This window comes from Arachis ipaensis, chromosome B3 (genome assembly GCF_059453495.1).
Source record: "Arachis ipaensis isolate K30076 ecotype BB chromosome B3, ASM5945349v1, whole genome shotgun sequence".
Lineage (NCBI taxonomy): Eukaryota > Viridiplantae > Streptophyta > Magnoliopsida > Fabales > Fabaceae > Arachis > Arachis ipaensis.
In genome coordinates, this window is record NC_142438.1 from 88,234,559 (window position 1) to 88,306,647 (window position 72,089).

Consider the following 72,089-nt stretch of genomic DNA (forward strand, 5'->3'; position numbering starts at 1 on the left):
TGCTTGATGATATAGCAGAGGTGTTCCCTTTACTGATCTTCCGGAGAAATTCGTACTTTCAGAAAAGATCTCATGTACTCGAAAATCGGGGTTGTTACAATCGGATCTCTGTAGCTCAAGATATGAGCTTTTGAAGATGGTAATAAATAGTAACCATGGGGTTTCTCTTCTTCCCCCTTTTCAGCATGCAAGTGTTATGTTTGAGTGTGTGTTGTGCTGAAAATGGGTTCACTTAAGTGTTTATATATGTTGGGCTTGGGCCCAACTTGGGCCTGGTCCAATCCGTTAGCGTTTTTAGTCCGTTTGGCCCAACCTTGGGCCAAACCTTTAAAATTATCACCCGGCTTTCGACTGCTAATATTTTTCTAAGGTTTTTGACTGTTTTAAATTTTTCTCACACAGTACCGGGCAGACTTGAATCGGTTCAACCGGTTCAACTGCCGGTTCATAGTTTTTCTGGGTTTTTTGCCGAAAATACATTTTCTGACTCAGAAAAAGCCATTGAGTCCAATAATCACATTTAAATCCCCTAATTCTCACTCTAACTATTCGGAACCTAATTTGGGCAATTAAATTATCTAATTAGGTGGTTAATTAGTCGCGGTTCTTACATTCTCCCCATCAAATAAGAAATTTTGCCCTCAAAATTTGAATCACCCCATCATCATCCTTAAACATTCCCTCAACTTAAACTTACCGCTCACCACTCACCTTTTCATTCCTCCATGTGAGCTCAATACTCTATTTACATTCTTTAGTCTTATTTATAATGTTATATCTTAACCGAATCCAGGCCTATGACGTACTTATCCTTCTCAATCTTAGATTTCCTTAATTCAACCTCAACACAACATTTGCATTCAGTCATCACCAAATTCTAATTTATTCGCCTACCCTCATCTTCATAGCTTATCCCACCTCTTTCTAATCTTACTGCCACAATTAGACTTAGTTTTTAGAAAACCTTTACTTACATTAACCCACTAACTCTTCAAGTATTCAAGCCTAAGATACGTTTAGTCATCTTCCTACGACCGCTACTCATGACTATCATGTGCTATTGTATTCCACAAACTTCTGCTGTGCTACTCTAATTTTTAGCTATTAATTAACTAACTAATCCAAATATCCAATCAAGTCATACATCCCTCAGCGGATTACAAAACCAAGGCTTACTTTTGAACTTCCTCAACTTGACCCTAATAGTGTTTACGCTTACCCTAAGACTATTTCATAACTTAGTACTTTATAAGGGCTCTATGCCTAAGTCTAATCTTAAAACATTTTCTATAGCTCCAATTATAATATCCATCAATTCCAACCATTCAACACTTCCAAAGTCTATCAACAGTTCTTATACTAGCCACAGTTTCAATACCACCCACTCAACCACGCTCAATCATTTCAACACCTAAAATATTCTATTCTCCATTTTCTTTACTCATTTGACAAAATCCCAAGGTCCTTATTACCACCACATGCTTTATTCCGCATCTAAATGTCCAATTCATCTACAATTGCACCAATGTATACAATTCAACCTTCCTTAGACATCCTAAACAACTAATAAACTTCTACTAATCATACTAAAATCAAATATTAAACTCATCAAAAAATTCAAGCCTAAATTTATTCTTACTTATCTTCTTCTTTTCTAATTACCTCTACACTCAATAATTCACCATGTGCCAGACGTCATATTAGCTATCTTATGATATACACGTGAGAACCAAAATCAAACATGATTATCCCTAGGTAGTAGCTTAAATCCCAATTGTAGTCTTTGAGTAATTTCTTCCATCTTCACGGAGGTAGTTCCCCTTGCTCCACATCTTTAGCACAAGTATAAACGCAGCAAGCTCTAGATCGTGAGTAAGAGATTCTACTTCGTATGGCCTCAACCATCGCGACGCACCAACCATTACCTCCTAAAGCTATGTCGATACGTACTCCAAGACTTTCAACAAGGCGTTATCGTAGATCCTAACTGGTTCCTGAGGTTCACCTAACACAAGTACCGGTGATGTAGCTAATCGTTCTTTCAAGTTCTGGAGGAATTACAATTCGGCGTTTGAGCCAATGGAGCATCCTTGTGTATCAATTTAGTCATAAGTAACTCCATTCGCAAAAGTAAGGCTTCACAAATCCTTGTGATATCGAACCTTCGCAAGTCCCGTCCTTCGAATTTATAATTCGTGCCCTAAGAAACTAACATATCGATGATTGCGTCTAAGAATTGCATACGATGTCGAAATGAACTCGAGTTATTTGAAGAAATACCAAGCTTAGAAGAGGGTAAACAATTTCGAATGGTATCCATACAAATTTGAAAAGACGCATTGTGTTATGATCAGACAAGGTTGTAGAAAATAAGAAAATGCACCAGAAAGGTAATTAGAGTGCACCCCAAGAAAGGAATTCCGAATTAAGAATCTTTAGAGGAAATAATACGGCAAATTGAATCAAATTAGGTCTTTATTGATTTTAAGAATATTAAGAGCCCTTCAATAAAGGCGATTCAACCTAACAGTACACGTTCAGGCATACATCAAGGAGTACAAGGTTCGTGTGAGGATATGTGCAAACAAGGAATAGGATTGGGCAAGGTTCAATTGATTCACCAAGAGGGATTTCAAAATAAAGAACTCTAAGGTAATTTACAAGGGAAAAGGTAAGTCGGTTTGCAAGGATGTGTTGGGCTTTCATTTGTATGAGACCTCACACCGTCATTAAGATCACCGTGCTTTCGCAGCGTTATTCTGATTCGTTGGTCATTAAGAATTGGATTATTTTCCCACGCCAATCAGAAATGTCCCTAATTAAGTTCCATCAACTCTAGCGGCTTTACTCTAAATGGCACAAGTGAGTTTGGTCCTAAATTTTGATACTAAGTTTGACACTGACGAAGGGACTTTTGTGTGGTCTAGAAATTCGCAGTTAAATTCTCGTTGTAAGTATAGTTTCTAAACCAACAAAGAATTCTTTCGTACAAAAACTTGTTTGTGACTAAAGCAAACCCAATAAAATTTATAACTGAAGTATTTAAACCTCGGGTCGTCTCTCAAGGAATTGCAGGGAAGTATGATTTATTATTGGTTATGGAAAAAGTATCTTTTTGGGTTTTGAAATAGGGAACAGGAAAATAAACTGGCAATAATTAAAGTAAATTATCATGAAAACCATTGCAAGGTATAAGAACTGGAAATCCCATCCTAGTTATCCTTATCAAGGGTGATGAAAATTGTTTATTGCTCCCACTTAGTTAACCTTTACTAAATAAAGGAAAGTCAAGTGGATTAATTAATTTGATTCCTCAAGTCCTAGTCAACTCCTATGGAAAGACTAACTTTAGAGAGATCCAAATCAATCAGCAAATTCCAATTTTCAATCAACAGCTGAGTTTGATAACTCAAGTGTCACCAATTACTCAACTAAAGCAAAGGGAAAAAAATCTAAATTAAATTAAAAGCATCAATAATCTTAAATAGAAGAGACAATAAAAAATCTGAAATACCTCAATTTGTATTAAATAGAAAATCAATTTCAACATAAGGATTCATAAAACAAATTGGGAAAATAAACAACTAAAGTAATAGAATGAATAAAAGTAGAAGAGAACATAAATTGAAGGAACATTGAACCTGAAATTGAGAAAACGAAGAAATTCTAATCCTAAAACCTAAGAGAGAGGAGAGAGCATCTCTCTCTAGAAACTACATTTAAAACCTAAAATTCTCCATATTGAATGTTGTTGAATGATTGAATGGATTTCCCCACTTTGTAGCCTCTAATCTATGTTTTCTAGGCCGAGGAAGTTATGATCATTCAAAGTTTGGTGTCAAAATCTGAAATCTGTGAATGCTGCAGAATTTGTGATTTCTGGTTTGTGTGCGCACGCACACCCCTGTGAGTTTTTGAACCTGTGCGCACGTACAGCCTTGTACGTACGCACACACAGGGAAAGGCTTGCTGTTGAGAGCGCTAGCATGACCCGTGCGCACACACAACCAACAAGGTTTCGCAAGCTATGCACACCCACAACCCTGTGCGCACGCACACGTTGGAAGGTGCATTCTGTTCAGGGCGTTCGCACGCCTTGTGTGAGCAAATAGAATTGGAAAATTTTATACTTGTGCGTACGCACACCTCTATTCGTATGCACACATTTTAAAAATCTTCTTGGGCGTGCGCACGCACACCCCTGTGCATACGCACATGCCCTGTTTTTCAACTATATTCTTGTTTTGAACTGTTTCACCTTCTCAACAAGCTTGTAAACTTCTGTGACACCTAATTAAGACTCTTTGACTTATTTTCGGGTATCAAAACATGGGAAAAGGTCTTTAGGAGATTCAATTTGGTTATACCTTGAAAAGTTAGAGAACGGAGGCTTAGGTTTCTAGTGTACTGAGGATGGGTTTGGTGTAGTGAGAAGGGAGAAAGATATGTGAATTGAGAACTGATGAACTAATGAGTTCGGAAAGGGAAAGGAAATTATGAATTGGCAGTGGTTGAGATGAGTCGAGGACTCGGAGTTTGAAAGGATGAATTATTGATATAATGAAATAATAAAATTTTCAAAACCACTAATGTAACATTTTAAATTGAGATTGTTGAGACGCTATGCGCCCGGCAGGGACGGTAGTTGGATCCTGTCTGTCGAGGTAGCGGCGGCGGCGCAAGGGCGGTGGTTCGTCCCGCTTGCGTTGAGATGTAAGGTCTGTGGCAAGAGTATCCCGCTCGCATCCCTTCGGATCACTAAAGTGTGCAGGCACAAAATTCTGGACGGTGTTCTGAGCACCATATCTCGAGGGTTCCCATTCTGATTCCAAAGGGTGACATCTCCATGGAGATGTGTCGGGTTGGTAGCTGAACTGACAATGTGATATCACAGCCAGTAGGACAAGCATTCATCATATGCATCTTTTATCTGTTTGTATGCTTTGTCGACTTGAAATATTTTGCCTAGTTGTATAACATGCCTAATTGCCTATTTGAATTACTTGATATATATGCCTACACTTGTGTTTTACTTGCATTATATTAATTATGTATTCTACTGGGATTGAGGAAGTTCGAAAGGTGGTGGCGATGGGATCATATGGACGATAGGTTGGTGAAGGCTGTAGGACAGCGGAGGCTTGTTAGTTAGAAAATCTGCTAAGTTAGATTACCCTTCTAATATGTTAAGGTTTTAAGTTGTGCTTTACTGTTTTAGTTATGAGATGAGCGGATAATTTATACCCTTTTTGGCATTATTTTTACATAGTTTTTAGTATGTTTTAGTTACTTTTTATTATATTTTTATTAGTTTTTATGCAAAAATCACATTTCTGGACTTTACTATGAGTTTGTGCATTTTTCTGTAATTTGAGGTATTTTCTGGCTGAAATTGAGGGACCTGAGCCAAAATCTTATTCAGAGGCTTAGAAAGGACTGCAGATGCTGTTGGATTCTGACCCTCCTGCACTTGAAGTGGATTTTCTGGCGCTACAGAAGCCCAATTGGCGCTCTCTCAATTGCGTTGGAAAGTAGACATCTTGGGTTTTCCAGAAATATATAATAGTCCATACTTTTTCCAAGATTTGATGGCCCACATTGGCGTTAAACGCCAGCCAGAGACCCTTTTTTGGCGTAAAACGCCAGAACTGGCACCAGAACTGGAGTTAAACGCCAAAACTGGCACCCAAGCTGGCGTTTAACTCCAAGAATGGCCTATGCATGTGAAAGCTTGAATGCTCAGCCCAAGCATACACCAAGTGGACCTTGGAAGTGGATTTTTGCACTATCTGTACTTAGTTACTCATTTTCTGTAAACCTAGGTTACTAGTTTAGTATAAAAACTACTTTTAGAGATTCATTTTGTAACTCATGACAATTTACATTTCATATTGTATCTTCTACAGCATGAGCCTCTAAACCCCATTGGTGGGGGTGAGGAGCTCTGCTGTGTCTCAATGGATTAATGCAATTACTATTGTTTTCTATTCAATCACGCTTGATTCTGTTCTAACACTACAAGAAAATAAACTTTCTGCCATGCTTTAAAAGCGTACCGAAAAGTGCAAAAAAGCGTACCGATAGCTTTTTGCCACACTTTTGAGTTATCGGCACGCTTTTGAAAGGGTCACAACTGCCAGCGTGCTGATTGCTCTATCGCCACGCTTTTGTGGATCTATCGGCACGCTTTTTTTTGTTGACACGCTTTCATCTCTTGCCACGCTTTTTAAGCGTGGCCATAGGTCTTAGCCTATAGATACGCTTAAAAAACGTACCAAAAAGTGTACATATCGCCACGCTTTTAAAACGTCCCAAAATGTTAGTTTTGGGTACTCTTAAAGCGTGCCAATAGGAGAAGATATGGCTACACTTTTTAAAGCGTGGCAATAGCCAGTGATACGGCCACGCTTTAAAAACGTGGCAATAGCCTTATAAAATTAAAAAAAATTATTTTTCTTATTTTTATCTTCATCACTGCAAAATATAAATTTTCAATCCTTTTTTATTACCAAACCTACAAATATAGTATGCAATTTTTAGTACAAGATAAATCAAACAATAATTAGTGACATAATTTTTGCAATAATTGTTTTATACATTAAAAAACTAATACTCAAATACAAAATAACTCTCAAGTTCAAATTCCAAAATTAAAAACTGAAAAAAAATAACTTAAATTCTATTTCCTTTGCTGTTCCTCCTTCCTCTAGCCCTCTTAAACCTCCTTCCCTTAGATCATACAAGAGACCCTCTGGCAAGAAGATCCTTCTGTCAGGACCTGTCACCAAATGGAAGCAATGATCAGAAACTAGTTTCCTACCTTGAATTGTACAACTAGAGTATATAAAAAAAACTTTGTTAGTTCATTACAAGAACTTAATTAGGACTAATTAGGAGATTATAGGCTATAGCAATAAGTTACCTTCCTCTTACTGCTAAGTCAAACTTTGTTAGCTACTTTGGTTCTCTCAGTTTATTTACAAGCAACAATAAGTTACTTTGCCTTCTGTTGGCTTTCCATGCAACGATTTTGGCTTCCACTTTCTGAATCCTGCAATGAAATAGAAGTTCATCGGAAAACATACAATCAGAACAACTAAATTATATGTCTCTAGTTCATTGAATGATATGAACATAACAATGATGACATACTTGGTTATGTCCATGGTGGACTTTGCAATATCTGAACATGAAGTTTGGATTTCACTATTACTTTCTTGAAAGGAGGTGAGCTTTGTTGCATGACCTTTAGGCCACCTAATAACAGTGGCCTCACTATCAACCTCAACATCTCTAATCTCTAATTTGCTATTTTTCTATTTTCTAATAACATGCAGATGCTTTAGCACATTAGTTAAAATAGCAGAAAATAGCAAAAATCATCCAATAAAAAGCAAGAGCTAACCACTAATCAATTCAATAAAACAGCAGAAAACATTCAATAATCATCTAATTTTCTTATTTATAAATTAAACAGAAGCACAACAAGAGCTCATCACTAATCAATAGAACATTCACTTACCCTAATGCTAAAGCACCAAACCACTGAAGCAAGAATCCAAGAATTGCCGAGCCAAAAATCACGGGTGTGTTTCTGAAGTTCCAACCAAAGGAGAGGACACCCAGAGGGTCTAAGCAGGGCATCATAGCAGCCAGGAAAATCAACGTAATAGGTGTTATTTTCCACATCAGACTGTTAATGAATGCATAAATTAGACAAAACAAAGAAATAAATCATTTAATGCAAAGAAATACATAGGAAGCACAGATAAGAAATATAGAAATAAGAAAATACAAAACAAAATTAATATACACTTAGGCCATCTCTTCTAATATGCAATTGATTCATTTAAAAAATTGAACCAAAAGAAAGGTAACAAATGGTTCAAAGAAATTAAAATACCCATGTAGTTGACATTGTGCTTGAGACCTGAATTATACAAAACAATTATGATTGACATTCATGAACAAAAATAAATTGGAACAAATATTTTAAAAATCGGCTACTGATTTAGTACACTTCAGAAAAACAACAAGCAGTAACCAATTTAGAAAAATCATATAAAATCCATCTTTGGTTGGATTCTCCCAAATTTTGGTATGGTTGAACTAGACTTACCCATCTTTCACCCAGTTCAAGTCCCAGAGCATTTTCACTTCTCTAGAAAAAGTCATGCCTCTCGAAATATGATTTTGTTTTAAGAAAAGGGAGTTGTCACAGCAGTGAACAGCCCTGCTTCCAAAAGGCACAAAACTCGAATTGTCCTAAAATTTGGACATAAAATACTAGACATCCTAATATTTCACCTCTCTTTGATTTCACCTCCAAAGAGTTCAGAGTATTGAGATATGTGGTTTTGAAGTTGCTGTTCCAGAATTCAGACAGCATTCTTTCTGCAGAAAATGACCATTTTCTAAAAATCATATCTCCCAAACCACACATCAGAAAATTCTGAAATTTTAGGGGAACAATCTAGACATATCAAGGTTTCATAGAAAATAATTTTACTCATTTTGAGTGGCTAGATTACTCCCAATTTTGTTCACAAAGTGCTGCCCGAAACTGCATAATTCTGCAACATGTAACCTTGGGTTTTGAGAGGTCAAAAATTGATTCCTAGCTTTTCACTCACTCTAACCTTGCATTCTAACTTTATTTTACCTATTGTGACTTGTTAGAAAGATTAAATCAGCCCCATGTGCTCAATAAGATCATCAACCAGCTCAAGGTTTTCAAAACTGAAATAACTTGTACTATATATATATATACACAATGGATCCTCATTCATTTTTCAGCAAATAAAATTTCAGCAATCAATTTAACTCTCACCAAGTAAGGAGGATCTGCCACTACTATTTTGAAGGAATGCTTCAACTCCAGTGGAAACTCCTCAGGGTGATTGTGGTCATAAAATGTGTAATCACATCCGTACTACTCAAAACATTTGTCATACTCAAAAAGTTGTGCAGGAACATTAGGATCCATGTTCTGAAGATTCAAGAAAGGAAAATATTTTAAATATCTGACAAAGCAAAAACAAGAACTCAGAAATGACATCAAACAAATTAAAAAAACTCAACAAACCAATGATAATATATAGCTTTCAATGCAAGAATACTGTAGGAACCAGGGTCTAATAATGCCTTCTAATAATTAGTTAAGCTTAAGCTTAAACACTTTTGCTTTATACCATGCTCAAAACATTACCAGGTCCTGGTTGGTGTGAGTTGAAACACTACAAGTTTTACTATCTCTTTGTTGTATAGATCAATGTCTTGTCCTAATCATAATTTGAGGATAATTCTTTAAAAAACAAATGTCCCACATAGAAAACAAACAAAGAAACCATGTATGACTGTGTACAAAACTGTCTACAAGATCAAATAATGACTTGAATGCCAAAATTTTATTACACATACAGTAGCAAGACTATAGTTATCTCGAAGATGTTCACTGAATGCCAACATTAATGCTGTTGTCCTGCATTACTGATGAGCGGATAATTTATACGCTTTTTGACATTGTTTTTAGTATGTTTTTAGTAGTATCTAGTTACTTTTAGGGATGTTTTCATTAGTTTTTATGTTAAATTCACATTTCTGGACTTTACTATGAGTTTGTGTGTTTTTCTATGATTTCAGGTATTTTCTGGCTGAAATTGAGGGACTTGAGCAGAAATCAGATTCAGAGGTTGAAGAAGGACTGCTGATGCTGTTGGATTCTGACCTCCCTACACTCAAAGTGGATTTTCTGGAGCTACAGAACTCAAAATGGCGCGCTTCCAATTTCGTTGGAAAGTAGACATCCCGGGCTTTCCAGAAATATATAATAGTCTATACTTTGGCCAAGAATAGATGACGTAAACTGGCGTTCAACGCCAGCTTTCTGCCCAAATCTGGCGTCCAGCGCCAGAAAAGGAGCCAAAACCAGAGTTGAACACCCAAACTGGCACAAAAACTGGCGTTCAACTCCAAGAAGGACCTCTACACGTGCAACACTCAAGCTCAGCCCAAGCGCACACCAAGTGGGCCCCGGAAGTGGATTTATGCATCAATTACTTACTCATGTAAACCCTAGTAGCTAGTTTATTATAAATAGGACAGTTTACTAGTCTTTTTGAGAATCTTTGGATTACCTTATGATCCTTTGATCACGTTTTGGGGGCTGGCCATCTTGGCCATGCCTGGACCTCTCACTTATGTATTTTTAACGGTAGAGTTTCTACACTCCATAGATTAAGGTGTGGAGCTCTGTTGTTCCTCAAAGATTAATGCAAAGTACTACTGTTTTCTATTCAATTCATCTTGTTTCGCTTCCAAGATATTCATTCGTACTTCAATCTGAATGTGATGAACGTGACAATCATCATCATTCCCTATGAACGCGTGCCTGACAACCACTTCCGTTCTACCTTCGACTGAATGAGTATCTCTTAGATCTCCTAACCAGAATCTTCGTGGCGTAAGCTAGTTTGATGGCGGCATCCAAGAGAATCCGGAAGGTCTAAACCTTGTCTGTGGTATTCCGAGTAGAATTCAATGATTGGATGACTGTGACAAGCTCCAAACTCGCAATTGCGGGGTGTTAGTGACAGACGCAAAAGGATAGTAAATCCTATTCCAGCATGATCGAGAACCGACAGATGAATAGCCGTGCCGTGACAGGGTGCGTTGATCATTTTCACTGAGAGGATAAGATGAAGCTATTGACAAGGGTGATGCCTCCAGACGATTAGCCGTGCCGTGACAGGGCATTGGATCATTTTCCCGAGAGATGACCGAAAGTAGCCGTTGACAATGGTGATGTATCACATAAAGCCAGCCATGGAAAGGAGTAAGACTGATTGGATGAAGATAGCAAGAAAGCAGAGGTTCAGAGGAACGAAAGCATCTCCATTCGCTTATCTGAAATTCTTACTAATGAATTACATAAGTATTTCTATCCCTATTCTATTAATTATTATTCGAAAACACCATTATCAATTTATATCTGCCAAACTGAGATTTGCAAGGTGACCATAGCTTGCTTCATACCAACAATCTCCGTGGGATTCGACCCTTACTCACATAAGGTATTACTTGGACGACCTAGTGCACTTGCTGGTCAGTTACACGGAGTTGTGAACCATGGTTTTGGCATCATGTTTTTGGCGCCATTTCCAGGGAAAGAAAGAGCAATGAACTTTACATAATTAAAGTGTAATCACGATTCCGCGTACCAAGTTTTTGGCGCCGTTGCCGGAGATTGTTCGAGTATGGACAACTGACGGTTCATCTTGTTGCTCAGATTAGGTAATTTTCTTTTTATTTTGTTTTAAAAAATATTTCAAAATTTTCTCCTTTGTTTTCGAAAAAAATAATATAAAAATGTTTTCAAAAATTTTATTCAAAATTTTTAAAGAATGAATTCTAGTGTTTCATGAAGCATGTGAAGCCTGGCTGGCTGTAAAGCCATGTCTATATTCTTTTGGACTGAGGGTTCCAACCATCAGCTGTTATACGACTATAGGGTATGTCAGGCATGTCATGTCTGAATTACATGCTAAAGCTTGGCTGGCCATTGGCCATGTCTAGTGTTTTGAACCGGAGCTTTCATTGAAAGCTTGGCTGGCTAGTGAGCCATGTCTAATTCCTGGACTGAAGCTTTAAATTAAGAATGCAAGATTCCTGGAATTCATATTAAAAATTTTGGAATCCTTATTTTCCTTTTTCAATTAATTTTCGAAAAATACCAAAAAAATTAGAAAATCATAAAAATCAAAAATATTTTTCTGTTTCTTATTTGAGTCATGAGTCATGTCATAAGTTTGGTGTCATTTGCATGTGCATCTTGCATTTTTCGAAAATTTCATGCATTCATAGTGTTCTTCATGATCTTCAAGTTGTTATTGGTAAGTCTTCTTGTTTGATCTTGATGATTTTTTGTTTTGTGTTGTATGGTGTTTTTCATATGCATTCTTGAATTCTTAGTGCGTAAGCATTAAAGAATTCTAAGTTTGGTGTCTTGCATGTTTTCTTTGCATTAAAAATTTTTCAAAATTGTGTCTATGATGTTCATCTTGACATTCAAAGTATTCTTGGTGTTCATCTTGACATTCATAGCATTCTTGCATGCATTCATTGTTTTGATCCATAACTTTCATGCATTGCATCATTTTTCCTGTTTTCCTCTCTCATCATAAAAATTCAAAAAACAAAAAAATATCTTTCCCTTTTTCTCTCATCAAATTCGAAAATTTGAGTTGACTTTTTCAAAAAGTTTTAAAATCAAGTTGTTTCTTATGAGTCAAATCAAATTTTCAATTTGAAAATCTTATCTTTTTCAAAATCTTTTTCAAAAATCAAATCTTTTTCAAAATTCTTAGTTATTTTCGAAAATTCCAAAAATATTTTTCAAAAATCTTTTTCTTACTTTTATATCAAATTTTCGAAAATAACATAATCAATTAATGTTTTGATTCAAAAATTTGAAGTTTGTTACTTGCTTGTTAAGAAAGATTCAAACTTTAAGTTCTAGAATCATATCTTGTGATTTCTTATGAATCAAGTCATTAATTGAGATTTTAAAAATCAAATCTTTTTCAAAACTAATTTCTAAAATATCTTCTTATCTTACCTTTTTCAAAAAGTTGGTTTCAAAATATCTTTTCTAACCTCCTAACTTCTTATCTTTTCAAAATTTGTTTCAACTAACTAACTAACTTTTTGTTTGTTTCTTAACTTTTTCAAAACCACCTAACTAACTCTCTCTCTCTAATTTTCGAAAATATCTTCCCCCTTTTTCAAAAATTTCTTTTTAATTAACTAATTATCCTTATTTTTATTTTTGATTTAAAAAAAAATTTCGAAAAATACTAACATTTTTCAAAAACAATTTTCGAAAATCACTAACTCTTTTTCAAAAATTATTTTCGAAAATTCCTTCTCTCTCATCTTATTCTATTTATTTATTCATCTACTAACATCTCATCTCACATCTCAACCCTCCTCACAGTTGTGTTTCTTCCATTATATTACATTCTTTGTCTCCCTCTTTTTTTCCACTCACAAAGGGATCCCTATACTGTGGTATAAAGGATCTCTATTATTATTATTATTTTTTTCTGTGCCCTCTTCTTTGTCATATGAGCAGGAGCAAGGACAAGAATATTCTTGTTGTAGCAGATCCAGAACCTGAAAGAACTCTGAAGAAAAAATTAAGAGAAGCTAAATTACAACAATCCAGATATAACCTTTCAAAAATTTTTGAACAGGAAGAGGAGATGGCAGCCGAAAATAATAATAACGCAAGGAGGATGCTTGGTGACTTTACTGCACCTAATTCCAATTTACATGGAAGAAGCATCTCCATTCCTGCCATTGGAGCAAACAACTTTGAGCTGAAACCTCAATTAGTTTCTCTGATGCAGCAGAATTGCAAGTTTCATGGACTTCCATCTGAAGATCCTTTTCAGTTCTTAACTGAATTCTTGCAGATATGTGATACTGTTAAGACTAATAGAGTAGATCCTGAAGTCTACAGGCTCATGCTTTTCCCTTTTGCTGTAAGAGACAGGGCTAGAATATGGTTGGACTCTCAACCTAAAGATAGCCTGAACTCTTGGGATAAGCTGGTCAAGGCTTTCTTAGCCAAGTTCTTTCCTCCTCAAAAGCTGAGCAAGCTTAGAGTGGATGTTCAAACCTTCAGACAGAAAGAAGGTGAATCCCTCTATGAAGCTTGGGAAAGATACAAACAGTTGACCAAAAAGTGTCCTTCTGACATGCTTTCAGAATGGACCATCCTGGATATATTCTATGATGGTTTATCTGAGCTATCAAAGATGTCACTGGACACTTCTGCAGGTGGATCCATTCACCTAAAGAAAACGCCTGTAGAAGCGCAAGAACTCATTGACATGGTTGCTAATAACCAGTTCATGTATACTTCTGAAAGGAATCCTGTGAATAATGGGACGCCTATGAAGAAGGGAGTTCTTGAAGTTGATACTCTGAATGCCATATTGGCTCAGAATAAAATATTGACTCAGCAAGTCAATATGATCTCTCAGAGTCTGAATGGAATGCAAGCTGCATCCAACAGTACTCAAGAGGCATCTTCTGAAGAAGAAGCTTATGATCCTGAGAACCCTGCAATAGCAGAGGTAAATTACTTAGGTGAACCTTATGGAAATACCTATAACTCATCATGGAGAAATTATCCAAATTTCTCATGGAAGGATCAAAAGCCTCAACATGGCTTTAATAATGGTGGAAGAAACAGGTTTAGCAATAATAAACTTTTTCCATCATCCACTCAGCAACAGACAAAGGACTCTAAACAAAATACTTCTAATTTGGCAAACTTAGTCTCTGATCTGTCTAAGGCCACTGTGAGTTTCATGAATGAAACAAGATCTTCCATTAGAAATCTGGAAGCACAAGTGGGCCAGCTGAGTAAAAGGATCACTGAAATCCCTCCTAGTACTCTCCCAAGCAATACAGAAGAAAATCCAAAAGGAGAGTGCAAGGCCATTGACATAAGCACCATGGCCAAACCCAAAGAGGGAGAGGAAGATGCAAATCCCAAGGAGGAAGACCTCCTGGGACGTCCAGTGATCAATAAGGAGCTTCCCTCTGAGGAACCAAAGGACTCTGAGGCTCATCTAGAGACCATAGAGATTCCATTGAACCTCTTTATGCCCTTCATGAGCTCTGATGAGTATTCCTCTTCTGAAGAGAATGAGGATGTTACTAAAGAGCAAACTGCCAAGTTTCTTGGTGCAATCATGAAGCTGAATGCCAAATTATTTGGCATTGATACTTGGGAAGTTGAACCTCCCTTGTTCATCAATGAACTAAGTGATCTGGATCAACTGACATTGCCTCAGAAGAGACAGGATCCTGGAAAGTTCATAATACCTTGTACCATAGGCACCATGATCTTTAAGGCTCTGTGTGACCTTGGTTCAGGAATAAACCTCATGCCCCTCTCTGTAATAGAGAAACTGGGAATCTATGGGGTGCAAGCTGCTAAAATCTCATTAGAGATGGCAGACAGTTCAAGAAAACAGGCTTATGGACAAGTAGAGGACGTGTTAGTAAAGGTTGAAGGCCTTTACATCCCTGCTGATTTCATAGTCCTGGATACTGGAAGGGAAGAGGATGAATCCATCATCCTAGGAAGACCTTTCCTGGCCACAGCAAGAGCTGTGATTGATGTTGACAGAGGTGAAATAGTCCTTCAATGGAATGAGAACTCCCTTGTGTTTAAAACTCAAGGATCTCCCTCTGCAACCATGGAGAGGAAGTAGAAAAAGCTTCTCTCAAAGCAGAGTCAACCAGAGCCCCCACAGTCAAACTCTAAGTTTGGTGTTGGGAGGCCACAACCAAACTCTAAGTTTGGTGTTGAACTCCCATATCCAAACTCTAAGTTTGGTGTTGGAGAGTCTCAACAAAGCTCTGCACATTTGTGAGGCTCCATGAGAGCCCACTGTCACGCTATTGACATTAAAGAAGCGCTTGTTGGGAGGCAACCCAATTTTTATTTATCTAACTATATTTTTCTTAGTTATATGTCTTTGTAGGTTCATGATCATGTGGAGTCACAAAATAAATATAAAAATTGAAAACAGAATCAAAAACAGCAGAAGAAAAATCACACCCTAGAGGAGCATCTGTCTGGCGTTCAGCGCCAGAACAGAGCATGGTTCTGGCACTGAACGCCCAAAATGGGCAGCTTCTGGGCGCTGGTTCTGGCGTTCAACGCCAGAAATGGCACACAAATGGGCGTTGAATGCCCAAAATGGCCACCAACCTGGCGCTGAACGCCCAGAGTTGTGTGCAAAGGCATTTTTACATCCCTAATGGGTGCAGGGATGTAAATCCTTGAACACCTCAGGACCTATGGACCCCACAGGATCCACTCAGGATCTGTGGACCCCACAGGATCCCCACCTACCTCCACTCACTTCTTCTCACCACTTTCTTTCACACAACCCCATAAACACTCTTCCCCAAAAACCCTTCACCAATCACCTCAAACTCACTTCCCCATCACCTCTTCACCACTCACATCCATCCACTCTTCCCCATAAACCTACCTCATAAACTCCACCTACCTTCAAAAATTCAAAACCAATTTCCCACCCAAACCCACCCATATGGCCGAAACCTTTCCCCCCCTCCCTTCCCTATATAAGCCCTCCATTCTTCATCAAATTCACACAACACACCCCTCTACACCCTTCTTGGTCGAAACACTCCCCACTCTCTCTCCTCCATTTCTTCTTCTTCTTCATCTATTCTTTCTTTTATTGCTCGAGGGCGAGCAAAATTCTAAGTTTGGTGTGGTAAAAGCATAAGCTTTTTGTTTTTCCATTACCATTGATGGCACCTAAGACCGGAGAATCCTCTAGAAAGGGAAAAGGGAAGACAAAAGCTTCCACATCCGAGTCATGGGAGATGAAAAGGTTCATCTCCAAAGCCCATCAAGACCACTTCTATGATGTTGTGGCCAAGAAGAAGGTGATCCCCGAGGTCCCTTTCAAACTCAAAAGAAATGAGTATCCGGAGACCCGACATGAAATTCAAAGAAGAGGTTGGGAAGTTCTAACAAATCCCATCCAACAAGTCGGCATCCTAATGGTTCAAGAGTTCTATGCTAATGCATGGATCACCAAGAACCATGATCAAAGTAAGAACCCGGATCCAAAGAACTATGTTACAATGGTTCGGGGGAAATACTTAGATTTTAGTCCGGAGAATGTGAGGTTGGCGTTTAACTTGCCCATGATGCAAGGAGATGAACGCCCCTACACTAGAAGGGTCAACTTTAATCAAAGGTTGGACCAAGTCCTTATGGACATATGTGTAGAAGGAGCTCAATGGAAGATTGACTCCAAAGGCAAGCCGGTTCAACTAAGAAGATTGGACCTCAAGCCTGTAGCTAGAGGATGGTTGGAGTTCATTCAATGCTCAATCATTCCCACTAGCAACCGGTCTGAAGTTACTATAGACCGGGCCATCATGATCCATAGCATCATGATTGGAGAAGAGGTGGAAGTTCATGAGATTATACCTCAAGAACTCTACAAGGTGGCTGACAAGTCCTCCACTATGGCAAGGTTAGCCTTTCCTCACCTCATCTGCCACCTATGCAATTCGGCTGGGATTGACAGAGGGAGATATCCTCATTAAAGAGGACAAGCCCATCACTAAGAAGAAGATGGAGCAAGCAAGAGAGCCCATTCATGGAGCTCAAGAGGCGTATGAAGCTCATCACCATGAGATCCTGGAGATGCCTCAAATGCACTTTCCTCCACAAAACTATTGGGAGCAAATCAACACCTCTCTAGGAGAATTAAGTTCCAACATGGGACAATTAAGGGTGGAACATCAAGAGCACTCCATCATCCTTCATGAAATAAGAGAATACCAAAAAGCAATGAGGGAGGAGCAACAAAGACAAGGAAGAGACATAGAAGAGCTCAAGGACATCATTGGTTCCTCAAGAAGGAAACACCACCATCACTAAGGTGGATTCATTCCTTGTTCTTATTTCCTCTGTTTTTCGTTTTCTATGTTATGTGCTTATTGATGGGATATTTTTGTGGAAGAAACGAATTTCTCCAAAACACCCAAAACTAACCGGCAAGTGCACCGGGTCGCATCAAGTAATAATAACTCACGGGAGTGAGGTCGATCCCACAGGGATTGAAGGATTGAGCAATTTTAGCTTAGTGGTTGATTTAGTCAAGCGAATCAAGATTTGGTTGAGTGATTTGTGATTAACAGAATTTAAATTGCATGGAAATTAAAGGGAATGGGTAAAACGCATGAAAGTAAAGAGCATAGAAGGTAAATGTGCTGAATCTTAAAGAACAAGAAATTAAATGGCAGAAACTTAGAATGCAAGAAATGTAAATTGCAGAATCTTAAAGTGCAAGAAATGTAAATGGCTTGAATTGTAAAGGGAATTGGGAATTGGATTTGCAGAAATAAATCAAGGAAAAGTAAAATTGCAACAAGCAGAGAAGTAAAGGAGGACTTGAATTGAACCGGATCTTAAAACAGAAATGTAAATGAGCTTGAAAGCAGTAAACAGAAAATTGAAAATGGGAAATCCGGATCTCAGGACCCAAGAGACTAGATAACCAAGTCTAGATCTCAAATGCCTTCCTAGATCCAACAAGAACAATTGCAAAGGAAATGTAAATTGCATAGAAAGTAGATGAGAGAACAAGTAACAGAAACTGAAATTCAATTAAGCAGAAAATTAAACAAGATCCCAAGGTGAGATTGAAACAGAAGTTCTTCAATTCTCCACCCAAGATCCGAAGCAAGAAAATTAAAGAGTGCTGGGCAAGAACAAGGAAGAAGAGAGATCAATTCTCCTCCCCAATTCTCCTGAATTAAAACAACAATGCTAGAATGTAAAAGTGAACTCCCAATCAAACCAGAAAAGAAAGCTCTATGAAAACTAAAAGGGGAAGCTCCTTTAAAAACTTAAATCCTATGCTACTTATACACTTTCTTCAAATGGTCTTCAAGACTTCAATTGGGCCTTTGCTATTGATGGAATTGGGTTGATAGAGGCCTTGGTTGATTGCTCTTGGAGTTTGGAGAAGAACCGAATTGAACCGGGTTGGAATCATGAAAGCTTGAGTAAAAGTTTGAGTAAAAGTTTGAGGCTAACTTTTACTCCAACTTTTCACATCAGCCACCCTTCTTTGCTGATACCAACGTTGGGGCAAAAGTTAGGGGTCAAACTTTTGCTCCAACGTTGGCCTCCCCTTGCACACTCATGGCGCTAACGTTAGCCAAAAAGTTAGAGGCTAACGTTGGCGCAAACTTTTGCTCTCCAGGGTGTGTTTTTCATGCGCCAACGTTAGCCAAAAAGTTAGGGGCTAACGTTGGCGCAAACTTTTGCTCTCCAGGGTGTTGATTTGTGATGCCAAAAGTTTGCCAAAAAGTTTGAGGCTAACTTTTGCTCCAGCTTTTTGCCCAAAAGTTTGCACAAAAGTTTGAGGCTAACTTTTGCTCCAGCTTTTTGCTCCCTAGTTCATTTTCACTTATTCCAAAAGTTTGAGCTAAAGTTTGAGGCAAACTTTTGCTCAAACTTTTTGTCCTCTCTTCCTCCTAGCCATTCCTCCTTGCTTCAACCTTTCTCCAAGCTTTCTTCACCTATCATTAATCAACCAAACACATCAAAGCTATGCTCAAAACCATGAGATATTCATTCTTTCATAATATGTGACAATTATAGCATAAAACCTCATGAAATAGCATGAATTCATACATGGTTTATTAAATCAAAGGAAGCATGAAAATCTACCCAATTGGCTTGCTTATGGCTCAAAAAAGTGCATAATTCTATTGAAAACAAAAGAAAAAGGCTAGTGAAACTAGGCTAAGATGACTTGTCATCACAACACCAAACTTAAAGCTTGCTTGTCCCCAAGCAAGAAATGATTTATTGAGAAGAAAGAATGAAATGGAAGAGGATGTTCATGCTAGTAGAGTGTTATTGGTAGTTCATGGGGTTTTATGTGGATATGTACACACTCACCTCTTATTGATTCTTAAGCCTAGAAAGCCTCCTTCAAGCTTCAAGTAACATACTGCTATGACCTCTCATTATTCCTTTATCCTTGGCTATTATCTTGTTCATAAGCTTTATTTGAGTGTCATGTGTAGCAAGTTCATTTCCTTTTCTTTATACTTGACACATTATTCACTATAGACACTTGGCTCACATTCCTTCTTAGAACATTGATGCCCAGCACCTCTTTGGGCTACTAAATGCCTTGTAGTTAGGTTGCTCTTGATAGTGGATTTTCAGCTGATGATCCCGGGTTAGTTAACCCAAGTCACCGAGTGTTGATGCACTCCAAAGAACTTAGTAGTCCAAGCAGATCCTAATACAAAGACACCACAGGCATATATTCTAAGGTTCAAGCTATTGGTGTCCAGCTTTGTTTCTTTTTGTTTTCTTTTGTTCTGCCACTCTTTGGCTATTTCTTTTTCTCCCCTTTTTTCTTTCTTTTTGTTTTTCTTTCTAACCAAGGATTTTTATTTGATTGAGATTCATAGACAGTAGGCCACTTTCTACTTAGAAGGAGACATCCTAGTTCTCTTATTCACTAAAAGTGAGCTATCATACAATCACACATACATACCACCACTTACTTTTATTGTACTTCTATCTAACAGAGAACTATCTCACTTCACATTCAAACATTTCTTTTATTGAATTGAAAATGCAGGGGACAAAGCATGCGTTTTGTTCAGTGAAAGTAAACATACAAGCACACACATAGACTAGCTTACTTATTCTAAGAGAAATTCTACTTGTATTAGATGAACACTTTATCAAAACACAAGTCAAAACATTTTTCAACAGTAAGAGTTAAGTATAAATACAACCTATTGGTTTGCAATTCCTTTGTCCTTCCTTCTGTTGTGCCCTTTTGAGTTATGATGCATAGTGTCTTCAAATGGTGGTGAATTTCCTGCATAATTCTCAAAAGTTGCTTGCTTCTCAAGCCCTTAGATGACCAGTTAGTATGCATGAATTGAGTGTGGCTTGTGGATTTAATTTGGTGTGGGAACACCAAACTTGAGTTCTTGCCACTTCTCTGGATACAGCACGTTAACTCTAGGCAAAATCTTGTGTCCTTGCTAAAGGTTATGAAGTTAAGACTAAAAAGCAGTTAAGTGGTTGAATAATCTGTTCGATTGCTTGGAACTAACAATGTGCAGGAAGTTAGAATGTGCTTTTGAATGAGGTTTTGGTGGAACACCAAACTTAGAATCCTCCATTCTCCCTTAAGTTGTTTTTGGTGTGCAACACCAAACTTAGCTCCTTGCAATACATGTCAATTATTTAACATTTTTATTGAGAAAGCTATGAAAAGAAAACTACCTCAGGTTGGGTTGCCTCCCAACAAGCGCTCTTTTATTGTCACTAGCTTGACATCCTTCAATTCCTTTCAGGAAGGCTGTAGGTTCTGGACCTCTTTTTCCTTATCCCATTGTCCTCCCAAGTACAGCTTTGCTCTGTGACCATTTACTGTGAATTGATTCTTTGTTGCTTCATCTAGCAATTCAATGCTCCCATAAGGAAAAATCTTTGTCACCAAGTATGGGCCAGTCCATTTAGACTTAAGTTTGCCAGGGAAGATCTTAAGCCTTGAGTTATATAGGAGCACTTGCTGCCCTGGCTTGAATTCCTTCTTTGTGATCTTCTTGTCATGCCACCTCTTAGCTCTTTCCTTGTATATCTTAGCACTCTCATAAGCTTCTATCCTGAATTCATCTAACTCATTCAGTTGCAACAACCTTTTTTCTCCTGCAGCTTGGGAATCAAGGTTGAGGAGTTTAGTGGCCCAAAAAGCTCTGTGTTCAAGCTCTACAGGGAGGTGGCAGGATTTGCCATACAATAGCTGAAAGGGTGACTTGCCAATAGGAGTTTTGAAAGCTGTCCTATATGCCCATAATGCATTTATAGCTTCCTAGCCCAATCTTTTCTTGTGCTTCCCACTGTTTTCTCTAGGATCTTCTTTAATTCCCTATTTGCTAGTTCAGCCTGGCCATTAGTCTGAGGGTGGTAAGGTGTAGCCACTTTATGGAATACTCCATATTTGTGGAGGAGCTTCTCCATCTGTTTGTTGCAAAAGTGACTACCACCATCACTGACAAGACTCTTGGGCACTCCATATCTTGTGAAAATATGCTTTTTAAGGAATTGGAGGACAATCTGTGCATCACAGGTGGTCGTAGCTATGGCTTCCACCCACTTTGAGACATACTCCACTGTGACTAAGATATATCTGAAAGAATAGGAAGGGGGAAAGGGCCCCATGAAATCAATTCCCCATAGATCAAATAATTCCAGTTCCAAGATGAAGTTTTGAGGCATCTCATTCCTTCTTGTTAATCCTCCTGCTTTCTGGCATTCATTACATTGGTGAACATATTCTCTGGCATCCTTGAAGATAGCTGGCCAATAGAAGCCGCTCTGCAATATCTTTGCAGCTGTTTTCTCTGGGCCAAAGTGTCCACCATAAGCTGAACCATGGCAGTGCCACAGGATATTCCTCATTTCACTCTCAGGGACACACCTTCTAATTACTCCATCAGAACATCTCTTGAACAGGAAGGGTTCATCCCATAAGAATTTCTTTCCCTCATTGATTAACTTCTTCACTTGTTGCTTAGAAAAGTCTTGAGGTATCTTTCTTCCCACTTTGTAGTTTGCTATGTCAGCAAACCAAGGTGCTTGCTGGATCTGAAAAAGGTGCTCATCTGGGAAGCTTTCGTTCATGGGCTGAGATGCTTGTTGAATTGTTTCATATGGTAGCCTCGACAAATGGTCAGCAACCCGGTTTTCAGTGCCCTTCCTGTCTCTTACCTCAATGTCAAACTCTTGTAAGAGCAATATCCACCTGATAAGTCTTGGTTTAGCATCCTGTTTTGACATCAAATACTTAAGTGCAGCATGGTCAGTATAAACCACAACTTTGGATCCTATCAAGTATGATCTAAACTTATCAAAAGCATAAACTACAGCTAGCAACTCCTTCTCCGTTGTGGTGTAATTTCTTTGGGCCTCATTCAACACTTTACTTGCATAATATATGACATGATGTAAGTTTCCCTTCTTTTGCCCAAGTACAGCACCAATTGCAAGGTCACTTGCATCACACATAAGTTCAAAGGGTAACTCCCAATCTGGAGGTGTGATGATTGGTGCTGTTGTGAGTCTGTTTTTTAAAGTTTCAAAGGCTTGCTGGCAGTTTTCATCAAAAACAAAAGGGTTATCAAGCATTAATAGATTACTCAAAGGTTTAGCTATTTTTGAAAAATCCTTGATAAACCTTCTGTAGAATCCGGCATGCCCCAAGAAACTTCTAACAGATTTCACATTAATTGGTGGAGGGAGTTTTTCTATGATTTCAACCTTTGCCTTATCAACCTCTTGCCTTTCTTGAATTTTCATGTACTGTTGTAATAATCTTCCAATTGCTTCCTGTATTTGAGTCATGTCCAGATTGTTATGTAGAGGAATGTGCTGCTGTTCCTCCTCCTCTTGTGGCTCTTCTTCCTCTTGTAATTCTTCTCCCTCTTGTAATTCTTCTCCCTCCATTGGTTCTTCTCTCTGCCTTCTTCTATGTGGTCTTCGGCCTTGATGTGCTTCAGGAGCCATCATCATTCTTTCAATGGTTATAGGCATGCCTTGGCTTAACCACATTGGATTCTCCTCTTCCATTGGCACTTTAGCTTTTGCACACAACCTCCAAATGGTACTTGGATAGTATAACCAAGACCTGGTCGAATTCTTCTCAGCAAGCTTTTGAATGTCTTTTGCCAGGATTTCATGAACTTTTACCTCTCCTCCCACAATTATGCAATGCAACATAATAGCTCTATTCCTGTTAACTTCTGAGGTGTTTACTGTGCCCAGAATTGATCTTTTCAGCAACTCATACCATCCCTTTGCTTCCGGGGTAAGGTTAACTCTCTTCAAATACTTGTATTTATTCTTGTCATCTCCTTCCCATTCTGAGTTCTCCATACAAATATCTCTAGCAATCCCATCATAATCCGGATCACCATTTACCCTTTGGTGGTATCCCGGTTCACTAAAGCGGATTGATTTTAGTCCCAAGACTTTCTTGATTGCATCCGAGCTAAAATCTACTTCCACTCCCCGCACATAGCTCTTATATGTTGGGGCCTCACTCATGTCAAGCCTTGAGACATTGGCATAGAACTCTCTTATGATATTAGCATTGATTCGGGTGATTGGTGATATGAGTTCCTCCCACCTCCTCTTTCGAATTTTGTCCTTCATTTCTTGGCATCCATCATCCGGCAGCAAAAGTGGAATTTCTGGATATATCTTCTTCTCATTCATCCATTCAATTTGTATTTGATGGTACCGAGATTGGAATCTCCATCGGTCATATTCAGGGGTGCTCTCCTCCACCATGGGATCTTTCCCTTTTCTTCGTTTGGTTCTTGAGGAAGAGGCCATGATCACTTGGTTGTTTGAGACTCTTGAGGTTAAAGGGAGTGTGAAGAATGTTAGAGATTTTGATGTGTGTTTGGAGAAAGATGAAATCTGAGGCCGAGCTTGTTATGATGAGAAATGATGAAGAGAAGTTTAAATGGTTGGAGTGCAAGGGTTCGGTCACATGCATGGCTTGGAGGTGGTATGTTATTTAAATGAACAATGAACGGCTAGGATACAATTAGATACTATGTGAATCAAAGGTGTGCATGTAAGGATGAATGAAGACAAAGCTTGCTTCTTCAATTGTCTTTGCCGTGATCATCTCAAGGAGTGGCAGATTCTCTTTTTGAGGCATGTGATGAGATTTTGTCCTCATGCTATGCTTTCCTCTGTCTTGTCTCTTTCATAAAGTGTTCTTTGACCACCTAGTCATCACAACAAGACAACACACATTAGCTATATCAAACCGTGGCAATGGTGCTTTTCTTTTTTTTTTTTTTTCATTAACACTATATGAATCACCATTCCTTATATCCATTTGAACTGTGACTTTTCTTGGAGGACACCAAACTTAATGTTTGGTCATATAGTTGAAAATATGTGTTTCTTCCTCCAACTAGTGAAATTGAAATCCCAATGTCATTCTTGGTCAAATGTTTATAAGAAATGTTTTCATCATAATTTTCCTTTTTCTCTCTCTCTCTTTTTTTTTCATGAAAGATCAATTGTGTCCCTAAATCCGTGCATCAAAGTTTGGTGAACACCAAACTTGTATCTTGCTTAAGGGGTAAATGTGAGATGCTAGTAGTAAATCACAATTGATGCCTTCATCACAGAATATGATTTCTTTGTAATTGAAAAGTCTCAGTAAGAGATAATGTATGATCATTGATGCATGAAATTTTTTATTTTCATGAGAAGAGAAACACCAAACTTAGTGTTTGGTCATATGCTAGGCATATAATGTGAAAATGTTTGTAACACTGGTTTGGTGTGCTTAAAGGCACACCAAACTTTAGAAGTCTTAGCATATGAAAAAAAAAAATTTGCATGCATTCATTGAGTTCGTCCATGAAAACAAATTTCATGCTCAGATGATCATAGCTTATTGAATTTAAAATGACATAAATCTTAAATCATGGGTTGCCTCCCATGGAGCGCTCTTTTATTGTCACTAGCTTGACATTGGGGCTTTCTTTTATGGTGGTTGAGGATTGTAGTGCCTCAACTTGTCTCCCCTGACTGTGATCCTCCTCTTTGTTCTCTGGTGTTCAATTTCAGCATGTTCTAACGAGAGTATGTTGTTAACATTGTAATAGTCATCAGTCTGTCGGCTTGCTCCCAGTTGTTGATATATCAATTGCACTTTGTCACCTTTGGAAAGCCCATCTGTTGGAATCTTCCTATTCTTCCAACCCCTTTTTGTTTTGTTTCTGCGTTTCATCCCTTTTTTTGTTGATCTTTCTTTTATGGCTGTAGACTTAACTTGGGGATTTCTCTCTTCAGTGGCTAATACTCCAATATCCTCTTGGATTTTTTTATCCTTCGGCACAATCTTCTGCCTTGGGATATTGTTGTGAATTACCTTGTCAATTTCCATAGAGTCCCTCCTCCCATTACTAAACTGGGCTTCTGGTAATACTTTCAGAGTGACACTCTTATCATGCATCCTGAGAGTTAGTTCTCCTTGCTCTATGTCTATGATAGCTCTAGTAGTGGCCAAGAATGGCCTTCTCAGTATAATAGAATCACCATCATCCCCATCTGAATCCAGAACCACAAAATCTGCAGGGTATATAAAATTGTCCACCTTGACCAGAAGGTTTTCAATCATACCCCTGGGGTATACTGTTGACTTATCTACTAGCTCTAGAGATATCTGTACTGGTTTAACTTCTTCTATATGCAACTTTTTTACCAAGGAGGATGGTATTAAGTTGATACTTGCTCCTAGATCACACATTGCTTTAGTGATGGTTAATTCCCCAATGGTGCAAGGTAGCAAAAAACTCCCTGGGTCCTCAAGCTTAGGAGGAAGTCCTTTTTGAATCAACGCTCTGCATTCCTCAGTAAGCAGTATAGTTTCTTTCTCATCCCGACTTCTTTTCTTGTTGATAAGCTCCTTCAAAAACTTGGCATACAGAGGCATTTGCTCAAGTGCTTCGGCCAAGGAAATATTGATTTCCAGCTTTTTGAAAGTCTCAAGGAACTTATGAAAATGTTGGTCTTTAGTTTCTTTGTTGAACCTCTGGGGATATGGCAGTGGAGGTGTGATGCTCTTTCCTATTTGCTGCTGTCCCTGAGTTACTTCTTTTGAACCGTGTGGTAGGTTGTCCTTCTCTTTGAGTTTCTCAATGCTCTTGTTTGGCATCACAACTCGATCCTTGGTTTCATCTACCTTTGTTTGCTCCTCATATTCTATTGGTCTTTTGCTGCTCTCTGCTTGCTTCTTTGTAGTGTCATTGTTGCTCACCAATGTTCTCCCACTCTTTAATTGTATTGCCTTGCATTCTTCCTTAGGATTTGGAATTGTGTCACTCGGCAGAGAGCTTGAAGGTCTCTCAATAGAGATCTGCTTGGAGATTTGCCCCATCTGCCTCTCTAGGCTCTTTATGGAGGCTTCATGATTCTTGGTTGTCATTTCCTGGTGTTTCAACAATTTATCCATCAAGGTCTCCAAGTTAGTGAGTCTTTGAGATTCAGGTGATACTTGAGGTGGGTTATGAGATGTGGGTGGTGGATGATAGGCATTTTGGTTGGTGGGTTGGTTATTGGATTGGTACTGGTTGGGGTTGGGGTAGTTGTTTTGAGTTTTTCTGTAGGGGTTCTGGTTAGTTTGCTGCTGGTTGTGGTTTTGGTTGCTTCTTGGGTTGTTTTGGTTTGAGTTTCTCTGCCATGGTTGTTGGTTTTGGGTGTGATTATCTCCCCATCTGAGGTTTGGGTGGTTCTTCTAGGATGGATTGTATGTATCACCATACACTTCATTTGGTCCTTGGTTGTGCATATACTGCACTTGCTCTTGTTGTTGTTCTTCTTGAGTTTCTTCATTTTGCCCCCATGTGGATGATGGTTGGCTTGTGTTAACTGCTGCAACTTGGAGGCTATCAATCCTCTTGGCCATTTGCTCAAATTGTTGTTGAATTTGCTGCTGCATCATCTTGTTTTGAGCCAAGATTGAGTCCACTCCTTCTAGCTCCATTACTCCTCTCCTTTGTGATGGTTGGCGATTTCTTTGGTGAGAAAAGAAATATTGATTGTTGGCCACCATGTCAATAAGATTTTGAGCTTCTTCTGCTGTTTTCATCAGTTGCAATGATCCTCCAGCTGAGTGGTCAAGTGATTCTTGAGCCTTTAGAGTGAGTCCTTCATAGAAGTTCTGTAGCTTGTCCCACTCAGTGAACATTTCTGGTGGACATTTCCTCAGCAGAGCCTTGTATCTCTCCCATGCTTCATACAGATTTTCGGCATCCAATTGTGTGAATGTTTGTACCTCAGTTTTTAGCCTGATAACTCTTTGAGGTGGATAGAATTTGGCTAGAAATTTAGTCACCAAATCATCCCAGCTAGTGATGCTTCCTTGAGGAAAAGTTTCAAGTCATTGTGCGGCCTTGTCCCTTAATGAGAACGGGAACAGCAGAAGCTTGTAGGTCTCAGGATTCACACCATTGGACTTGACAGTGTCACAAATCCTTATGAAGGTAGATAGCTGTTGATTTGGGTCCTCCAATGGTCCTCCCCCAAACGAGCAGTTGTTTTGGACCAATGTAATGAGTTGTGGCTTCAATTCAAAGTTATTTGCATTGACATTAGGGGTGAGAATGCTACTTCCACAATGTCTAGCATTTGCAAAGGTATAGGAGGCCAAAACTCTCCTCTGGGGTGGGTTGTTATTGTTGTTGTCAGCTCCACCAGGTGGATTGGTTGAATGTTCCTCCATATCTTGGAATTCTTCTTCTGATTCCTCTTCTCCAACAATATTTTTCCCTCTTTCAGCTCTTCTTAACCTCCTGAGAGTTCTTTCGTCTTGTTCATGAAAGGTGGGTGTGGTTCTTCTTGTACCTGATATACAAGTAGAACATAAGAAACACACAAACCAGTGACACTTCAATCTACTGCTAGACTGAAGTTTTAGTTAGCTTAAGCAAAAATTCAAACAGTTAGTGGGTTAATTGAAAATTAAAGAACAGAAAATAAAAATGCTAGATCTAGATCACCACCTCACTTAATCATTGTCAATCTAATCAATCCCCGGCAACGGCGCCAAAAACTTGATGGGATATTTTTGTGGAAGAAACGAATTTCTCCAAAACACCCAAAACTAACTGGCAAGTGCACCGGGTCGCATCAAGTAATAATAACTCACGGGAGTGAGGTCGATCCCACAGGGATTGAAGGATTGAGCAATTTTAGCTTAGTGGTTGATTTAGTCAAGCGAATCAAGATTTGGTTGAGTGATTTGTGATTAACAGAATTTAAATTGCATGGAAATTAAAGGGAATGGGTAAATCGCATGAAAGTAAAGAGCAGAGAAGGTAAATGTGCTGAATCTTAAAGAACAAGAAATTAAATGGCAGAAACTTAGAATGCAAGAAATGTAAATTGCAGAATCTTAAAGTGCAAGAAATGTAAATGGCTTGAATTGTAAAGGAAATTGGGAATTGGATTTGCAGAAATAAATCAAGGAAAAGTAAAATTGCAACAAGCAGAGAAGTAAAGGAGGACTTGAATTGAACCGGATCTTAAAACAGAAATGTAAATGAGCTTGAAAGCAGTAAACAGAAAATTGAAAATGGGAAATCCGGATCTCAGGACCCAAGAGACTAGATAACCAAGTCTAGATCTCAAATGCCTTCCTAGATCTAACAAGAACAATTGCAAAGGAAATGTAAATTGCAGAGAAAGTAGATGAGAGAACAAGTAACAGAAACTGAAATTCAATTAAGCAGAAAATTAAACAAGATCCCAAGGTGAGATTGAAACAGAAGTTCTTCAATTCTCCACCCAAGATCCGAAGCAAGAAAATTAAAGAGTGCTGGGCAAGAACAAGGAAGAAGAGAGATCAATTCTCCTCCCCAATTCTCCTGAATTAAAACAACAATGCTAGAATGTAAAAGTGAACTCCCAATCAAACCAGAAAAGAAAGCTCTATGAAAACTAAAAAGGGAAGCTCCTCTAAAAACTTAAATCCTATGCTACTTATACACTTTCTTCAAATGGTCTTCAAGCCTTCAATTGGGCCTTTGCTCTTGATGGAATTGGGTTGATAGAGGCCTTGGTTGATTGCTCTTGGATTTTGGAGAAGAACCGAATTAAACCGGGTTGGAATCATGAAAGCTTGAGTAAAAGTTTGAGTAAAAGTTTGAGGCTAACTTTTACTCCAACTTTTCACATCAGCCACCCTTCTTTGCTGATACTAACGTTGGGGCAAAAGTTAGGGGTCAAACTTTTGCTCCAACGTTGGCCTCCCCTTGCACACTCATGGTGCCAACGTTAGCCAAAAAGTTAGAGGCTAACGTTGGCGCAAACTTTTGCTCTCCAGGGTGTGTTTTTCATGCGCCAACGTTAGCCAAAAAGTTAGGGGCTAACGTTGGCGCAAACTTTTGTTCTCCAGGGTGTTGATTTGTGATGCCAAAAGTTTGCCAAAAAGTTTGAGGCTAACTTTTGCTCCAGCTTTTTGCCCAAAAGTTTGCACAAAAGTTTGAGGCTAACTTTTGCTCCAACTTTTTGCTCCCTGGTTCATTTTCACTTATTCCAAAAGTTTGAGCTAAAGTTTGAGGCAAACTTTTGCTCAAACTTTTTGTCCTCTCTTCCTCCTAGCCATTCTTCCTTGCTTCAACCTTTCTCCAAGCTTTCTTCACCTATCATTAATCAACCAAACACATCAAAGCTACGCTCAAAACCATGAGATATTCATTCTTTCATAATATGTGATAATTATAGCATAAAACCTCATGAAATAGCATGAATTCATACATGGTTGATTAAATCAAAGGAAGCATGAAAATCTACCCAATTGGCTTGCTTATGGCTCAAGAAAGTGCATAATTCTATTGAAAACAAAAGAAAAAGGCTAGTGAAACTAGGCTAAGATGACTTGTCATCACTTATCTGTGTTTGTGTCTTCATTACATGATCATTAGTAGTTAGTAACTTTGTCTTAAAGTTATGAATGTCCTATGAATCCATCACCTCTCTTAAATGAAAAATGTTTTAATTCAAAAGAACAAGAAGTACATGAGTTTCAAATTTATCCTTGAACTTAGCTTAATTATATTGATGTGGTGACAATGCTTCTTGTTTTCTGAATGTATGCTTGAATAGTGCATATGTCTTTTGAAGTTGTTGTTTAAGAATGTTAAATATGTTGGCTCTTGAAAGAATGATGACTAGGAGACATGTTATTTGATAATCTAAAAAATCATAAAAATGATTCTTGAAGCAAGAAAAAGAAGCAAAGAACAAAGCTTGCAGAAAAAAAAATAAAAAAAATAGCGAAAAAAAATAGAAAGAAAAAGAAAAAGCAAGCAGAAAAAGCCAAAGCTCTTAAAACCAAGAGGCAAGAGCAAAAAGCCAATAACCCTTAAAACCAAAAGGCAAGGGTAAATAAAAAGGATCCCAAGGCTTTGAGCATCAGTGGATAGGAGGGCCTAAAGGAATAAAATCCTGGTCTAAGCGGCTAAACCAAGCTGTCCCTACCCATGTGCTTGTGGCGTGTAGGTGTCAAGTGAAAACTTGAGACTGAGCAGTTAAAGTCAAGGTCCAAAGTAAAAAAGAGTGTGCTTAAGAACCCTGGACACCTCTAATTGGGGACTTTAGCAAAGCTGAGTCACAATCTGTAAAGGTTCACCCAATTATGTGTCTATGGCATTTATGTATCCGGTGGTAATACTGGAAAACAAAGTGCTTAGGGCCACGACCAAGACTCATAAAGAAGCTGTGTTCAAGAATCATCATACTGAACTAGGAGAGTTAATAACACTATTCGAAATCTGAAGTTCCTATAGATACCAATCATTCTAAACTTCAATGGATAAAGTGAGATGCCAAAACTATTCAAGAGGCAAAAAGCTATAAGTCCCGCTCATTTGATTAGAGCTATGTTTCGTTGATAGTTTGGAATTTATAGTATATTCTCTTCTTTTTATCCTATTTGATTTTCAGTTGCTTGGGGACAAGCAACAATTTAACTTTGGTGTTGTGATGAGCGGATAATTTATACGCTTTTTGACATTGTTTTTAGTATGTTTTTAGTAGTATCTAGTTACTTTTAGGGATGTTTTCATTAGTTTTTATGTTAAATTCACATTTCTGGACTTTACTATGAGTTTGTGTGTTTTTCTGTGATTTCAGGTATTTTCTGGCTGAAATTGAGGGACTTGAGCAGAAATCAGATTCAGTGGTTGAAGAAGGACTGCTGCTGCTGTTGGATTCTGACCTCCCTACACTCAAAGTGGAATTTCTGGAGCTACAGAACTTGAAATGGCGCGCTTCCAATTTCGTTGGAAAGTAGACATCCAGGGCTTTTCAGCAATATATAATAGTCCATACTTTGGCCAAGAATAGACGACGTAAACTGGCGTTCAATGCCAGCTTTCTGCCCAAATCTAGCGTCCAGCGCCAGAAAAGGAGCCAAAACCAGAGTTGAACGCCCAAACTGGCACAAAAACTGGCGTTCAACTCCAAGAAGGACCTCTACACGTGTAACACTCAAGCTCAGCCCAAGCACACACCATGTGGGCCCCGGAAGTGGATTTATGCATCAATTACTTACTCATGTAAACCCTAGTAGCTAGTTTATTATAAATAGGACAGTTTACTAGTCTTTTTGAGAATCTTTGGATTACCTTATGATCCTTTGATCACGTTTTGGGGGCTGGCCATCTCGGCCATGCCTGGACCTCTCACTTATGTATTTTTAACGGTAGAGTTTCTACACTCCATAGATTAAGGTGTGGAGCTCTGCTGTTCCTCAAAGATTAATGCAAAGTACTACTGTTTTCTATTCAATTCATCTTGTTTCGCTTCCAAGATATTCATTCGTACTTCAATCTGAATGTGATGAACGTGACAATCATCATCATTCCCTATGAACGCGTGCCTGACAACCACTTCCGTTCTACCTTCGACTGAATGAGTATCTCATAGATCTCCTAACCAGAATCTTCGTGGCGTAAGCTAGAATGATGGCGGCATCCAAGAGAATCCGGAAGGTCTAAACCTTGTCTGTGGTATTCTGAGTAGGATTCAATGATTGGATGACTATGACGAGCTCCAAACTCGCGATTGTGGGGTGTTAGTGACAGACGCAAAAGGATAGTAAATCCTATTCCAGCATGATCGAGAACCGACAGATGAATAGCCGTGTCGTGACAGGGTGCGTTGATCATTTTCACTGAGAGGATAAGATGAAGCTATTGACAAGGGTGATGCCTCCAGACGATTAGCCGTGCCGTGACAGGGCATTGGATCATTTTCCCGAGAGATGACCGAAAGTAGCCGTTGACAATGGTGATGTATCACATAAAGCCAGCCATGGAAAGGAGTAAGACTGATTGGATGAAGATAGCAGGAATGCAGAGGTTCAGAGGAACGAAAGCATCTCCATTCGCTTATCTGAAATTCTCACCAATGAATTACATAAGTATTTCTATCCCTATTCTATTAATTATTATTCGAAAACACCATTATCAATTTATATCTGCCTAACTGAGATTTGCAAGGTGACCATAGCTTGCTCCATACCAACAATCTCCGTGGGATTCGACCCTTACTCACGTAAGGTATTACTTGGACGACCCAGTGCACTTGCTGGTTAGTTACACGGAGTTGTGAACCATGGTCTTGGCATCATGTTTTTGGCGCCATTACCAGGGAAAGAAAGAGCAATAAATTTTACATAATTAAAGTGTAATCATGATTCCGCGTACCAATTACCAAATCAGAACCAAAATTCAGAATAAGAAATCGGTTCAGAAACAACATTCAAAACAAGCAAAACCCAAAACAAAAAATTAGAACCGGCAACAAATAATCATAACAAAAAAATCAGAATAAAAAAATAATAACAACCAAGAACAAATAATTAGATCCAAAAAAATTAGAACAAATAATTAAAAGTAAAAAAAGGTAGAAGTTCAACAACTAACTGCAAATAAGAAAAATAGATGCAGAGTTTCAGAGAGCTGGGTGAAGGATGTAGAGGAATACGACTGTTTATTGCATTGTACCGCGGAGGACGATAGCGGCTGCAAGATCCACGGAGGACGACGGGCAACGGGTGAGTTCCGAGGAGGACAACGGGCGACGGCTTCGGAGTGCGACTTCGAGTGACGGGCGAGTTCCGCGGAGGACTACGGGCGACGGCCGGTGTGTCTACGAGGGAAGGAATGGGTGAGCCAGGGACTGCAACGGTGGAGGGTATGAGGCGAGCAGGGAGAGGCGAGCAGAACCACGACAAAGAGAGGCGAGCAGAACCGCGACAGAGAGAGGCGAGCAGCACGACAACCAGAACTGCGAGAAGGACAGCAAGAGGAATGGCGAGCTGGCTAACACAACGACGAACCAGTGAGATAGATGGCGGCGTGATGGAGGTTAGGGTTTTCTGGGTGCGATGAAAGGTTGGGTTCCAGAAGGCTGGGTTCCAGAAGCTGAAGATGAGGCTGGGTTCCAGTGATGAAGATGACGATGGACGCCGAAGGAAGCTGTTGGGTTCGAGAGTGAAGATGAAGTGACGGCGCAATAGGGTTTGAAAGGGTATTTTAAGGTTAAAAAGATTTTAGGGTTTGAAAGGGAATTCTTTTAACTCTGTTCTAACTTTTATCAAAACCAAAGAAACCAAGAAATTCAAATGATAACATTTAAAGTTTTAATTCATATTTTGATATCAAATTTAGTTTAAATATGAATATTGAGTTTACATTAAATATTTTTTATTCTAAATTATAATTTGTTATATTTTTTAAGAGTATTAAATAACTAATTATTAATAGAATGTACAAATTGTAAAATTAATCAAATTATCTTAAACTAATTTTTTTAAGTATAATTTGGTAACATAAGAATTAGGTGTACTCTAACAAAGTTATGTGATTTAAAAATAAACAAATTATAAAAAAATATACATTTTGTAATGAAAAAAAAAAGATACTGGAAAAAGAAGAAAAAAATATTAAATGGTGAAAAAAAATAAAATCACAAGTCATCTTAAAATTTAGGATTAAAAATAAGTTAAGTGTGAAAATTTGAAAAGTTATCATTTAGGGTTAAAATTTGAAAACTTAGCAAAAAAAAAAAGTTAAGTGTGAAAAAAATAAGTGGGAAACTAAATTTTAGGGGAGGGAACTCTATCGGCACGTTTTTTTACGGTGCCAAAATAAACACACTATAGCCACGCTTATAAAGCGTACCGATTTCCTTCTATGGCCACGCTTTTTAAGCGTGGCAAAAAAAACGGGTGGCCAAATTTTTAATCAGTTGCCACCCACTGTAAAAGCATGCCGATTTCCCTCTATCGCCATGCTTTTCAAGCATGACAGTAAAAAAGCGTGGCCAAATTTCAAGTAACTGGGCACCCTCGTAAAAGCGTACCGATTTCCCTCTATGGCCACGCTTTTCAAGCGTGGCAAAAAAAAACGTGGCCAAATCACAAATCAATGGCCACCCTCGTAAAAGCGTGGCCATAGACCACTTTTCGGCACGCTTTAAAAGCGTGGCAAGAAAAAAGTGTGCCGAAAGGCCTTTTTCTTGTAGTGTAAGATACTCATTCGTACTTCAATATAGAGAATATGATGATCCGTGACACTCATCATCATTCTCAGATTTATGAACGCGTGCTTGACAACCACTCCCGTTCTACCTGAGCTCAACGTAGCCATTGGGCGACAGCTTGAGTGCGTATCTCTTGGGTTTCTAATTCACAGACCGAGTCCGTGGGATTAGAACCTTCGTGGTAGATGCTAGAACCAATTGGCTGCATTCCGGGGATCCGAAAAGTCTAAACCTTGTCTGTGGTATTCCGAGTAGGATCTGGGAAGGGACGACTGTGACGAGCTTCAAACTCACGAATGTTAGGCACAGTGACAGCGTGCAAAAGGATAGAGAGATCCTATTTTAACGCAAGTGAGAACCGACAGATGATTAGCCATGCGTTAGCTGTACCTTGTATTTTTCATCTGAGACGAGAAGTCCGACAGTTGATTAGCCGTGCAGAAACCGTACCTGGTATTTTTTATTCGAGAGGACGGATGGTAGCCATTGACAACGGTGATCCACCAACATACAGCTTGCCATTGAAGGAAGCCATGCGTGTTTGGAGAAGAAGACAGTAGGAAAGAAGAGATTCAGATGACAGAGCATCTCCGGAACCTCAACCTGTTCCTCATCGCTGAATCACAAGTACCATTTATTTCATGTTATTTATTTTTCATAACAAAAAATCATTTTTATCATTAATCTCCTGACCAAGATTTACAAGATAACCATAGCTTGCTTCAAGCCGGCAATCTGCATGGGATCAACCCTTAGTCACGTAAGGTATTACTTGGACAACCCAGTGCACTTGCTGGTTAGTTGTGCGGAGTTGTGAAAAGTGTGATCACAATTTTGTGCACCAATTTTTTGGCGCTGTTGCTGGGGATTGTTCGAGTGTGAACAACTGACGGTTCATCTTGTTACTTAGATTAGAAAAAATTTATCTTTTTGGTTTAGAGTCACTAAAATTGAGTCTTCTATTATTGTTTTTTGTTAAAATTTTAAAATTCTTGTTTTCTTTTTCTAGATTTTTTTCAAAAATTTTTAATAAATAGATAAAAACCAATAAATTAATAATTGAGTCTTCTGTTTGAGTTTAGTTTCATGTTTTAAGTTTGGTGTCAATTGCATGTTTTTATTTTCCTTCAATTGTTCGAATTGCATGTTTTTATTTTTCTTCATATTTTTAATTACATGTTCTTGTTCTTTCTTAATCTTCAAGTTGTTCTTGTTTATTTTTCTTGTTTGATCTTTAGCTTTTCTTGTTGTGTCTTTACTTGTTTTTCTTGTGCATTTTCGAATTATTAGTGTCCAAAGTATAAAAATTTTTATGTTTGGTGTCATTTGTATTCTTATTTTCTTAAAGATTTCCAAAATTTGTTCTTGGTGTTCATCTTGATCTTCAAGGTGTTCTTGGTGTTCATCTTGACATTCAAAGTTTTCGTGTTTGTTTTCTTTGTTTCGATCTAAAAATTCTAATTTTGGTGTCATTTTATTATTTTTCTCTTTCCTCATTAAATTAAAAAAAAATAATAAATATCTTTTCCTTTATTTACTCATTATTTTCAAATTTCTTACGTTGACTTAGTCAAAATTTTTAAAATTTGGTAATTTCTTGTTAGTCAAGTTAAAATTTCAATTTTAAAAAATTTATCTTTTTAAATCTTTTTCAAAACAAATTCTTTTTCAATTCTCTTTTTATATTTTTCGAAAATCTTTTATAAAATTTTTCAAAATCTTTTTCTTTTTTTAATTTTTGAATTACTTGTCCTATTTTATCATTTTGATTGAAAAATTTTAAGTTTGGTATTTTCTTGTTAAGAATGTTTCAACCTTTAAAATTTTAAAATCATATCTTTTTCAAATCTTTTCTTTTATTTTCTTACAAGTATCTTTAATTTTAAGGCATATCTTTTTCAAAACTTCCAAAGCACTTTCTCTCTCTTCATTTTTCGAAAATCATCACCCAGAATTTTTCAAATCTTTTTAATTAATTAATTAATTTTTTTAGTTTTCAATTTTCTTTTACTTCTTTTCTTGTAATTTTCGAAACTTATACCATTTTTCCCATTTACCTTATTTTCATTTCTTTAATTTCAAATTAGCATTAAATAAATAAAATAAAAACAAAAATAATTTTATTTTTCTTTTATTCTAGTTTTATTTTTTCAAAACATAATCCTTCATCCACATCATTTCCTTTTTTCCATTATGGACCTAAGTGGAAATGAACAGTCCAGAAGGACTCTAGGGTCATATGCTAACCCCACTACTACTTCATATGGGAGTAGTATCTGTATACCCCCCCCCATCAGAGCCAGCAATTTTGAGCTAAACCCTCAGCTGATTATCATGGTGCAGCAAAATTGCCAGTATTCCGGTCTTCCACAAGAAGAACCTACTGAGTTTCTGGCACATTTCTTACAAATTGTTGACACAGTACGTGATAAGGAAGTGGATCAGGATGTCTACAGATTATTATTGTTTCCATTTGCTATGAAAGATCAAGCTAAGACGTGGTTAGATAACCAACCCACAGCAAGCATAAGAACATGGAAACAGTTATCAGACAAATTCCTGAATCAATATTTCCCTCCAAAAAGGATGACACAGCTAAGGTTGGACATACAAGGCTTTAAACAAGAGGATAATGAATCTCTTTATAATGCCTAGGAGAGGTACAGAGAGATGCTAAGGAAATGCCCCTCTAAAATATTTTCAGAATGGATGCAGTTAGACATCTTTTACTATGGGCTTACAGAAAAGGCCCAGATATCTTTAGACCACTCATCTGGTGGATCTATACATATAAGGAAGACAATTGAAGAGGCTCAAGAGCTCATTGATATAGTTGCCAGAAATCAGCACCTGTACTTAAGTGGTGAGACCTCCATGAAAGAAGAGGCTAAAGCACTATCCACTGAACTTAGTCCTCCAGAACAAGTTGTTGAATTCAATCAGCAATTGCTTCTTATAACAAAATAGTTAGCATAATTTAAAGAGATGCTACAAGACACTAAAAATGCTAACAAGAATATGGAAGCACAATTGGATCAGACAAGATAACAGCTATCTAAACAGATAACAGAAGAATGCCAATCTATTCAGTTAAGGAGTGGAAAGACATTGAATGTCTCAACTCAATACAGCAGAAAGCCAAGAAAGGAACAACTGACAGAGGATGACCAAGCCACTACCCAAAATCCCTTTGAGGACAGTAAGAGCCCAGAGAGGAATAATTCTGGCGTTTAAACGCCAGAAAAGGGGAAAAATTGGCGTTAAACGCCCAGTGGATAGCCAGTTCTGGCATCCAAACGCCAGAAAAGGGTGGCAATCTAGCGTTAAATGCCCATACAGCACCCAATTCTGGCATTCAAATGCCAATGGGGGATCAGACACCTGCAAGTGCTGATAAACAACCCCCTTAATCAGGCTTCTCCAACCACTTCTGTAGGAAATAAACCTGCAGCAACTAAGGTTGAAGAATATAAAGCCAAGATGCCTTATCCTCAGAAACTCTGTTAAGTGGAACATGATAAATAATTTGCCCGCTTTGCAGACTATCTCAGGACTCTTGAAATAAAGATTCCGTTTGCAGAGGCACTTGAGCAAATACCCTCTTATGCTAAGTTCATGAAAGAGATCTTAAGTCATAAGAAAGATTGGAGAGAAACTGAAAAAGTTTTCCTCACCGAAGAATGCAGTGCAGTCATTCTGAAAAGCTTACCAGAAAAGCTTAAAGATCCAGGAAGCTTTTTGATACCATGCACATTAAAGGATGCCTGTACCAATACAGCTCTATGTGATCTTGGGGCAAGTATCAACCTAATACCTGCATCCACTATCAAAAAATTTGGTTTGACTGATGAAGTTAAACCAACCAGGATATGCCTCCAACTTGCTGATGGCTCCATTAAAATTCCATCAAGCATAATTGAAGACATGATTGTCAAGGTTGGGCCATTTGCCTTTCCCACTGACTTTGTAGTGCTGGAAATGGAGGAGCACAAGAGTGCAACTCTCATTTTAGGAAGACCTTTCCTAGCAACTGGGCAAACCCTCATTAACGTCCAAAAAGGGGAGATAACCCTGAGAGTCAATGAGAATGAGTTTAAGTTGATTGCTGTCAAAGCTATGCAGCATCCAGACACATTAAAAGACTGCATGAGCGCTGATGTCATTGACTCCCTGGTGGAAGAGGTCAATATGACTGAGAGTCTCGAATCAGAGCTAGAGGACATTTTTAAAGATGTTCAGCCTGATCTAGAGGAACCAGAGAAAACAAAAGAACCTCTGAAAACTCCTCAGGAAGAGGAGAAGCCTCTTAAACCCAAGCTCAAACCACTTCCACCCTCCTTGAAATATGCATTTTTGGGAGAAGAGGACACTTTTCCGATAATCATAAGCTCTACTTTAGAACCACAGGAAGAAAAAGCATTAATTCAGGTGCTAAGGACACACAAGGCAGCTCTTGGGTGGTCCATAAGTGATCTTAAGGGCATTAGCCCAGCCAGATGCATGCACAAGATCCTATTGGAGGATGATGCTAAGCCAATGGTTCAACCACAGAGGCGGCTGAATCCAACCATGAAGGAGGTGGTGCAGAAAGAGGTCATTAAGCTACTAGAGGATGGGATTATTTATCCTATTTCTGATAGCCCCTGGGTGAGCCCTGTCCAAGTTGTCCCCAAAAAGGGAGGCATGACAGTGGTTCATAATGAAAAGAATGAACTAGTTTCTACAAGAACAGTTACAGGGTGGCGTATATGTATTGACTACAGAAGGCTCAATACAGCCACCAGAAAGGATCATTTTCCTTTACCATTCATAGACCAGATGCTAGAGAGACTAGCAGGTCATGAATACTACTGCTTTTTGGATAGCTATTCAGGTTACAACCAAATTGAAGTAGATCTTTAGGACCAAGAAGGATGACATTTGGTCTGTGCAATACACCTGCAACCTTTCAGAGGTGCATGCTCTCTATCTTCTCTGATATGGTAGAAAAATTTTTGGAAGTCTTTATGGATGACTTCTCAGTGTTTGGGGACTCATTCAGCTCCTGTCTTGACCATCTAGCACTTGTTCTGAAAAGATGCCAAGAGACTAACCTGGTTTTAAACTGGGAAAAATGTTACTTCATGGTAACTGAAAGAATTGTCCTTGGGCACAAAATTTCGAATAAGGGAATAGAAGTGGATCAAGCTAAGGTAGAGGTAATTGAAAAATTACCACCACCTGTCAATGTTAAGGCAATCAGAAGCTTTCTGGGGCATGCAGGATTCTATAGGAGGTTTATAAAGGATTTTTCAAAAATTGCAAAACCTCTGAGTAATCTGCAAGCTGCTGATACACCATTTGTCTTTGACACAAAGTGTCTACAGGCGTTTGAGACTCTGAAAGCCAAGCTGGTCACGGCACCAGTCATTTCTGTACCAGACTAGACATTACCATTTGAACTAATATGTGATGCCAGTGACCATGCCATTGGTGCAGTATTGGGACAGAGGCATGATAAGCCTCTGCATGTCATTTATTATGCTAGCCATGTTTTAAATGATGCGCAGAAGAATTACACAACCACAGAAAAGGAGTTGCTTGCAGTGGTTTATGCCATTAACAAGTTCAGATCTTATTTAGTATGATCAAAAGTGATTGTGTACACTGACCATGCTACTTTAAAATATCTCCTCACAAAGCAGGATTCAAAACCCAGACTCATAAGATGGGTGTTGCTTTTGCAAGAGTTTGATATAGAAATAAGAGACAGAAAAGGGACCGAGAACCAAGTAGCTGATCACTTGTCCCGGATAGAACCAGTAGTAGGAGCGTACCTCCCTCCTACTGAGATCTTTAAAACCTTCCCGGATGAGCAACTATTTGCCATTCAGGAAGTACCATGGTTTCTAGACATTACAAACTATAAAGCTGTGAGATTTGTACCCAAGGAGTACAGTAAGCAGCAAACGAAAAAATTAGTTTCTGATGCAAAGTACTACCTGTGGGATAAACCATATCTCTTTAAGAGATGTGCAGACGGAATAATCCATAGATGTGTGCCTAGAGAAGAGACACAGAAGATCCTATGGCATTGCCATGGATCACAATATGGAGGACATTTCGGAGGTGAGCGAATAGCCACAAAGATTCTCCATTGTCGCTGATGCACGGAAACTTGTCTCAACAAATCTCCCTCGGCAAGTATATCGAATTGTTGTCAAGTAAAAACTCACAATAGAGTGAGGTCAAATTTCACAGAGATTAACGGATTAAGCAATCAATAGTTGATTAATTATCCTAGTTAGACGAATCATATTGGAGTGATAAGCAGCAGGAATTGTAAATTGACAGAAAAGAAAACAAAAGCAATAAAGTGCAGGAAAGAAGAATGACAGGAATGTAAAATACAAGAAAGTAAATAACTAAAAGTAAAAAGAAAAGAAAGCATTGGGTTAGAAAGATATTGCAATCTCCGGATCAATTGCTTTCATCTCTTCCTCAAGCAATGCATTCATTGATCTCCTTGGCAATCTTAAGTGATTGGATCCCAATTTCCTGGCAATCCAATCTCTCTAAGCTTGAACAATTTCCCAATTCCTTGATTTAATTGCTCACGGGAAGAGATGAAGTTTGGTCACTGATTATACCACACACATTCATAGATCAAAGTATTGGTAGGATTAAATGTCACAATATCCATCCAACCCCCAACCTAATCCAATGTGAGAGAGCATTTCTAGCATGATCTCCTCATTCCTCTTCCAAGGTTTAGAGGAAATCCAAGTATGAGCAATTTCTCTTCCGAGACAATTACCCAATTAGATGAAGATCAAAAGCTCTCTAGTAAAATCAAGAGAAAAGAAAGAAGAAGAAGAATAAGAACTACAATTGATCCATTGAATTACAATAGAGCTCTCTAACCAATGAAAAGAGTTAGTTGTTTATTGCTCTACCAAAATAGAAAAGAAAGAAAGTGCAGAAAAATAAAGATGAAGATTAAAACTGAAATTGAAACTTCAAAGTTCATAAATAGAAAGTACAAACTAGAATTTAACTACTACTAAGAAAAGGAAAAGAAGAGAAAAGGAAGAAGAGTGTAGGAGGGGAGGGGTCCGAAGACCCACTCCCCTTGGAGTGTGCCAATTCACAGAAGTTCGAATTGGTCTTCACTTTCTCCCCCTTCCTTCAATTTCCCCCTTTCCAGAATGAATTCAATGTAGAAACAAAGGCCTTTTTATAGGCTCTCCTAAATTTCAAAATGAAATGAAATTAAAAGCAAATTACAATGAAATGAAAATTAACTATTCTAGATGCTTCTTGTGGCCTTGATTGGTTGACAATTGTGGGCTTGCTTGCTTGAGCTTTGAAGTGGACTTGAGAGAGAAGTGAATCAAATTGAGGTCTATGGTGACTTGGTGTTATCGCTGCCGTTAGCCACACTAATGCTACAAGTGTGGCGTTAGTGCTAAAGTTAGTGTGGCTAACGTCATACTTGCTACCCAGTTGGTGTTTTTGGGGCTTAAAAGATGCCTCTTGTTTGTACCCCAATTTCATGCCCACTATAGACGATTATATATCGTTAGAAAGCTCTGAATATCAGCTTTCAAACACAACTAAAATCACCTCGATTGGACTTCTGTAACTCATGTTATGTACCTTTGAAGGGGACAGGGTCGCTGGCGTAGTCGCTGGCGTTATTGGCAAAAGTGAGTGCCAATAACGTCAGCGTTCAGGAGATTAATATTGCCAGGTACTGGAGCTTAAACTTAATGTCCACCCCATACTATTATATATTGTTGGAAAGCCCTGGATGTCTACTTTCTAACGCTTTTGGAAGCGCATCATTTGGAGCTCTACAGCTTGAGTTACACTTCTTGGAAGGTGAAGAGGTCAGCTGGCCTTACTACAGGTTGATACCATGTTCATCTTTGCACTTTCGGGGCAGGTTTTCTCCCTCAAATTTAGTGTCCACCATATAACTACTAAAATAGGCAATGATGCACGCGCATCAGAACACCAAACTTAAATCTTGCTTGTCCCCAAGCAAGGAATGAATTATTTACAAAGGATTCTTTTTATTGGAGTGTGCTGAAGAATTTCTTATGATGCCTTGGTGAGTGAAGTGATTAAGTGATAATGGAGGCCAACTCCAATTATAAGCTTATGCAAGGGTTCCAGTGTTCATTAGTCCTTACATCTTGGAAGTCTTAGATCTTAGGAGTGTCATTCGGATGGTATTATGGAGTCCTCTTTATAGATTATCACCTTGAAGCAGTATTTATTTGTCTTGGCCTCCACTCTAGGTGTCATGTCTCAAAGCGACCCTTTAGGATAAGTTTTCAATCAATACTCCCAATCCAGTTGGGTTAAGGTATTAGGTGATGAAGCACCCCTTAGGATTTACTTGCTCAGGCCTCTTTCTTTGACATAAATTCACCACAAGCATGTAACTAGGACAATAACTCTTTGAGTTTTTGTATCTTTCTTTTTCGTCCTAATAATTGATGCCCAGAGCCTTGGGTTTTTTCCTTGTTTTTCTTTTTCTTTTGTTTTCTTTTGTTTACTGCTTCTTGGTTCAATAGATTTTTGAGAATTTCCATAACACTTCTCCAAATTTCACTTTCTGTCTATGAGCTCCCATGCAAGTTTTCACAAACATGTAACCTCAATACACAATCATACAATCAATCCATTTCTCTTAATCTTTAGCTTGCCTCAAAGTTGATAAAATTCTTCAACACTTTCCTTTCAAAAGAATGAGTTCTTCGATGCATTTTTATGTATAATGAATGCAAGCAGATTAAAGATGAAGGTGCAATGAGAAGCATTGTACCATGCTTATTACTAAAAGTGACTTAACAGAACAGTGGTAGACCACAGAGTTTAAAACAAGAGACTTTCATGATTGCCATTAAGTCTACTGGGAGTAAATGAGATGAAAAGGAACTTTACAACCTTTGTAGCTCATCTTCGCCCATGTTATCCCTTCCTGCAGACTTCCTCCCTCTAATCACCATCTTAGAATAAGTGCTTTGCCGGCAAGCAACAAGTAGGAGCAGTGGTGTTGAGATTGTGATTCAACCATGAATGTCAAAAAAGAGAAACAAGCTATGGGTAACGCATAAAATTAAGCAAGCTTGGTTAAAAATGACACTACAGGCCTAAGAAGCAAAGGCACTATGATTGTAGAAACAAGTGGTGTTGCTGGATACATTGCATAGAAAAATAAGTGGCACACCAAACTTAGTGTGACACTTTCTCTTAGAATTGATGCAATTACCCAAAAAGATTGAAAACAGATTGTTGCAGGGCAACACCAAACTTAGAATGTGATCATATGCCAATTTTATTTGAAAAGAAGCTAAATAAAAGAAACTGTTGTATTAATAACAAAATCACCAAGAGTCAGAGCTGTCACGAACAGGGGCTTCTTGGTGAGGCATTAACACAAATAGTTACAGAGCATAGAAAATAAAGAACAAAAGCAATTACATGAACAAACCAAAACAAAGGAAAATGTCTAATCTAGGTAATCAACCAACCGGTAGTTTATTAATCACAATTAATCCCCGGCAACGGCGCCATAAACTTGATGCACGGAAACTTGTCTCTCAACAAATTTCCCTCGGCAAGTATACCGAATTGTCGTCAAGTAAAAACTCACAATAGAGTGAGGTCGAATCCCACAGAGATTAACGGATTAAGCAATCAATAGTTAATTAATTATCCTAGTTAGACGAATCATATTGGAGTGATAAGCAGCGGGAATTGTAAATTGACAGTAAAGAAAACAAAAGCAATAAAGTGCAGTAAAGAAGAATGACAGGAATGTAAAATACAAGAAAGTAAATAACTAAAAGTAAAAAGAAAAGAAAGCATTGGGATAGAAAGATATTGCAATCTCCGGATCAATTGCTTTCAACTCTTCCTCAATCAATGCATTCATTGATCTCCTTGGCAATCTTAAGTGATTGGATCCCAATTCCTTGGCAATCCAATCTCTCTAAGCTTGAACAATTTCCTAATTCCTTGATTTAATTGCTCATGGGAAGAGATGAAGTTTGGTCACTGATTATACCACACACATTCATAGATCAAAGTATTCGTAGGATTAAATGTCACAATATCCATCCAACCCCCAACCTAATCCAATGTGAGAGAGCATTTCTAGCATGATCTCCTCATTGCTCTTCCAAGGTACAAAGGAAATCCAAGTATGAGCAATTTCTCTTCCGAGACAATTACCCAATTGGATGAAGATTGAAAGCTCTCTAGTAAAATCAAGAGAAAAAAAAAGAAGAAGAAGAATAAGAACTACAATTGATCCATTGAATTACAATAGAGCTCTCTAACCCAATGAAAAGAGTTAGTTGTTCATTGCTCTACCAAAATAGAAAAGAAAGAAAGTGCAGAAAAATAAAGATGAAGATTAAAACTGAAATTGAAACTTCAAAGTTCATAAATGGAAAGTACAAACTAGAATTTAACTATTACTAAGAAAAGGAAAAGAAGAGAAAAGGAAGAAGAGTGTAGGAGGGGAGGGGTCCGAAGACCCACTCCCCTTGGAGTATGCCAATTCACAGAAGTTCGAATTGGTCTTCACTCTCTCCCCCTTCCTTCAATTTCCCCATTTCTAGAATGAATTCAATGTAGAAACTAAGGCCTTTTTATAGGCTCTCCTAAATTACAAAATGAAATGAAATTAAAAGCAAATAACAATAAAATGAAAATTAACTATTCTAGATGCTTCTTGTGGCCTTGATTGGTTGACAATTGTGGGCTTGCTTGCTTGAGCTTTGAAGTGGACTTGAGAGAGAAATGAATCAAATTGTGGTCAAGGGTGACTTGGCGTTATCGCTGCCGTTAGCCACACTAACGCTACTAGTGTGGCGTTAGTGCTAAAGTTAGTGGGGCTAACGTCACACTTGCTACCCAGTTGGTGTTTTTGGGGCTTAAAAGATGCATCTTGTTTGTACTCCAATTTCATGCCCACTATAGACTATTATATATCTTTGGAAAGCTCTGAATGTCAGCTTTCTAACACAACTAAAATCACCTCGATTGGAACTATGTAACTCAAGTTATGCTCCTTTGAAAGGGATAGGGTCGCTGCCGTAGTCGCTGGCGTTATTGGCAAAAGTGAGTGCCAATAACGTCAGCGTTCAGGGGATTAATATTGCCAGGTTCTAGAGCTCAAACTTAATATCCACCCCAAATTATTATATATTGTTGGAAAGCCCTAGATGTCTACTTTCCAACGCTTTTGGAAGCGCATCATTTGGAGCTCTACAGCTCGAGTTACACTTCTTGGAAGGTGAAGAGGTCAGCTGGCCTTACTACAGGTTGATACCATGTTCATCTTTGCACTTTCGGGGAAGGTTTTCTCCCTCAAATTTAGTATCCACTATGTAGTGCTATATATTCTTGGAAATCTCTGGAATCCTACTTTCCAATGCCACTGGAATCACCTCATTTGGAGCTTTGTGGCTCAAGTTATCATTGTTTGAAGAAGGCATGGTCAGGCTGCCAGGTGAGATTTTGCCCACGTTAGTGTCCATGTTAGTGGCACTAACGTGGCCTTCTTTGCTTCGCAAACGTTAGTGGTGTTCACTTTTTCCACTAACATTCACAGCTGCCTCCTTTGTTCCACGTTAATACCATTAACTTTCTCACTAACGTTGGGGCTTCTCTTCTCTTCCACGTTAGTGCCCATGTTAGTGGAGCTAACGGGGTCGCTAACGTGGGTCTTCTTGCCCTTTGCTAACGTTAGTGGCGTTAACATTCTCACTAACTTTCCAAGCTTTCCTTCCTTCCACTTTAATGGCCATGTTAGTGGCACTAACGTAGCCACTAACATGGCTCTTCTCTACTTCTTTTGGTCTAAATCAAGCAAACAAAGTGTATCAAATTAACATACAAGACAAACTTCATTATACTAAGTGTTCTAATAATGCCCAAAATCAAAACTTCACTTAGTGTGATCTATTTCATCATATTTACCCTGTATATTAGCTAAAATTCACCTATGCTTGAGGTTTTGTTTCATGCAGAGATTTTTAATGCTATTACTCATATATTGGCAAAATTTGTATGAAAACTAAACAAAAATCTACTGAAATAACTACTAAAATAGGCAATGATGCACGCGCATCACAACACCAAACTTAAATCTTGCTTGTCCCCAAGCAAGGAATGAATTATTTACAAAGGATTCTTTTTATTGGAGTGTGCTGAAGAATTTCTTATGATGCCTTGGTGAGTGAAGTGATTAAGTGATAATGGAGGCCAACTCCAATTATAAGCTTATGCAAGGGTTCCAGTGTTCATTAGTCCTTACATCTTGGAAGTCTTAGATCTTAGGAGTGTCATTCGGATGGTATTATGGAGTCCTCTTTATAGATTATTACCTAGAAGCAGTATTTATTTGTCTTGGCCTCGACTCTAGGTGTCATGTCTCAAAGCGACCCTTTAGGATAAGTTTTCAATCAATAATCCCAACCCAGTTGGGTTAAGGTATTAGGTGATGAAGCACCCCTTAGGATTTACTTGCTCAGGCCTCTTTCTTTGACACAAATTCACCACAAGCATGTAACTAGGACAATAACTCTTTGAGTTTTTGTATCTTTCTTTTTCATCCTAATAATTGATGCCCAGAGCCTTGGGTTTTTTCCTTGTTTTTCTTTTTCTTTTGTTTTCTTTTGTTTACTGCTTCTTTGTTCAATAGATTTTTGAGAATTTCCATAACACTTCTCCAAATTTCACTTTCTGTCTCTGAGCTCCCATGCAAGTTTTCACAAACATGTAACCTCAATACACAATCATACAATCAATCCATTTCTCTTAATCTTTAGCTTGCCTCAAAGTTGATAAAATTCTTCAACACTTTCCTTTCAAAAGAATGAGTTCTTCGATGCATTTTTATGTATAATGGGTGCAAGCAGATTAAAGATGAAGGTGAAATGAGAAGCAGTGAACCATGCTTATTACTAAAAGTGACTTAACAGAACAGTGGTAGACCACAGAGTTCAAAACAAGAGACTTTCATGATTGCCATAAAGTCTACTGGGAGTAAATGAGAAGGAAAGGAACTTTACAACCTTTGTAGCTCATCTTCGCCCTTGTTGTCCCTTCCTGCAGACTTCCTCCCTCCAATCACCATCTTAGAATAAGTGCTTTGCCGGCAAGCAACAAGTAGGAGCAGTGGTGTTGAGATTGTGATTCAACCATGAATGTCAAAAAAGAGAAACAAGCTATGAGTAACGCATAAAATTAAGCAAGCTTGGTTAAAAATGACACTACAGGCCTAAGAAGCAAAGGCACTATGATTGTACAAACAAGTGGTGTTGCTGGATACATTGCATAGAAAAATAAGTGGCACACCAAACTTAGTGTGACACTTTCTCTTAGAATTGATGCAATCACCCAGAAAGATTGAAAACAGATTGTTGCAGGGCAACACCAAACATAGAATGTGATCATATGCCAATTTTATTTGAAAAGAAGTTAAATAAAAGAAACTGATGTATTAATAACAAAATCACCAAGAGTCAGAGCTGTCATGAACAGGGGCTTCTTGGTGAGGCATTAACACAAACAGTTACAGAACATAGAAAATAAAGAACAAAAGCAATTACATGAACAAACCAAAATAAAGGAAAATGTCTAATCTAGGTAATCAACCAACCGGTAGTTTGTTAATCACAATTAATCCCCAGCAACGGCACCATAAACTTAATGCACGGAAACTTGTCTCTCAACAAATTTTCCTCGGCAAGTATACCGAATTGTCATCAAGTAAAAACTCACAATAGAGTGAGGTCGAATCCCACAGAGATTAACGGATTAAGCAATCAATAGTTGAATAATTATCCTAGTTAGACGAATCATATTGGAGTGATAAGCAGCAGGAATTGTAAATTGACAGAAAAGAAAACAAAAGCAATAAAGTGCAGGAAAGAAGAATGACAGGAATGTAAAATACAAGAAAGTAAATAACTAAAAGTAAAAAGAAAAGAAAGCATTAAGATAGAAAGATATTGCAATCTCCGGATCAATTGCTTTCATCTCTTCCTCAATCAATGCATTCATTGATCTCCTTGGCAATCTTAAGTGATTGGATCCCAATTCCTTGGCAATCCAATCTCTCTAAGCTTGAACAATTTCCTAATTCCTTGATTTAATTGCTCATGGGAAGAGATGAAGTTTGGTCACTAATTATACCACACACATTCATAGATCAAAGTATTGGTAGGATTAAATGTCCCAATATCCATCCAACCCCCAACCTAATCCAATGTGAGAGAGCATTTCTATCATGATCTCCTCATTCCTCTTCCAAGGTTCAGAGGAAATCCAAGTATGAGCAATTTCTCCTCTGAGACAATTACCCAATTGGATGAAGATCAAAAGCTCTCTAGAAAAATCAAGAGAAAAGAAAGAAGAAGAAGAATAAGAACTACAATTGATCCATTGAATCACAATAGAGCTCTCTAACCCAATGAAAAGAGTTGGTTGTTCATTGCTCTACCAAAATAGAAAAGAAAGAAAGTGCAGAAAAATAAAGATGAGGATTAAAACTGAAATTGAAACTTTAAAGTTCATAAATGGAAAGTACAAACTAGAATTTAACTACTACTAAGAAAAGGAAAAGAAGAGAAAAGGAAGAAGAGTGTAGGAGGGGAGGGGTCCGAAGACCCACTCCCCTTGGAGTGTGCCAATTCACAGAAGTTCGAATTGGTCTTCACTCTCTCCCCCTTCCTTCAATTTCCCCCTTTCCAGAATGAATTCAATGTAGAAACTAAGGCCTTTTTATAGGCTCTCCTAAATTACAAAATGAAATAAAATTAAAAGCAAATTACAATGAAATGAAAATTAACTATTCTAGATGCTTCTTGTGGCCTTGATTGGTTGATAATTGTGGGCTTGCTTGCTTGAGCTTTGAAGTGGACTTGAGAGAGAAGTGAATCAAATTTAGGTCCAGGGTGACTTGGTGTAATTTCTGCCGTTAGCCACACTAACGCTACAAGTGTGGCGTTAGTGCTAAAGTTAGTGTGGCTAACGTCACACTTGCTATACAGTTAGTGTTTTTGGGGCTTAAAAGACGCCTCTTGTTTGTACTCCAATTTCATGCCCACTATAAACTATTATATATCGTTAGAAAGATCTGAATGTCATCTTTCTAACGCAACTGAAATCATTTCTATTGGACCTTTGTAACTCAAGTTATGATCCTTTGAAGGGGACAGGATCGCTGGCGTAGTCACTGGCGTTATTGGCAAAAGTGAGTGCCAATAACGTCAGCGTTCAGGTAATAAAATTTCCATGTTGTGGAGTTCAAACTTAGTGTCCACCCCATACTATTATATATTGTTGGAAAGCCCTGGATGTCTACTTTCCAACCCCTTTGGAAGCGTGTCATTTGAAGCTCTACAGCTCGAGTTACACGTCTTGGAAGGAGAAGAGGTCAGCTGGCCTTACTATAGGTTGATACCATGTTCATCTTTGCACTTTCGGGGCAGCTTTTCTCCCTCAACTTTAGTGTCCACCATGTAGTGCCATATATACGTAAAAAGCTCTGGAATCCTACTTTCCAATGCCATTGGAATCACCTCATTTGGAGCTTTGTGGCTCAAGTTATTCTTGTTTAAAGAAGGTTTGGTCAGGCTGCCGGGTGAGATTTTGCCCACGTTAGTGTCCACATTAGTGGCACTAACGTGGCCTTCTTTACTTTGCAAACATTAGTGGCGTTCACTTTTTCCACTAACTTTCACAGCTACCTCCTTTGTTCCACGTTAATACCATTAACTTTCTCACTAATGTTGGGTCTTCTCTTCTCTTCCACGTTAGTGGAGCTAACGGGGTCGCTAACGTGGGTCTTCTTGCCCTTCGCTAACGTTAGTGGCGTTAACGTTCTCACTAACTTTCCAAGCTTTCCTTTCTTCCACTTTAATGGCCATGTTAGTGGCAATAATGTAGCCACTAACGTGGCTCTTCTCTGCTTCTTTTGGTCTGAAATCAAGCTAACAAAGTGTATCAAATTAACATACAAGACAAACTTCATTATACTAAGTGTGCTAATAATTCCCAAAATCAAAACTTCACTTAGTGTGATCTATTTCATCATATTTACCCTGTATATTAGCTAAAATTTACCTATGCTTGAGGTTTTGTTTCATGCAGAGATTTTTCATGCTATTATTAATATATTGGCAAAATTTGTATGAAAACTAAACAAAAATCTACTGAAATAACTACTAAAAATAGGCAATGATGCACGCGCATCAGTGGCTTCTGTGACAGTTGCCAGAGAGCTGGTAATTTGCCTCACGGTTATGCCATGCCTCAGCAAGGGATCTTAGAGATTGAGTTGTTTGATGTATGGGATATTGACTTCATGGGGCCTTTCCCACCATCATATTCAAACACTTATATCCTGGTGGCAGTAGACTATGTATCTAAATGGGTAGAGGCAATTGCAACACCCACTAATGATACTAAGACAGTGATGAAGTTCCTCCAGAAGCATATCTTCAGTAGGTTCGGTGTCCCTAGGATACTGATCAGTTATGGAGGCACTCATTTCTGTAATAAACAGCTTGACTCTACTCTGATCCGATATGGAATTAATCACAATGTGGCAACTCCATATCATCCACAGACAAATGGGCAGGTGGTATGCAAAATCGTGATCGTTCATTTCTTGGTAACGGCGTCAAAAACTTAATACGCACGTTCATAATTTTAGTTCTTTGTCACAACTTCGCACAACTAACTAGCAAGTGCACTGGGTCGTCCAAGTAATAAACCTTACGTGAGTAAGGGTCGATCCCATGGAGATTGTCGGCTTGAAGCAATCTATGGTCACCTTGTAAATCTCATTCAGGCGGATTTCAAATGGTTATGGTGAATTGATAATTAAAATATAATTAAAATATAAAATAGGATAGAAATACTTATGTAATTCATTGGTGAGAATTTCAGATAAGCGTATAGAGATGCTTTTGTTCCTTCTGAACCTCTGCTTCCTGCTATCTTCATCCAATCATTCCTACTCCTTTCCATGGCAAGCTTTATGTAGGGCATCACCGTTGTCAATGGCTACTTCCCGTCCTCTCAGTGAAAATAGTCCCAGATGCGCTGTCACCGCATGGATAATCATCTGTCGGTTCTCGATCATACTGGAATAGGATTCAGTAATCCTTTTGCGTCTGTCACTACGCCCAGCACTCGCGAGTTTGAAGCTCGTCACAGCCTTCCCTTCCCAGATCCTACTCAAAATACCATAGACAAGGTTTAGACTTTCTGGATCTCAAGAATGGCCGCCAATAATTCTAGCCTATACCACGAAGACTCTGATCGTATATCAGGAGGCTAAGAGATATGCATTCAAGCTTGTTTGCATGTAGAACGGAAGTGTTTGTCAGGCACGCGTTCATAAGTGAGAATGATAATGAACGTCACATAATCATCACATTCATCATGTTCTTGTGTGCAAATGAATATCTTAGAGAAGAAATAGGCTTGAATTGAATAGAAAAACAATAGTACTTTGCATTAATTCATGAGGAACAGCAGAGCTCCACACCTTAATCTATGTTGTGTAGAAACTCTACCGTTGAAAATACATAAGTGATAATGGTCCAGGCATGGCCGAATGGCCAGCCTCCCAAAGAGGGTTCAATCATCAAAACATGATCTAAAGATCAGATCTAAAAACAATAGTAAAAAGTTCTATTTATACTAAACTAGTTACTAGGGTTTACAAAGATGAGTAAATGATGCAGAAATCTACTTTCGGGCCCACTTGGTGTGTGCTTGGGCTGAGCATTGAAGCTTTCACATGTAGAGGTCTTCCTTGGAGTTAAACGCCAGTTTGTAACCTGTTTCTGGCGTTTAACCCTGCTTTGCAACCTGTTTCTGGCGTTTAACTCTAGAATAGGGCAGAAAGCTGGCGTTAAACGCCAGTTTGCGTCATCTAAAATCGAGCAAGGTATTGGCTATTATATATTGCTGGAAAGCCCTAGATGTCTATTTTCCAACGCAATTAAGAGCGCGCCATTTGGATTCTTGTAGCTCCAGAAAATCTACTTTAAGTGTAGGGAGGTCAGAATCCAACAGCATCTGCAGTCCTTCTTCAACCTCTGAATCTGATTTTTGCTCAAGTCCCTCAATTTCAGCCAGAAATTACCTGAAATCATAGAAAAACACACAAACTCATAGTAAAGTCCAGAAATATAAATTTTATTTAAAAACTAATAAAAATATACTAAAAACTAACTAAATCATACTAAAAACTATGTAAAAACACTGCCAAAAAGCGTATAAATTATCCGCTCATCACAACATCAAATTTAAATTGTTGCTTGTCCCCAAGCAACTGAAAACAAATAGGATAAAAAGAAGAGAATATACTATAAATTCCAAAATATCAATGAAACTTAGCTCCAATCAGATGAGCGGGACTAGTAGCTTTTTGCCTCTTGAATAGTTTTGGCATCTCACTTTATCCATTGAAGTTCAGAATGATTGGCATCTATAGGAACTTAGATTTTAGATAGTGTTATTGATTCCCCTAGTTTAGTATGTTGATTCTTGAACACAGCTACTTTATGAGTCTTGGCCGTGGCCCTAAGCACTCTGTTTTCCAGTATTACCACCGGATACATACATGCCACAGACACATAACTGGGTGAACCTTTTCAGATTGTGACTCGACTTTGCTAAAGTCCCCAATTAGAGGTGTCCAGGGTTCTTAAGCACACTCTTTTTTTTTTTTGCTTTGGACCTTGACTTTAACCGCTCAGTCTCAAGCTTTCACTTAACACCTTCACGCCACAAGCACATGGTTAGGGACAGCTTGGTTTAGCCGCTTAGGCCAGGATTTTATTCCTTTAGGCCCTCCTATCCACTGATGCTCAAAGCCTTGGATCCTTTTTATTACCCTTGCCTTTTGGTTTTAAGGGCTATTGGCTTTTTGCTCTTGCCTTTTGGTTTAAAGAGCTTTTGGCTTTTTCTGCTTGCTTTTTCTTTTTCTTTTTTTTTTCGCCATTTTTCTTTTCTCTTCTCTTTTTTTTTTGCAAGATTTTGTATTCACTACTTTTTCTTGCTTCAAGAATTAATTTTATGATTTTTCAGATTATCAATAACATTTCTCCTTTTTCATCATTCTTTCAAGAGCCAACATATTTAACATTCATAAACCACAATATCAAAAGACATATGCACTATTCAAGCATTCATTCAGAAAACAAAAAGTATTTTCACCACATCAAAATAATTAAACTAGTTTCAAGGATGAATTCGAAACCATGTACTTCTTGTTCTTTTGTTTTTAGAACAGTTTTCAATTAAGAGAGGTGATGGATTCATAGGACATTCATAGCTTTAAGACATAGACACTTAAACACTAATGATCATGTAATAAAGACACAAACATAAATAAACATAAAGCATAGTAAACGAAAAACAGGAAAATAAGAACAAGGAGATTAAGGAACGGGTCCACCTTAGTGAGGGTGGCGTCTTCCTCTTCTTGAAGAACCAATGTTGCTCTTGAGCTCCTCTATGTCTCTTCCTTGTCTTTGTTGCTCCTCCCTCATAGCTCTTTGATCTTCTCTAATCTCATGGAGGATGATGGAGTGCTCTTGGTGCTCCATCCTTAGTTGTCCCATGTTGGAACTTAATTCTCCTAGGGAAGTGTTGATTTGTTCCCAATAGTTTTGTGGAGGGAAGTGCATCCCTTGAGGCATCTCAGGGATTTCATGGTGAGGAATTTCCTCATGCTCTTGTTGAGGTCCATGATCTCTTGTTTGTTCCATCCTTTTCTTAGTGATGGGCTTGTCCTCATCAATGAGGATGTCTCCCTCTATGTCAATTTCAGCCGAATTGCAGAGGTAGCAAATGAGGTGAGGAAAGGCTAACCTTGCCAAAGTGGAAGACTTGTCAGCCACCTTATAGAGTTCTTGAGGTATAATCTCATGAACTACCACTTCCTCCCCAATCATGATACTATGGATCATTATGACCCGGTCTACAGTAACTTCAGACCGGTTGCTAGTAGGAATAATTGAGCGTTGGATGAACTCCAACCATCCTCTAGCTACAGGCTTAAGGTCCGGTCTTCTCAATTGAACCGGGTTGCCTCTTGAGTCAACTTTCCATTGAGCTCCTTCCACACATATGTCCATGAGGACTTGGTCTAACCTTTGATCAAAGTTGACTCTTCTAGTGTAGGGGCGTGCGTTTTCTTGCATCATTGGCAAGTTGAACGCCAACCTTACAATTTCCGGACTGAAATCTAAGTATTTCCCCCAAACCATGGTAAGCCAATTCTTTGGATTTGGGTTCACACTTTGATCATGGTTCCTAGTGATCCATGCGTTTGCATAGAACTCTTGAACCATTAAGATCCCGACTTGTTGAATAGGATTAGAGAGAACTTCCCATCCTCTTCTTTTAATCTCTTGTCGGATCTCCGGATATTCGCTCTTTTTGAGCTTGAAAGGAACCTCAGGGATCACTTTCTTCTTGGCCACAACTTCATAGAAGTGGTCTTGATGGACCTTTGAGATGAATCTCTCTATCTCCCATGACTCAGAGGTGGAAGCAATTGCCTTCCCTTTCCTCTTTCTTGAGGTTTCTTTGGCCTTAGGTGCCATTAATGGTTATGGAAAAACAAAAAGCAATGCTTTTACCATACCAAACTTAAATGTTTGCTCGTCCCCGAGCAAAAGAAGAAAGAAAGAAGGAGAAGAGGAAGAAAAATGGAGGAGAGGGAGAGAGGTGTGTATTTGGCCAAGGGGAAGAAGAAAGGGTTGTGTTGGGTGAAAAAGAAGAAGGAATGAGGGGTTTATATAGGAGTGGGGGGAGGTTTAAGGTTCGGCCATTAGGGTTGGGTTTGGGAGGAAAAAGAGTTTGAATTTTGGAGGTAGGTGGGGTTTATGGGGAAGAGTGGAGGGATGTGAGTGGTTAAGAGGTGATGAGGAAGAGTGATTGAGGTGATTGGTGAAGGGTATTTGGGGAAGAGGATTATGAAAAAGTGTGAAGAGAGAGAGTTAGGGTGGGTGGGGATCCTGTGGGGTCCACAGATCCTGTGGGGGATCCTGTGGGTCCACAGATCCTGAGGGGTCAAGGATTTAGCATCCCTGCTCCAATTAGGCGTGCAAAACGCCCTTTGTATGCAATACTGGCGTTTAACGCCAGACTGCTGCCTATTTTTGGCGTTAAACGCCCAAATGTAGCCTGTTTCTGGCGTTTAACGCCAGGTTAATGCTTGTTTCTGGCGTTTAAACGCCAAAGTGCTCTTTCTCCAGGGTGTGCTATTTCTTCTGCTGTTTTTGATTCTGTTTTTAATTTTTCAGTTGTTCTTGTGACTTCACATGATCATCAACCTAATAAAACATGAAATAACAATAAAAATACAATAGATATGATTAAATAACATTGGGTTGCCTCCCAACAAGTGCTTCTTTAATGTCAATAGCTTGATAGTAAGCTCTCATGGAGCCTCACAGATGTTCAGAGCATTGTTGGAACCTCCCAACACTAAACTTAGAGTTTGAATGTGGGGGTTCAACACCAAACTTAGAGTTTGGTTGTGCCCTCCCAACACAAACTTAGGGTTTGACTGTGGGGGCTTTGGTTGACTCTGCAGTGAGAGAAGCTTTTCATGCTTCCTTTCCATGGTTACAGAAGGAGATCTTTGAGTCTTAAATACAAGGTAATCCTCATTCAGTTGAAGGACCAACTCTCCTCTGTTCACATCAATCACAGCTCTTGCTGTGGCTAGGAAAGGTCTTCCAAGGATGATGGATTCATCCTTATCCTTCTCGGTGTCTAGGATTATGAAATCAGCAGGAATGTAAAGGCCTTCAACCTTTACTAACACGTCCTCTACTAGTCCATAAGCCTATTTTCTTGAGTTGTCTGCCATCTCTAATGAGATTCTGGCATCTTACACCTCAAAGATCCCAAGTTTCTCTATTACAGAGAGTGGCATAAGGTTAATGCCTGACCCCAGGTCACACAGAACCTTCTCAAAGGTCATGGTGCCTACGTTACAGGGAATTAGGAATTTACCAGGATCCTGTTTCTTTTGAGGTAATTTCTGCCTATCCAATGCATTTAGTTCATTGGTGAGCAAGGGAGGTTCGTCTTCCCAAGTCTCCTTACCAAATAGCTTGGCATTCAGCTTCATGATTGCTCCTAAATACTGGGTAACTTGCCCTTTAACAATGTCTTCATCTTCTTCAGAAGATGAATAGTCATCAGAGCTCATAAATGGTAAAAGGAGGTTTAATGGAATCTCTATTGTCTCTACATGAGCCTTAGATTCCTTTGGTTCCTCAAAGGGAAACTCCTTATTGGTCACTGAACGTCCCAGGAGATTTTCCTCACTAGGATTCACGTCCTCCTCCTCCTCTTTGGGTTCGGCCACACCAAGTAAGGTTATGGCCTTGCACTCTCTCATTTTGTATTCTCTTCTGTATTGCTTGGGAGAGTACTAGGAGGAGTTTCAGTGACTCTTTTACTCAGCTGGCCCACTTGTGCCTCCAAATTTCTTATGGAGGACCTTGTTTCATTCATGAAACTTAGAGTGGCCTTAGATAGATCAGAGACTATATTTGCTAAGCTAGATGGATTCTGCTCAGAATTCTCTGTCTGCTGCTGAGTGGATGATGGAAAAGGCTTGCTATTGCTAAACCTGTTTCTTCCACCATTATTAAGGCCTTGTTGAGGCTATTGTTGATCCTTCCATGAGAAATTTAGATGATTTCTCCATGAGGGATTATAGGTGTTTCCATAGGGTTCACCCATGCAATTCACCTCTGCTATTGCAGGGTTCTCAGGATCATAAGCTTCTTCTTCAGAAGATGCCTCTTGAGTATTGTTGGATGCAGCTTGCAATCCATTCAGACTCTGAGAAATCATATTGACTTGCTGAGTCAATATTTTACTCTGAGCCAATATGGCATTCAGAGTATCAATTTCAAGAACTCCCTTCCTCTGAGGCGTCCCATTACTCACAGGATTCCTTTCAGAAGTGTACATGAACTAGTTATTTGCAACCATGTCAATGAGTTCCTGAGCTTCTGCAGGCATTTTCTTTAGGTGAATAGATCCACCTGCAGAATGGTCCAATGACATCTTTGATAATTCAGACAGACCATCATAGAATATATCCAGGATGGTCCATTCTGAAAGCATGTCAGAAGGACACTTTTTAGTCAGTTGCTTATATCTCTCCCAAGCTTCATAGAGGGATTCACCTTCTTTCTGTTTGAAGGTTTGAACATCCACTCTAAGCTTGCTAAGCTTTTGAGGAGGAAAGAACTTGGCTAAGAAAGCCGTGACCAGCTTATCCCAAGAGTTCAGGCTATCTTTAGGTTGAGAGTCCAACCATATTCTAGCTCTGTCTCTTACAGCAAACGGGAAAAGCATAAGCCTGTAGACCTCAGGATCAACCCCATTGGTCTTAACAGTATCACAGATTTGCAAGAATTCAGTTAAGAACTGAAAAGGATCTTCTGATGGAAGTCCATGAAACTTGCAGTTCTATTACATCAGAGAAACTAATTGAGGCTTTAGCTCAAAATTGTTTGCTCCAATGCATGCAAGAACACTTTGAATGTCAAGATGAACACCAAAAACACTTTGAAGATCAAGATGAACATCAAGACTTATTTTTGAAAATTTTTAAGAAAAGAGAAACATGCAAGACACCAAACATAGAAATTTTCAAACTTTAGATACTAACAAATTGAAAATGCATATGAAAAACAAGAAAAGACACAAAACATGAAAATGCAAAGATCAAACAAAGAAGATCATCAAGAACAACTTGAAGATTATGAAGAACACCATGCATGGGTTTTCGAAAATTTTAATGAAATTAAAAAGATGCAATTGACACCAAACTAAAAATTGACACAAGACTCAAACAATAAACATCAAATTTTTGGTTTTTATGATTTTATAAGAATTTTTTGGTTTTTTCGAAAATTATTTTGGGAAAAACGAAAAAGAAGAAATTTTTTTTATATTATTTTCGAAAATAAGAAATATAAAAGCTTAAAAATAAAATAAAATTACCTAATCTGAGCAACAAGATGAACCGTTAGTTGTCCACGAACAATCCCCGGCAACGGCGCCAAAAACTTGGTATGCAAAATCGTGATCGTTCCTTCCTTGGTAACGGCGTCAAAAACTTAATACGCATGTTCATAATTTTAGGCAGATTTCAAATGGTTATGGTGAATTGATAATTAAAATATAATTAAAATATAAAATAGGATAGAAATACTTATGAAATTCATTGGTGAGAATTTCAGATAAGCGTATAGAGATGCTTTTGTTCGTCCTGAACCTCTGCTTCCTGTTGTCTTCATCCAATCATTCCTACTCCTTTCCATGGCAAGCTTTATGTAGCGCATCACCGTTGTCAATGGCTACTTCCCGTCCTCTCAGTGAAAATGGTCCCAGATGCGCTGTCACCGCACGGCTAATCATCTGTCGGTTCTCGATCATACTGGAATAGGATTCAGTAATCCTTTTACGTCTGTTACTACGCCAACACTCGCGAGTTTGAAGTTCGTCACAGCCATCCCTTCTCAGATCCTACTCGGAATACCACAGACAAGGTTTAGACTTTCCGGATCTTAAGAATGGCCACCAATAATTCTAGCCTATACCACGAAGACTCTGATCATAGATCAGGAGTCTAAGAGATATGCATTCAAGCTTGTTTGCATGTAGAACGGAAGTGTTTGTCAGGCAAGCGTTCATAAGTGAGAATGATGATGAGTGTCACATAATCATCACATTCATCATGTTCTTGTGTGCGAATGAATATCTTAGAGAAGAAATAGGCTCGAATTGAATAGAAAAACAATAGTACTTTGCATTAATTCATGAGGAACAGCAGAGCTCCACACCTTAATCTATGGTGTGTAGAATCTCTACCGTTGAAAATACATAAGTGATAATGGTCCAGGCATGGCCGAATGGCCAGCCTCCCAAAGAGGGTTCAATCATCAAAACATGATCAAAAGATCAGATCTAAAAACAATAGTAAAAAGTTCTATTTATACTAAACTAGTTACTAGGGTTTACAGAGATGAGTAAATGATGCAGAAATCTACTTCTGGGCCCACTTGGTGTGTGCTTGGGCTGAGCATTGAAGCTTTCACCTGTAGAGGTCTTCCTTGGAGTTAAACGCCAGTTTGTAACCTATTTCTGGCGTTTAACTCCAGAATAGGGCAGAAAGCTGGTGTTGAACGCTAGTTTGTGTCATCTAAACTCGAGTAAAGTATGGACTATTATATATTTCTGGAAAGCCTTGGATGTCTACTTTCCAACGCAATTGAGAATGCACCATTTGGACTTCTATAGCTCCATAAAATCCACTTTGAGTGCAAGGAGGTCAGAATCCAACAGCATCTGTAGTCCTTCTTCAACCTCTGAATCTGATTTTTGCTCAAGTCCCTCAATTTCAGCCAGAAATTACCTGAAATCACAAAAAAACACACAAACTCATAGTAAAGTCCAGAAATGTGAATTTTATTTAAAAACTAATAAAAATATACTAAAAACTAACTAAACTATACTAAAAAGTATGTAAAAATACTGCCAAAAAGCGTATAAATTATCCGCTCATCAGCAGGCAGAAGTCTCAAATAGAGAAATAAAGTGAATCCTAGAACGGACTGTAAGTACCCGTAGGAGGGATTTGGCAAGAAGTCTGGATGATGCTCTGTGGGCATACAGAACTGCATTCAAGACTCCCATAGGGACCTCTCCATACCAGCTTGTGTATGGAAAATCCTGCCATCTGCCAGTGGAACTGGAATACAAAACCTACTGGGCAACCAAATTCCTGAACCTTGATGCTAAGGTAGCTGGAGAGAAAAGATTACTCCAGTTGAATGAGCTGGAGGAGTTCAGACTCAATGCTTTCGAAAATGCTAAAATTTACAAGGAGAAAGCAAAAAGGTGGCATGACAGAAAGCTGTCATCTAGATTCTTTGATCTAGGATAGAAGGTTCTGTTGTTTAACTCTAGGCTCAGATTGTTCCCTGGGAAATTCAAATCCCGGTGGAAGGGACCATATGTGATTACAAGTGTGTCACCATATGGATATGTAGAGCTTTAGGATATTGACTCTGACAAAAAGTTCATTATTAATGGATAGAGAGTTAAACATTATCTTGAAGGAAATGTTGAGCAAAAAATAAAAAGCTTAGTAAAAGTCCAGCTAAAGATGGTAAAGAAGCGCTTGCTGGGAGGCAACCCAGCTATTATCAATTAGATGTTTATAACAATTATATGAGTCTATTTAATTTTATTATTCATGTTATTTAATACATTTCAGTGAATAAGTCAGGAAAATGGAGGTTCAAAACATAAAACAAAAGAATCACAGAGAAAAAGAGCTCACTAGCATCAAAACGCCAGTGAAAGGGCGTTTTGGGCGTTAAACGCCAGAAAAGGTATCATTCTGGGCGTTAAACGCCAGAAACAGCAACATCCTGGGCGTTCAGAAAAAAAAGCCCAGTAACAAAGGATTTCTGGCATTTAACGCCAGCCAGGGTACCTGGCTGGGCATTGAACGCCCAAAATGGCCACCAGATGGGCGTTAAATGCCATAATGGCTATCATTCTGGGCGTTTAACGCCTGAGCAGCAAGGGGGAGGTAATTTCGTTTCCAATTCAATTTTTTTCAAATTTTCATGTTTTAATTCATAATTTTATGCATAAAAATGTTACAAATATTCATCTTTCAATTTCCAATTCAAAAAATTAATAATCTTATAAATTCTTTTCAATTCCTTTTTAAAATGTTTTTAAAAACTCATTTATCTTTCTAATTTCTTTCCAAATCTTTTTAATTCATCTATACTATCTTCTCTTAGGTGCATTAACAAAAATATTTCAGATTTAACCTCCTCATATCTTTTTCAAATCATTTAAATTCTACAAAAATCTTAACTTTTTCATATCATGTTTATTTTTTTCAATCATATCTTTCTATCTTCTCTTTTTCTAAAAATTCGAAACCCATTCCCTCCCTCCCTTTTAAATATACATTCGGCCAGCCCCTTTTCACCCATCATTCGAATCCTTCTCTCCATCTAGTCATCTTCTTTCTTTTTATTTTGCTTGAGGGCAAGCAAATCTCTAAGTTTGGTGTGATTTCCGTGATCTCTGAGCTAAAACAAACTAATCTTATGGCGCCCAAAGGAAGCCAAACCACTTCAAGAGACAAGAAAAAAAGCAATCCAAAACCATGTTGGATGCATGAGAATTTCTACACCAAAGAACATGCAGACCATTATTTCAAAATTGTGTGCAGAAGATCAGTGATCCCGGAAGTTAAGTTCAATCTGAAAGAAGATGAATACCCGGAGATCCAAGAGGAGATTCAAAACAGGGGCTGGAAAGTCCTGGCTAATCCTGAGATACATGTTAGAAGAAACATGATCCAAGAATTCTATGCAAATCTGTGGATGACGGATAAGCAAAGATTAGAGGGAACTGCCTTCCACTCCTTTCGGACTATGGTCAGAGGGAAGATTATTTACTTCCACTTTGACAAAGTGAGAGAAGTTCTCAAGCTTCCTCAACTACAAAATGATCCAGAATCCTTTAACAGGAGAATGGCCAATGATAAAAGGCTAGATCAAGTTCTAGAGGACATATGCCTCCCTGGAACTAAGTGGATTACTAATACAAAAGGTGTCCCAAACCAGCTAAAGAGAGGAGATCTCAAACCAGTTGCTAGAGGTTGGCTGGATTTCATTGGGCGTTCTGTACTCCCAACCAGCAACCGTTCTAAAGTCACTGTCAAGAGAGCAGTGATGATTCACTGTATTATGCTGGGGAAAGAAGTAGAGATTCATCAGCTGATTCCTGGTAAAATTTACATATTTGCAAACAAGGAATCCACTGATGCTAAATTGACTTACCCAAGCTTGATTAGTCTGTTATGTAAAGATGCTGGGGGTAGAGATGGGTGTGGATGAATACATCCCAGTTGAATGTCCAATCACCAAAAAGGGGACGGATGGACCTCAAATTCAAGACAACCCCATCAAGAGGAGGGTGTATGAGCTCCTCCCAGAAATTTCTCAATTTGAATATTGGGCCCGCTTAGAAGCATTTGTCACCAAGCTACAAGAATCTATGGATCAACTCAAAGAAGAGCAGCAGAATCAAAACAGCATGCTCTGCAAATTGCTCAAGGAACAAGAGAAACAAGGGCGTGAGATACAGGAGCTAAAGCGCCAGAAGCTGCCCCTTGAAGAGCTAGACGTCCCACAGATTGGAGGAGCATGTATCTCCCAAAATAAAGGTTGTTGAGTCCTAATTCTGTGATAACTTTTGTTATTAGAGACCTATTTTAAAAGTTACATGAGCATTAGTATTAGAGTCATTTATTTTTATGTCTTTAATTTCCTTTCCTTTATTGTTATTTGTCTTCTTTTATGTTTAGTTTCTGTCTTGTTTTTATCATTATTACATGATTATTAGTGTTTGGTGTCTATGTCTTAAAGCTATGAATGATTCCATGAATCCCTCACCTTTCTTAAAAGAAAAATGTTTTTATTTGCAAAAGAACAAGAAGTGCATAATTTCGAAATTTATCTTGAAATTAGTTTAATTATTTTGATGTGGTGACAATACTTCTTGTTTTCTGAATGCATGCTTGAACAGTGCATATTTTTTATAGTGAAGTTTATGAATGTTAAAATTGTTGGCTCTTGAAAGAATAATGAAATAAGAAAAATGTTATTGATAATCTGAAAAATCATAAAATTGATTCTTGAAGCAAGAAAAAGTAGTGAAAAACACAAAGGTTGCAAAAAAAAAATAGCAAAAAAATAAAGAAAAAGAAAAAGCAAGCAGAAAAAGCCAATATCTCTTTAAACTAAAAGGCAAGGGTAAAAAGGATCCAAGGCTTTGAGCATTAATGGATAGGAGGTCCCAAAGGAATAAAATCCTAGCCTAAGTGGCTAATTCAAGTTGTCCCTAACCATGTACTTGTGTCATGAAGGTCCAAGTGAAAAGCTTGAGACTGAGTAGTTAAAGTCGTGGTCCAAAGCAAAAAGAGTGTGCTTAAGAGCTCTGGGCACCTCTAAATGGGGACTCTAGCAAAGCTGAGTCATAATCTGAAAAGGTTCACCCAGTCATGTGTTTGTGGCATTTATGTATCCGGTGGTAATACTGGAAAACAAAATGCTTAGGGTCACGGCCAAGACTCATAAAGTAGCTGTGTTCAAGAATCAACATACTGAACTAGGAGAATCAATGACACTATCTGAATTCTAAGTTCCTATGGATGCTAATCATTCTGAACTTCAAAGGATAAAGTGAGATGCCAAAACTGTTCAGAAGCAAAAAGCTACTAGTCCCGCTCATCTAATTGGAACTAAGTTTCATTGATATTTTTGAAATTTATTGTATTTTCTCTTCTTTTTATCCTATTTTATTTTTAGTTGCTTCGGGACAAGCAACAATTTAAGTTTGGTATTGTGATGAACGAATAATTTATATCCTTTTTGGCATTGTTTTTACATAGTTTTTAGGATGTTTTAGTTACTTTTTATTATGTTTTTATTAGTTTTTATGCAAAAATCACATTTTTGGACTTTACTATGAGTTTGTGCATTTTTTTTGTAATTTCAGGTATTTTCTGGCTAAAATTGAGGGACCTGAGCAAAAATATGATTCAGAGGCTGAGAAAGGACTGTAGATGCTGTTAGATTCTGACCCTCCTACATTCGAAGTGGATTTTCTGGAGCTACAGAAGCTCAATTGGCACGCTCTCAATTGCGTTGGAAAGTAGACATTTTGGGCTTTCCAGCAATATATAATAGTCCATACTTTGTCCGAGATTTGATGGCCCAAATTGGCATTAATGTCAGCTACAGACCCTTTTCTGGCGTAAAACGCCAGAACTGGCACCAGAACTGGAGTTAAACGCCCAAACTGGAACCCAAGCTAGCGTTTAACTCCAAGAATGGCCTATGCACATGAAAGCTTGAATGCTCAGCCCTAGCATACACCAAGTGGACCCTGAAAGTGGATTTCTGCACTATCTGCACTTAGTTACTCATTTTCTGTAAACCTAGGTTACTATTTTAGTATAAAAACTACTTTTAGAGATTCATTTTGTAACTCATGACAATTTACATTTCATATTGTATCTTCTACAGCATGAGCCTCTAAACCCCATAGGTGGGGGTGAGGAGCTCTGTTGTGTCTCAATAGATTAATGCAATTACTATTGTTTTCTATTCAATCACGCTTGATTCTGTTCTAAGATACTCATTCGTACTTCAATATAGAGAATATGATGATCCGTGACACTCATCATCATTTTCAGATTTATGAACGCGTGCTTGACAACCACTCCCATTCTACCTGAGCTCAACGTAGTCATTGGGCGACATCTTGAGTACATATCTCTTGGGTTTCTAATCCACAGACCGAGTCCGTGGGATTAGAACCTTCGTGGTAGAGGCTAGAACCAATTGGCAGCATTCTTGGGATCTGAAAAGTCTAAACCTTGTCTGTGGTATTCTGAGTAGGATCTGGAAAGGGATGACTGTGACGAGCTTCAAACTCACGAATGTTGGGTGCAGTGACAGTGTGCAAAAGGATAGAGAGATCCTATTCCGACACAAGTGAGAACCGACAGATGATTAGCTGTGTAGTAGCTGTACCTGGTATTTTTCATCTGAGACGAAAAATCCGATAGTTGATTAGCCATGCAGAAACCACACCTGATATTTTTTATCCGAGAGGACAGATGGTAGCCATTGACAATGCTGATCCACCAATATACATCTTGCCATTGAAGGAAGCCATGCGTGTTTAGAGAAGAAGACAGTAGGAAAGCAGAGATTCAGACGACAGAGCATCTCCGGAACCTCAACCTATTCCTCATCACTGAATCACAAGTACCATTTATTTCATGTTATTTATTTTTCATAACAAAAATCATTTTTATCATTAATCTCCTGACTAAGATTTACAAGATAACCATAGCTTGCTTCAAGCCGGCAATCTCCATGGGATCGACCCTTACTCACGTAAGGTATCACTTGGACGACCTAGTACACTTGCTGGTTAGTTGTGCGGAGTTGTGAAAAGTGTAATCACAATTTCATGCACCATTATGCTTTAAGATGAATCTTGTGATGGATATGATGTTCTAGGATTGCCTCTGGCATCCTGGAGTCTTATATCTTACATCACTGGGCACTGCTACCATACTGAGAACATACCATATTCTGTTATTATTTTTCAGATGCAGGTCGCAACCCACCTCGGTAAGTTGCTTCGATGCTGACAGAGTGGAGGATCCTGGATATATTTTGGAGTCTTTTTGCTTATTTTGTTTATATCTCTCACTTTTGTATTTATTTTCGCCTAAAGGCTTATTTTGAGAGAAAAACTTGTATAAGCTATTTTAACTTTCACATTTCTGTATTGTCTGTATATAGCTAGCCGGCCTAAACTCTGTGAGCTGTGGCTAGATCTTTACATTATTATACTCTGATATTTTGTTATATTATACCTATATCTTGTCCGTTAAGTTTGTTGTTTCGTGTGTACGTTTTGCGCTTTTCAAATCCTATTTTTGAGCTGTATCCTTCATCAGGCTTCTAGAATATATTACTTCTTCTATATATAAATATGTATAAGCTTTAGAATTGTCGTAACCTTTGATTAACCTTTGCTTTACGACGCGAGGTAAGGCTTAGGCTAATTAGGGTGTTACATTTAGTGGTATCAGAGCGGTTTGTCCTCGTGAGCCTGAGGGATGGACCGATTGTGCTTCAATCTATAATTCTGTGTCTTTTTCTTTGATGCTATTAGCCTATTTATTTGATATATGCATAGCATGCTTGTTTGTGAGTGCCATTTGGGATAACTGAAGCACTAGGCTTTTGATATTGAGACTGATCACCTTGATATTGATTGTTTGCTGTAGACAGGAACCCTAATGGCCACTCGCAGATGAGGTCGTACGCGTTCACGAGCAGAGAGTAGAAATGAGCGACCGGCCGATAACCATGCTAAACTCATGGCGGCAATGGCTAACCTTGCGAATACTGATTCACCCGAAAATTGTTTCTCAACAATTTTCTACCGGCAAGTGCACCGGATTGTCGTCAAGTAAAAACTCACTATAGAGTGAGGTCAAATCCCACAGGGATTGGTTGGTTGATCAATGTTAATTGGAGAATTGTTCTAGTTGAGCAAAATTAGATTTAGTTGAGAATTGCAGAATGTAAATTGGCAGGAAACTTAAATTGCAAGAAATTAAATGACAGAAATAAAATTGCGGGAAATTAAATGACAGAAGCTTAAATTGCAAGAAATTAAATGGGAATGGGGATTAAGCATGAAATTAAAGAGCAGAATGTAAATAGAATGGGTAGATCAGAGATGGGGATCCATTGGGTTTCAGGAGATATTGAATTCTCTGGGTCAAATCATTTTCATCTCTTCCTCAATCAATGCATTCATTGATCTCCTTGGCAATCTAATCTCTCTAAGCATGAACAATTTCCCGATTCCTTGATTTAAGTGCTCATAGAAAGAGATGAAGTTTGGTCACTGATTATACCACACAAATTCATAGATCAAAGTATTGGTAGGATTACATGTCACTATATCCATCCAAACCCAATCTAATCCAATGTGAGAAAGCATTTCTAGCATGATCTCTTCATTCCTCTTCCAAGGTTCAGAGGAGATCCAATTATGAATAGCTTCTTTCCCAAGACAACTATCCAATTGGATGAAGAACGAAAGCTTTCTAGTAAAATCAAGAGAAAAGAAAGAAGAAGAAGAATGAAAATTAATATTGATCCATTGAATTACACAGAGCTCCCTAACCCAATGAAGTGGGGTTAGTTGGTCATAGATCAATTCAAATTACAAAGAAAGAAAAAAAGTGCAGAAAACAGAAACTAAAAGAAAAGTGCAGAAATTAAAATCTGGGTCTGAACCCCCAGAGCCCCCTTTCAGGGTCTTCCGAGAGCTCCTTTAATCTTGAGCAATTCTTCTATTTATATCATTCTTTCTCATCTTCAATTGGATCAAGTATTTGGATGTGTAATGCACGGAAAACTTGTCTCTCAACAAATTCCCCTTCGGCAAGTGTACCGAATTTGTCGTCAAGTAAAAACTCACAATAGAGCGAGGTCGAATCCCACAGGGATTGATTGATCAAGCAACTTTAATTAGAGGAATGTTCTAGTTGAGCGAATCCAGAATTTGAGTTGAGAATTGCAGAAAATTTAATGGCGGGAAAGTAAATAACAGAAAAGTAAATGCTAGAAATAAAAAGCTGAATGTAAATGACAGAAAATAAATTGCAGAATCTTAAATGGGGATGGGGTAATTGCTCATAAAAGTAAATGACAGAAATTAAAGAGAATGGGTAAGATCAGAAATGGGGAGTTCATTGGGCTTAGGAGATGTTGCATTCTCCGGATCAATTTCATTTTCATCTCTTCCTCAATCAATGCACTCATTGATCTCCTTAGCAATCTTAAGTGATTGAATTACAATTTCTTGTAATTCAATCTCTCAAATCTTGATCAATAGCCAATTCCTTGGTCAATTGCTCATGAGAAGAGATGAAGTATGGTCACTGATTATACCACATGCATTTCCCAAATCAAGTGTTGAGAGGATTATAGTCACATATCCATCCAAACCCAATTTGGTCCAGCATGAGAAAGCATTTCTAGCATGATCTTGGGATTGGATTTCGTTGATAGGGACCTAGGAAGGATTAACATCTCATGGGTTAAAGAGTTTTACTGTAACTTCTTCCGAGTGAACTTGGAATCAGTGCACGTAAGGGGTAGAGAGATTATGATCACTGAAGAGGCTATAGGGGATGCACTGCTTTGCAGAGTTGGTACTCCTGAGACCTGTGCCTACCAGCAGGCAGAGGTGGCTATTCTCTCCATGACTTTTGATTATGAGGTGCTTAGGTGCGTGATTGCTACACCAGATGCTCTCTGGGTGATGGATGCGAACAAAAAGAAGCCTAAGGGGATGCTATCTGCATATCTGTCTAGGGAGGTTAGGACCTGGCAGCAGATCTTTGCCCACTACGTCCTGCCCACCACTCACTTCTCAGAGATTCCGATGGATATACTGATTCTGATTGGGTGTGTCATGGAAGGGAAAGAGGTGTATTTCCCCCAGCTGATTAGGCATAGCATGTGGAGAGCTCACATCCGCAGCTTGCTACCGTTTCCTACGCTGGTTACTAGTTTGGCTGAGCTAGCTGATGTCCCATGGGAGGACGATGATGCGACACCACCACCCCTAGATGACGACGACAAGGAAGTTACTATTTCATGGGGTGGATGGGTGCACGAGAAGCCCTCGGCCAGACGTCGTTCTAGGGCTAGAGCGGCAGTTGAGGCAGTAGGACCCTCTTCTTCCACAGCAGCAGCAGCAGCATCCTTACCAACACCACCACCAACACCTGAGCCGACTTATCTGTTGGTGCGGAACCTTCTTCGCTTCATGGTGCGCTTCGAGCGTCGTGTCATGTGACGTCTTGACCGCATAGACCAGGTGTTTGCATCACAGGACATTGAGCTTCCTCCACTTCCAGACTCTCCCGCCTCTGACGAGCAGGACCAGGAGGAGGAGCATAGCGAGGAGGCGACACAGCAGGAGACACCACTAGAGACGCATACCACCACTGAGGTCCAGCAGCCTCCTGAGGTCCAGCATGACATTCCGCAGCCAGTACCTGAGCCACAGCCAGTACCACCTCCAGTCCTATAGCCCGAGCCTGAGCATGAGCCACAGCCTGGTGCGATTGTTGACCCCCGTTCCGAGCTTCAGTAGTAGCATCGAGGACGATACTTAATTCTAAAGTGTGGGTAGGTCACCGTTCGTGACCGGTGTTTGCATCCATGTGGTGAACTTTCAGACGTTTATCTCTATTCGCTACTACTTTATTTTGTTTTATTCCGCACTTTATGTTTTAGATCATTTTGGGATTACTATACATATTTATGCTATTGTAGATACTTTTATTTATGTTGTGCACACTCTTAGTTGTTGAGTGTGATTAGAAAATAACTTCTGGATTGCTAAAAATCTAGTCAACTCTTTTTATATAAGAAATGTGTTTTGATTGAAAAAGGCGTAAACTAGGAGAATTTTTAAAATTTTCTAAATCACAATGTTGCATTAGAATAAGCATAGTCAATATGATGAAAATTTCCAAGAAACTCATTTTTAGGGCACCACCCCAATTGGTTGAAAAATTTTTTTTTTCTTTAGAACTTGCTTGAGCTATATACTTGTGGATCATGTTTTGAGCTGAGAACACAAGCATGTGAGAATCGAGCCTAATTGTGTGGTTGCGTCATACATAACCACTTACTTCCATTCTTGTGTGCATTACTCTCCTCCTATGATTATAATCCTTGATTTGTTTAATTCTATATGTCCATTAATTTGTGTATACATGCATTTATATGATTGAGGCCATTGTTCAAACAGCTCACTTACGCAAATAGCCTACCTTTTATCTTCCATTGTTAGCAAATTTTGAGCCTATGCTTGACCCATTTGTTCTTAATTGTAGCACACTACAAGCCTAAGCGAAAAAACAATAAATATCCCTTAATTTGGATCTTTGATTAGCCTAGGCTAGTGAGAGTGTTGATCATCTGATTCTGGGAAAGTTGGAAACATTGGGCAGAGATAAAAGTGTGTTTATGTTTCTTGTTGAAAAATATTGGGAATTGGGTACATATTCATATATTAATCATGTGTAAACCATATGCATTGATGCTCTTGTATATATATATATATATATATATATATATATATAATTTAATAAATTTCTCATATATAAAAGAAAGAAAAAGAAAAGCAATAAAAAGGGGACAAAATGCCCCAAAGTTCAAAGTTCAATAAGAGTCAATGCATAGGTGTGGTGATCAAAAAAAGAGTACATGAGTATGTGAGAAAAGTGAAGAATGGGTAGTTAGGTTTGTTTAGCACTGTATAGGCTGTCATCGGTTAGGTGGGAAGTTTAAGCTAATCAAAGATTCAAATCTCAAGCTCACTTGACCATATGCATCTTACCTTAACCCTAGCCCCATTACAACCTATGGGAAAGACCTCATGATATTTGTATGCATGCATAAAGTAATTGTTGATTGTTAGATGAAAAATAAACCTTGGAGAGCATGATTAAGGGAGAATTGAGTGAATCAACCCCATACACTTGAGTGCTTAGAGCGGATACACATCCGGCGAGGGTTCGATCGCTCAATTACATGTTTCCACCCATGATCATCTTTTCTTGCAAGTTTGTGAACTCTTTCAATGATTCAATCCAATTGTGGTTTGCTTGATTGCTAATACCTTAGCCCTTGTGCTTATACGCGTATTCTTGGAGGTTGATTTATCTTGACTAAGCCATTGCATCATGTAGATAGATTGCATTTAGTAGTTGCATTGAATAAATGTTAATACCCTTTTGCTTCTTCTTGATTTTAGCATGAGGACATGCTTAGTTTAAGTGTGGGGAGATTTGATAAACCCCGATTTCGTGATTTATCTTGTGCTTATTTTGGGAGATTTTGTCACTTTTTCTTGCATTTATTCAATGAAATAGCATGGTTTTGTAATTCTCCCTTGAATTTTTCTTAAGTGTAAAAACATGCTTTTTAGGCCCTAAATTGGTGATTTTAATTCACTTTAATTCCATTCGATGCCTTGATGTGTTTGATGAGTGATTTCAGGTCCGTGAGGCAAGTATTGGATGGAAGAAATGAAGAGAAAAGCATACAAAAGGGAGAATGCATGGAGAAACAAAGATTGGGAATGCACCAAAGGACGCGCACGCGCACCAGGCGTGCACGCGCAAAAGTGATTTTGCCTATGGACACGCTCGCATACATGCTGCATCCGCGCGGGTTGAGAATTTGCCAGCGACGCACACGCGCACATGGCACGCACGCGCCGATACTCTCACGTGGACCTCTTGAAGGCAAACCACTGGGGGCAATTTCTAAGCTGCCCAGGCCCAAATCCAACTTGTTTCTGAGTGTATTTCATGCAGAATTGAAGTCCAAGTAAGGGGGACAATTAGTTTAGCCAACATGAGCCTTTAATTAGTTTCCTAGAGAGAGTAGTGGTGCACGAAATTGTGATGTCCAGGCTCAAACTATTCCTGGCACGTGAGCAACTTGGTACGCGTAATCGTGATTACACATTCATAATATGTCACAACTTCGATACAACTAACCAGCAAGTGCACTAGGTCGTCCAAGTAATACCT

At 38.5% G+C, this 72,089-nt stretch overlaps 1 protein-coding gene and 2 non-coding genes across 4 annotated transcripts; 1 reads left to right on the plus strand and 2 right to left on the minus strand.

Moving 5' to 3' along the window:
- Positions 1–6,551: 6,551 nt before the first annotated feature.
- LOC148571489 (nucleotide-sugar uncharacterized transporter 1-like) lies at positions 6,552–33,735 on the minus strand. 2 transcript variants are annotated; one of them, XM_088509760.1, is made up of 8 exons: positions 33,203–33,735; positions 9,421–9,481; positions 8,773–8,989; positions 7,904–7,930; positions 7,523–7,693; positions 7,153–7,257; positions 6,923–7,051; positions 6,552–6,778 (listed from the first exon to the last, which is right to left on the minus strand). In XM_088509760.1, the coding sequence occupies exons 3-7, from the start codon at positions 8,787–8,789 to the stop codon at positions 6,955–6,957; spliced, it is 417 nt and encodes a 138-aa protein (XP_088365886.1). In that variant the 5' UTR covers positions 8,790–8,989; positions 9,421–9,481; positions 33,203–33,735; the 3' UTR covers positions 6,552–6,778; positions 6,923–6,954. The 2 variants fall into 2 exon arrangements, with proteins under 2 accessions (XP_088365886.1, XP_088365888.1); XM_088509762.1 differs by lacking the exon at positions 7,153–7,257.
- Positions 13,659–13,766, minus strand: LOC148571490 (small nucleolar RNA R71). The gene has a single exon (XR_015908466.1). It is a non-coding gene; the product is annotated as a small nucleolar RNA R71 (small nucleolar RNA).
- Positions 33,736–57,943: 24,208 nt separating the features above from the next.
- LOC148571491 (small nucleolar RNA R71) lies at positions 57,944–58,051 on the plus strand. The gene has a single exon (XR_015908252.1). It is a non-coding gene; the product is annotated as a small nucleolar RNA R71 (small nucleolar RNA).
- The last annotated feature ends 14,038 nt before the right edge of the window (positions 58,052–72,089 follow it).

Bases quoted from the DNA above. Each gene is read 5' to 3' on its own strand.
- LOC148571489 (XM_088509760.1), bottom strand. The intron at 7,258-7,522 runs GTAAGTGAATGT...CACTGTTATTAG, and splicing joins TTTGGTGCTTTAGCATTAGG to GTGGCCTAAAGGTCATGCAA. The intron at 7,052-7,152 runs GTATGTCATCAT...ATTTCATTGCAG, and splicing joins TCCACCATGGACATAACCAA to GATTCAGAAAGTGGAAGCCA.